At 41.4% G+C, this 72,089-nt stretch overlaps 3 protein-coding genes across 3 annotated transcripts; 2 read left to right on the top strand and 1 right to left on the bottom strand.

The window, feature by feature from the left end:
• Positions 1-36,536: 36,536 nt before the first annotated feature.
• rpa3 (replication protein A3) lies at positions 36,537-38,021 on the bottom strand. Its single transcript, XM_068333890.1, has 4 exons — positions 37,780-38,021; positions 37,640-37,714; positions 36,847-36,958; positions 36,537-36,756 (listed from the first exon to the last, which is right to left on the bottom strand). The coding sequence occupies exons 1-4, from the start codon at positions 37,876-37,878 to the stop codon at positions 36,674-36,676; spliced, it is 369 nt and encodes a 122-aa protein (XP_068189991.1). The 5' UTR covers positions 37,879-38,021; the 3' UTR covers positions 36,537-36,673.
• Positions 38,022-38,163: 142 nt separating this feature from the next.
• Positions 38,164-45,505, top strand: umad1 (UBAP1-MVB12-associated (UMA) domain containing 1). Its single transcript, XM_068333889.1, has 4 exons — positions 38,164-38,318; positions 42,258-42,342; positions 43,221-43,306; positions 43,579-45,505. The coding sequence occupies exons 2-4, from the start codon at positions 42,264-42,266 to the stop codon at positions 43,849-43,851; spliced, it is 438 nt and encodes a 145-aa protein (XP_068189990.1). The 5' UTR covers positions 38,164-38,318; positions 42,258-42,263; the 3' UTR covers positions 43,852-45,505.
• glcci1a (glucocorticoid induced 1a) lies at positions 44,692-69,854 on the top strand. The gene is given in 13 exon segments (XM_068332325.1): positions 44,692-44,696; positions 46,936-47,263; positions 47,882-47,989; positions 48,055-48,184; positions 55,725-55,766; positions 55,769-55,860; positions 57,669-57,770; positions 61,572-61,696; positions 62,566-62,576; positions 63,183-63,334; positions 63,414-63,624; positions 66,300-66,420; positions 66,510-69,854. Coding segments are annotated over 13 exon segments (1,731 nt in total). The 3' UTR covers positions 66,814-69,854.
• Positions 69,855-72,089: the final 2,235 nt, after the last annotated feature.

The raw sequence follows: 72,089 nt of genomic DNA, 5'->3' as shown, positions 1-72,089 counted from the left end.
TGATGAATAAAACTTCAATTGGTAAATATTTTTTGTGTTTCCTTCCAATTCGAAAGTTTCAGAAGCTTGTTTTCTGGCACAGCTGAAGTGAGCCTGTCAGCCATCTTGTCAGCGTAGGTTCTCAGACAACCAGGTCCGGGTGAAAATGTGATTTCCAAAAAGTCATGTCTAAAATATATAGAGAACAAAGGGTAGACTACCTTTGTCTCACCAGACCTTAGAGGATTATTCTGCCTCTGTTGTAGAAAGGTCTGTTCCAATGAGAAACTTCTGAATTTGACCTGATTTAAAGACTTCATAGATTGCCTTATCTTTTGTCTCACCAAACTTCAGAGGATTATCTTGCTCTTTTGTAGAACTGTCTGATCCCATACAAATCCTCTGAGGTTCAACTTTGGCGACATACTTGAGTGATGATTAAACCTTAATTAATGAATCATCTCTTGTGGTTTGAATTCATCTTCAGACTTTCAGAAGCACAGCTTCTGAACACACTGTTGGAAAACTACAGCCAATGTCTCATAATGTACCTCACCTCCTAATTGAGTTGGAGATAGTTCATCTCAAATGAATTGTTGGTGCAAGAGAACCAAAATTCTAACCAAGAGGAATATCAGACAAGGCATCTCTAAAATATATAGAGAACAAAGGGTAGACTACCTTTGTCTCACCAGACCTTAGTGGATTATTCTGCCTCTGTTGTAGAAAGGTCTGTTCCTATCAAAAAACTGAATTTGACCTGTGTCAAAGACTTCAGAGATTGACTTACCTTTGCCTCACCAAACTTCAGAGGATTGTCTTGCTCTTTTGTAGAACTGTCTGATCCCATATAAATCCTGTGAGTTTCGACTTTGGCATTATAGACACTTGAGTGATGATTAACTCTTTCATGATAAATATTTTTTGCGGAATCATTCCAATTCCAGGGTTTCAGAAGCTTATTTTCTTGCACAGCTGAAGAGAACCTGTCAGCCACTTTGTCAGCATAGGTTCTCAGACAACCAGGTCAAGGGGAAATCAAGGAAAGCTTAAACAAAAATGAATCAACGAGACTTGATGTAGGCTGCTCCCAGACATTTCACATCTCATCCTCGAAGCTTCTTCAGGTCTGACTAACTGTAAGAGAAACCAGACAGTTATACTCCTGCTGGAGCACAAAACAAACAAAAGACTAAAACCACCAGGACAATGGGCCTCGTTAAGAGTCGTTGCGATCCAAAAGGGGTCGTTGTTCCGCCCATCATCATGTGATCAATTTTAGTGACCTCACCCAGGTGAAAATTGTTGTTGCTACTGGGCATAGAGGCCAATACTGCCTTGTAGGGGTCGGATAGCAAATTGATATCCAACAAGTCATCTCTAAAATATATAGAGAACAAAGGGTAGACTACCTTTGTCTCACCAGACCTTAGAGGATTATTCTGCCTCTGTTGTAGAAAGGTCTGTTCCTAATGAGAAACCTCTGAATTTGACCTGTGTCAAAGACTTTAGACATCGACTTACCTTTGGCTCACCAAACTTCAGAGAATTATCTTGCTCTTTTGTAAGAATTTTGATACCGTATAAATCCTGTGAGGTTCAACTTTGGCATTATAGACACGTGAGTGATGAATAAAACTTCAATTGGTAAATATTTTTTGTGTTTCATTCCAATTCAAAAGTTTCAGAAGCTTGTTTTCTGGCACAGCTGAAGTGAGCCTGTCAGCCATCTTGTCAGCGTAGGTTCTCAGACAACCAGGTCCGGGTGAAAATGTGATTTCCAAAAAGTCATGTCTAAAATATATAGAGAACAAAGGGTAGACTACCTTTGTCTCACCAGACCTTAGAGGATTATTCTGCCTCTGTTGTAGAAAGGTCTGTTCCTATGAGAAACCTCTGAATTTGACCTGTGTCAAAGACTTTAGACATCGACTTACCTTTGGCTCACCAAACTTCAGAGAATTATCTTGCTCTTTTGTAAGAATTTTGATACCGTATAAATCCTGTGAGGTTCAACTTTGGCATTGTAGACACGTGAGTGATGAATTAAACTTCAATTGGTAAATATTTTTTGTGTTTCCTTCCAATTCAAAAGTTTCAGAAGCTTGTTTTCTGGCAAAGCTGAAGTGAGCCTGTCAGCCATCTTGTCAGCGTAGGTTCTCAGACAACCAGGTCCGGGTGAAAATGTGATTTCCAAAAAGTCATGTCTAAAATATATAGAGAACAAAGGGTAGACTACCTTTGTCTCACCAGACCTTAGAGGATTATTCTGCCTCTGTTGTAGAAAGGTCTGTTCCAATGAGAAACTTCTGAATTTGACCTGATTTAAAGACTTCATAGATTGCCTTATCTTTTGTCTCACCAAACTTCAGAGGATTATCTTGCTCTTTTGTAGAACTGTCTGATCCCATACAAATCCTCTGAGGTTCAACTTTGGCGACATACTTGAGTGATGATTAAACCTTAATTAATGAATCATCTCTTGTGGTTTGAATTCATCTTCAGACTTTCAGAAGCACAGCTTCTGAACACACTGTTGGAAAACTACAGCCAATGTCTCATAATGCACCTCACCTCCTAATTGAGTTGGAGATGGTTCATCTCAAATGAATTGTTGGTGCAAGAGAACCAAAATTCTAACCAAAAGGAATATCAGACAAGGCATCTCTACAATATATAGAGAACAAAGGGTAGACTACCTTTGTCTCACCGGACCTTAGAGGATTATTCTGCCTCTGTTGTAGAAAGGTCTGTTCCAATGAGAAACCTCTGAATTTGACCTGTGTCAAAGACTTTAGACATCGACTTACCTTTGGCTCACCAAACTTCAGAGAATTATCTTGCTCTTTTGTAAGAATTTTGATACCGTATAAATCCCGTGAGGTTCAACTTTGGCATTGTAGACACGTGAGTGATGAATTAAACTTCAATTGGTAAATATTTTTTGTGTTTCCTTCCAATTCAAAAGTTTCAGAAGCTTGTTTTCTGGCAAAGCTGAAGTGAGCCTGTCAGCCATCTTGTCAGCGTAGGTTCTCAGACAACCAGGTCCGGGTGAAAATGTGATTTCTAAAAAGTCATGTCTAAAATATATAGAGAACAAAGGGTAGACTACCTTTGTCTCACCAGACCTTAGAGGATTATTCTGCCTCTGTTGTAGAAAGGTCTGTTCCAATGAGAAACTTCTGAATTTGACCTGATTTAAAGACTTCATAGATTGCCTTATCTTTTGTCTCACCAAACTTCAGAGGATTATCTTGCTCTTTTGTAGAACTGTCTGATCCCATACAAATCCTCTGAGGTTCAACTTTGGCGACATACTTGAGTGATGATTAAACCTTAATTAATGAATCATCTCTTGTGGTTTGAATTCATCTTCAGACTTTCAGAAGCACAGCTTCTGAACACACTGTTGGAAAACTACAGCCAATGTCTCATAATGCACCTCACCTCCTAATTGAGTTGGAGATGGTTCATCTCAAATGAATTGTTGGTGCAAGAGAACCAAAATTCTAACCAAGAGGAATATCAGACAAGGCATCTCTAAAATATATAGAGAACAAAGGGTAGACTACCTTTGTCTCACCAGACCTTAGTGGATTATTCTGCCTCTGTTGTAGAAAGGTCTGTTCCTATCAAAAAACTGAATTTGACCTCTGTCAAAGACTTCAGAGATTGACTTACCTTTGCCTCACCAAACTTCAGAGGATTGTCTTGCTCTTTTGTAGAACTGTCTGATCCCATATAAATCCTGTGAGTTTCGACTTTGGCATTATAGACACTTGAGTGATGATTAACTCTTTCATGATAAATATTTTTTGCGGAATCATTCCAATTCCAGGGTTTCAGAAGCTTATTTTCTTGCACAGCTGAAGAGAACCTGTCAGCCACTTTGTCAGCATAGGTTCTCAGACAACCAGGTCAAGGGGAAATCAAGGAAAGCTTAAACAAAAATGAATCAACGAGACTTGATGTAGGCTGCTCCCAGACATTTCACATCTCATCTTCGAAGCTTCTTCAGGTCTGACTAACTGTAAGAGAAACCAGACAGTTATACTCCTGCTGGAGCACAAAACAAACAAAAGACTAAAACCACCAGGACAATGGGCCTCGTTAAGAGTCGTTGCGATCCAAAAGGGGTCGTTGTTCCGCCCATCATCATGTGATCAATTTTAGTGACCTCACCCAGGTGTAAATTGTTGTTGCTACTGGGCATAGAGGCCAATACTGCCTTGTAGGGGTCGGATAGCAAATTGATATCCAACAAGTCATCTCTAAAATATATAGAGAACAAAGGGTAGACTACCTTTGTCTCACCAGACCTTAGAGGATTATTCTGCCTCTGTTGTAGAAAGGTCTGTTCCTAATGAGAAACCTCTGAATTTGACCTGTGTCAAAGACTTTAGACATTGACTTACCTTTGGCTCACCAAACTTCAGAGAATTATCTTGCTCTTTTGTAAGAATTTTGATACCGTATAAATCCTGTGAGGTTCAACTTTGGCATTATAGACACGTGAGTGATGAATAAAACTTCAATTGGTAAATATTTTTTGTGTTTCATTCCAATTCAAAAGTTTCAGAAGCTTGTTTTCTGGCACAGCTGAAGTGAGCCTGTCAGCCATCTTGTCAGCGTAGGTTCTCAGACAACCAGGTCCGGGTGAAAATGTGATTTCCAAAAAGTCATGTCTAAAATATATAGAGAACAAAGGGTAGACTACCTTTGTCTCACCAGACCTTAGAGGATTATTCTGCCTCTGTTGTAGAAAGGTCTGTTCCTAATGAGAAACCTCTGAATTTGACCTGTGTCAAAGACTTTAGACATCGACTTACCTTTGGCTCACCAAACTTCAGAGAATTATCTTGCTCTTTTGTAAGAATTTTGATACCGTATAAATCCTGTGAGGTTCAACTTTGGCAGTGTAGACACGTGAGTGATGAATAAAACTTCAATTGGTAAATATTTTTTGTGTTTCCTTCCAATTCAAAAGTTTCAGAAGCTTGTTTTCTGGCACAGCTGAAGTGAGCCTGTCAGCCATCTTGTCAGCGTAGGTTCTCAGACAACCAGGTCCGGGTGAAAATGTGATTTCCAAAAAGTCATGTCTAAAATATATAGAGAACAAAGGGTAGACTACCTTTGTCTCACCAGACCTTAGAGGATTATTCTGCCTCTGTTGTAGAAAGGTCTGTTCCAATGAGAAACTTCTGAATTTGACCTGATTTAAAGACTTCATAGATTGCCTTATCTTTTGTCTCACCAAACTTCAGAGGATTATCTTGCTCTTTTGTAGAACTGTCTGATCCCATACAAATCCTCTGAGGTTCAACTTTGGCGACATACTTGAGTGATGATTAAACCTTAATTAATGAATCATCTCTTGTGGTTTGAATTCATCTTCAGACTTTCAGAAGCACAGCTTCTGAACACACTGTTGGAAAACTACAGCCAATGTCTCATAATGCACCTCACCTCCTAATTGAGTTGGAGATGGTTCATCTCAAATGAATTGTTGGTGCAAGAGAACCAAAATTCTAACCAAGAGGAATATCAGACAAGGCATCTCTAAAATATATAGAGAACAAAGGGTAGACTACCTTTGTCTCACCAGACCTTAGTGGATTATTCTGCCTCTGTTGTAGAAAGGTCTGTTCCTATCAAAAAACTGAATTTGACCTCTGTCAAAGACTTCAGAGATTGACTTACCTTTGCCTCACCAAACTTCAGAGGATTGTCTTGCTCTTTTGTAGAACTGTCTGATCCCATATAAATCCTGTGAGTTTCGACTTTGGCATTATAGACACTTGAGTGATGATTAACTCTTTCATGATAAATATTTTTTGCGGAATCATTCCAATTCCAGGGTTTCAGAAGCTTATTTTCTTGCACAGCTGAAGAGAACCTGTCAGCCACTTTGTCAGCATAGGTTCTCAGACAACCAGGTCAAGGGGAAATCAAGGAAAGCTTAAACAAAAATGAATCAACGAGACTTGATGTAGGCTGCTCCCAGACATTTCACATCTCATCCTCGAAGCTTCTTCAGGTCTGACTAACTGTAAGAGAAACCAGACAGTTATACTCCTGCTGGAGCACAAAACAAACAAAAGACTAAAACCACCAGGACAATGGGCCTCGTTAAGAGTCGTTGCGATCCAAAAGGGGTCGTTGTTCCGCCCATCATCATGTGATCAATTTTAGTGACCTCACCCAGGTGAAAATTGTTGTTGCTACTGGGCATAGAGGCCAATACTGCCTTGTAGGGGTCGGATAGCAAATTGATATCCAACAAGTCATCTCTAAAATATATAGAGAACAAAGGGTAGACTACCTTTGTCTCACCAGACCTTAGAGGATTATTCTGCCTCTGTTGTAGAAAGGTCTGTTCCTAATGAGAAACCTCTGAATTTGACCTGTGTCAAAGACTTTAGACATCGACTTACCTTTGGCTCACCAAACTTCAGAGAATTATCTTGCTCTTTTGTAAGAATTTTGATACCGTATAAATCCTGTGAGGTTCAACTTTGGCATTATAGACACGTGAGTGATGAATAAAACTTCAATTGGTAAATATTTTTTGTGTTTCATTCCAATTCAAAAGTTTCAGAAGCTTGTTTTCTGGCACAGCTGAAGTGAGCCTGTCAGCCATCTTGTCAGCGTAGGTTCTCAGACAACCAGGTCCGGGTGAAAATGTGATTTCCAAAAAGTCATGTCTAAAATATATAGAGAACAAAGGGTAGACTACCTTTGTCTCACCAGACCTTAGAGGATTATTCTGCCTCTGTTGTAGAAAGGTCTGTTCCTATGAGAAACCTCTGAATTTGACCTGTGTCAAAGACTTTAGACATCGACTTACCTTTGGCTCACCAAACTTCAGAGAATTATCTTGCTCTTTTGTAAGAATTTTGATACCGTATAAATCCTGTGAGGTTCAACTTTGGCATTGTAGACACGTGAGTGATGAATTAAACTTCAATTGGTAAATATTTTTTGTGTTTCCTTCCAATTCAAAAGTTTCAGAAGCTTGTTTTCTGGCAAAGCTGAAGTGAGCCTGTCAGCCATCTTGTCAGCGTAGGTTCTCAGACAACCAGGTCCGGGTGAAAATGTGATTTCCAAAAAGTCATGTCTAAAATATATAGAGAACAAAGGGTAGACTACCTTTGTCTCACCAGACCTTAGAGGATTATTCTGCCTCTGTTGTAGAAAGGTCTGTTCCTATGAGAAACCTCTGAATTTGACCTGTGTCAAAGACTTTAGACATCGACTTACCTTTGGCTCACCAAACTTCAGAGAATTATCTTGCTCTTTTGTAAGAATTTTGATACCGTATAAATCCTGTGAGGTTCAACTTTGGCATTATAGACACGTGAGTGATGAATAAAACTTCAATTGGTAAATATTTTTTGTGTTTCATTCCAATTCAAAAGTTTCAGAAGCTTGTTTTCTGGCACAGCTGAAGTGAGCCTGTCAGCCATCTTGTCAGCGTAGGTTCTCAGACAACCAGGTCCGGGTGAAAATGTGATTTCCAAAAAGTCATGTCTAAAATATATAGAGAACAAAGGGTAGACTACCTTTGTCTCACCAGACCTTAGAGGATTATTCTGCCTCTGTTGTAGAAAGGTCTGTTCCAATGAGAAACTTCTGAATTTGACCTGATTTAAAGACTTCATAGATTGCCTTATCTTTTGTCTCACCAAACTTCAGAGGATTATCTTGCTCTTTTGTAGAACTGTCTGATCCCATACAAATCCTCTGAGGTTCAACTTTGGCGACATACTTGAGTGATGATTAAACCTTAATTAATGAATCATCTCTTGTGGTTTGAATTCATCTTCAGACTTTCAGAAGCACAGCTTCTGAACACACTGTTGGAAAACTACAGCCAATGTCTCATAATGCACCTCACCTCCTAATTGAGTTGGAGATGGTTCATCTCAAATGCATTGTTGGTGCAAGAGAACCAAAATTCTAACCAAAAGGAATATCAGACAAGGCATCTCTAAAATATATAGAGAACAAAGGGTAGACTACCTTTGTCTCACCAGACCTTAGTGGATTATTCTGCCTCTGTTGTAGAAAGGTCTGTTCCTATCAAAAAACTGAATTTGACCTGTGTCAAAGACTTCAGAGATTGACTTACCTTTGCCTCACCAAACTTCAGAGGATTGTCTTGCTCTTTTGTAGAACTGTCTGATCCCATATAAATCCTGTGAGTTTCGACTTTGGCATTATAGACACTTGAGTGATGATTAACTCTTTCATGATAAATATTTTTTGCGGAATCATTCCAATTCCAGGGTTTCAGAAGCTTATTTTCTTGCACAGCTGAAGAGAACCTGTCAGCCACTTTGTCAGCATAGGTTCTCAGACAACCAGGTCAAGGGGAAATCAAGGAAAGCTTAAACAAAAATGAATCAACGAGACTTGATGTAGGCTGCTCCCAGACATTTCACATCTCATCCTCGAAGCTTCTTCAGGTCTGACTAACTGTAAGAGAAACCAGACAGTTATACTCCTGCTGGAGCACAAAACAAACAAAAGACTAAAACCACCAGGACAATGGGCCTCGTTAAGAGTCGTTGCGATCCAAAAGGGGTCGTTGTTCCGCCCATCATCATGTGATCAATTTTAGTGACCTCACCCAGGTGAAAATTGTTGTTGCTACTGGGCATAGAGGCCAATACTGCCTTGTAGGGGTCGGATAGCAAATTGATATCCAACAAGTCATCTCTAAAATATATAGAGAACAAAGGGTAGACTACCTTTGTCTCACCAGACCTTAGAGGATTATTCTGCCTCTGTTGTAGAAAGGTCTGTTCCTAATGAGAAACCTCTGAATTTGACCTGTGTCAAAGACTTTAGACATCGACTTACCTTTGGCTCACCAAACTTCAGAGAATTATCTTGCTCTTTTGTAAGAATTTTGATACCGTATAAATCCTGTGAGGTTCAACTTTGGCATTATAGACACGTGAGTGATGAATAAAACTTCAATTGGTAAATATTTTTTGTGTTTCATTCCAATTCAAAAGTTTCAGAAGCTTGTTTTCTGGCACAGCTGAAGTGAGCCTGTCAGCCATCTTGTCAGCGTAGGTTCTCAGACAACCAGGTCCGGGTGAAAATGTGATTTCCAAAAAGTCATGTCTAAAATATATAGAGAACAAAGGGTAGACTACCTTTGTCTCACCAGACCTTAGAGGATTATTCTGCCTCTGTTGTAGAAAGGTCTGTTCCAATGAGAAACTTCTGAATTTGACCTGATTTAAAGACTTCATAGATTGCCTTATCTTTTGTCTCACCAAACTTCAGAGGATTATCTTGCTCTTTTGTAGAACTGTCTGATCCCATACAAATCCTCTGAGGTTCAACTTTGGCGACATACTTGAGTGATGATTAAACCTTAATTAATGAATCATCTCTTGTGGTTTGAATTCATCTTCAGACTTTCAGAAGCACAGCTTCTGAACACACTGTTGGAAAACTACAGCCAATGTCTCATAATGTACCTCACCTCCTAATTGAGTTGGAGATGGTTCATCTCAAATGAATTGTTGGTGCAAGAGAACCAAAATTCTAACCAAGAGGAATATCAGACAAGGCATCTCTAAAATATATAGAGAACAAAGGGTAGACTACCTTTGTCTCACCAGACCTTAGTGGATTATTCTGCCTCTGTTGTAGAAAAATCTGTTCCTATCAAAAAACTGAATTTGACCTCTGTCAAAGACTTTAGACATCGACTTACCTTTGGCTCACCAAACTTCAGAGAATTATCTTGCTCTTTTGTAAGAATTTTGATACCGTATAAATCCTGTGAGGTTCAACTTTGGCATTGTAGACACGTGAGTGATGAATAAAACTTCAATTGGTAAATATTTTTTGTGTTTCCTTCCAATTCAAAAGTTTCAGAAGCTTGTTTTCTGGCACAGCTGAAGTGAGCCTGTCAGCCATCTTGTCAGCGTAGGTTCTCAGACAACCAGGTCCGGGTGAAAATGTGATTTCCAAAAAGTCATGTCTAAAATATATAGAGAACAAAGGGTAGACTACCTTTGTCTCACCAGACCTTAGAGGATTATTCTGCCTCTGTTGTAGAAAGGTCTGTTCCAATGAGAAACTTCTGAATTTGACCTGATTTAAAGACTTCATAGATTGCCTTATCTTTTGTCTCACCAAACTTCAGAGGATTATCTTGCTCTTTTGTAGAACTGTCTGATCCCATACAAATCCTCTGAGGTTCAACTTTGGCGACATACTTGAGTGATGATTAAACCTTAATTAATGAATCATCTCTTGTGGTTTGAATTCATTTTCAGACTTTCAGAAGCACAGCTTCTGAACACACTGTTGGAAAACTACAGCCAATGTCTCATAATGCACCTCACCTCCTCATTGAGTTGGAGATGGTTCATCTCAAATGAATTGTTGGTGCAAGAGAACCAAAATTCTAACCAAGAGGAATATCAGACAAGGCATCTCTAAAATATATAGAGAACAAAGGGTAGACTACCTTTGTCTCACCAGACCTTAGTGGATTATTCTGCCTCTGTTGTAGAAAGGTCTGTTCCTATCAAAAAACTGAATTTGACCTCTGTCAAAGACTTCAGAGATTGACTTACCTTTGCCTCACCAAACTTCAGAGGATTGTCTTGCTCTTTTGTAGAACTGTCTGATCCCATATAAATCCTGTGAGTTTCGACTTTGGCATTATGGACACTTGAGTGATGATTAACTCTTTCATGATAAATATTTTTTGCGGAATCATTCCAATTCCAGGGTTTCAGAAGCTTATTTTCTTGCACAGCTGAAGAGAGCCTGTCAGCCACTTTGTCAGCATAGGTTCTCAGACAACCAGGTCAAGGGGAAATCAAGGAAAGCTTAAACAAAAATGAATCAACGAGACTTGATGTAGGCTGCTCCCAGACATTTCACATCTCATCCTCGAAGCTTCTTCAGGTCTGACTAACTGTAAGAGAAACCAGACAGTTATACTCCTGCTGGAGCACAAAACAAACAAAAGACTAAAACCACCAGGGCAATGGGCCTCGTTAAGAGTCGTTGCGATCCAAAAGGGTTCGTTGTTCCGCCCATCATCATGTGATCAATTTTAGTGACCTCACCCAGGTGTAAATTGTTGTTGCTACTGGGCATAGAGGCCAATACTGCCTTGTAGGGGTCGGATAGAAAATTGATATCCAACAAGTCATCTCTAAAATATATAGAGAACAAAGGGTAGACTACCTTTGTCTCACCAGACCTTAGAGGATTATTCTGCCTCTGTTGTAGAAAGGTCTGTTCCTATGAGAAACCTCTGAATTTGACCTGTGTCAAACACTTTAGACATCGACTTACCTTTGGCTCACCAAACTTCAGAGAATTATCTTGCTCTTTTGTAAGAATTTTGATACCGTATAAATCCTGTGAGGTTCAACTTTGGCATTATAGACACGTGAGTGATGAATAAAACTTCAATTGGTAAATATTTTTTGTGTTTCATTCCAATTCAAAAGTTTCAGAAGCTTGTTTTCTGGCACAGCTGAAGTGAGCCTGTCAGCCATCTTGTCAGCGTAGGTTCTCAGACAACCAGGTCCGGGTGAAAATGTGATTTCCAAAACGTCATGTCTAAAATATATAGAGAACAAAGGGTAGACTACCTTTGTCTCACCAGACCTTAGAGGATTATTCTGCCTCTGTTGTAGAAAGGTCTGTTCCAATGAGAAACTTCTGAATTTGACCTGATTTAAAGACTTCATAGATTGCCTTATCTTTTGTCTCACCAAACTTCAGAGGATTATCTTGCTCTTTTGTAGAACTGTCTGATCCCATACAAATCCTCTGAGGTTCAACTTTGGCGACATACTTGAGTGATGATTAAACCTTAATTAATGAATCATCTCTTGTGGTTTGAATTCATTTTCAGACTTTCAGAAGCACAGCTTCTGAACACACTGTTGGAAAACTACAGCCAATGTCTCATAATGCACCTCACCTCCTCATTGAGTTGGAGATGGTTCATCTCAAATGAATTGTTGGTGCAAGAGAACCAAAATTCTAACCAAGAGGAATATCAGACAAGGCATCTCTAAAATATATAGAGAACAAAGGGTAGACTACCTTTGTCTCACCAGACCTTAGTGGATTATTCTGCCTCTGTTGTAGAAAGGTCTGTTCCTATCAAAAAACTGAATTTGACCTCTGTCAAAGACTTCAGAGATTGACTTACCTTTGCCTCACCAAACTTCAGAGGATTGTCTTGCTCTTTTGTAGAACTGTCTGATCCCATATAAATCCTGTGAGTTTCGACTTTGGCATTATGGACACTTGAGTGATGATTAACTCTTTCATGATAAATATTTTTTGCGGAATCATTCCAATTCCAGGGTTTCAGAAGCTTATTTTCTTGCACAGCTGAAGAGAGCCTGTCAGCCACTTTGTCAGCATAGGTTCTCAGACAACCAGGTCAAGGGGAAATCAAGGAAAGCTTAAACAAAAATGAATCAACGAGACTTGATGTAGGCTGCTCCCAGACATTTCACATCTCATCCTCGAAGCTTCTTCAGGTCTGACTAACTGTAAGAGAAACCAGACAGTTATACTCCTGCTGGAGCACAAAACAAACAAAAGACTAAAACCACCAGGGCAATGGGCCTCGTTAAGAGTCGTTGCGATCCAAAAGGGTTCGTTGTTCCGCCCATCATCATGTGATCAATTTTAGTGACCTCACCCAGGTGTAAATTGTTGTTGCTACTGGGCATAGAGGCCAATACTGCCTTGTAGGGGTCGGATAGAAAATTGATATCCAACAAGTCATCTCTAAAATATATAGAGAACAAAGGGTAGACTACCTTTGTCTCACCAGACCTTAGAGGATTATTCTGCCTCTGTTGTAGAAAGGTCTGTTCCTATGAGAAACCTCTGAATTTGACCTGTGTCAAACACTTTAGACATCGACTTACCTTTGGCTCACCAAACTTCAGAGAATTATCTTGCTCTTTTGTAAGAATTTTGATACCGTATAAATCCTGTGAGGTTCAACTTTGGCATTATAGACACGTGAGTGATGAATAAAACTTCAATTGGTAAATATTTTTTGTGTTTCATTCCAATTCAAAAGTTTCAGAAGCTTGTTTTCTGGCACAGCTGAAGTGAGCCTGTCAGCCATCTTGTCAGCGTAGGTTCTCAGACAACCAGGTCCGGGTGAAAATGTGATTTCCAAAACGTCATGTCTAAAATATATAGAGAACAAAGGGTAGACTACCTTTGTCTCACCAGACCTTAGAGGATTATTCTGCCTCTGTTGTAGAAAGGTCTGTTCCAATGAGAAACTTCTGAATTTGACCTGATTTAAAGACTTCATAGATTGCCTTATCTTTTGTCTCACCAAACTTCAGAGGATTATCTTGCTCTTTTGTAGAACTGTCTGATCCCATACAAATCCTCTGAGGTTCAACTTTGGCGACATACTTGAGTGATGATTAAACCTTAATTAATGAATCATCTCTTGTGGTTTGAATTCATCTTCAGACTTTCAGAAGCACAGCTTCTGAACACACTGTTGGAAAACTACAGCCAATGTCTCATAATGTACCTCACCTCCTAATTGAGTTGGAGATGGTTCATCTCAAATGAATTGTTGGTGCAAGAGAACCAAAATTCTAACCAAAAGGAATATCAGACAAGGCATCTCTAAAATATATAGAGAACAAAGGGTAGACTACCTTTGTCTCACCAGACCTTAGTGGATTATTCTGCCTCTGTTGTAGAAAGGTCTGTTCCTATCAAAAAACTGAATTTGACCTCTGTCAAAGACTTCAGAGATTGACTTACCTTTGCCTCACCAAACTTCAGAGGATTGTCTTGCTCTTTTGTAGAACTGTCTGATCCCATATAAATCCTGTGAGTTTCGACTTTGGCATTATAGACACTTGAGTGATGATTAACTCTTTCATGATAAATATTTTTTGCGGAATCATTCCAATTCCAGGGTTTCAGAAGCTTATTTTCTTGCACAGCTGAAGAGAACCTGTCAGCCACTTTGTCAGCATAGGTTCTCAGACAACCAGGTCAAGGGGAAATCAAGGAAAGCTTAAACAAAAATGAATCAACGAGACTTGATGTAGGCTGCTCCCAGACATTTCACATCTCATCTTCGAAGCTTCTTCAGGTCTGACTAACTGTAAGAGAAACCAGACAGTTATACTCCTGCTGGAGCACAAAACAAACAAAAGACTAAAACCACCAGGGCAATGGGCCTCGTTAAGAGTCGTTGCGATCCAAAAGGGGTCGTTGTTCCGCCCATCATCATGTGATCAATTTTAGTGACCTCACCCAGGTGTAAATTGTTGTTGCTACTGGGCATAGAGGCCAATACTGCCTTGTAGGGGTCGGATAGCAAATTGATATCCAACAAGTCATCTCTAAAATATATAGAGAACAAAGGGTAGACTACCTTTGTCTCACCAGACCTTAGAGGATTATTCTGCCTCTGTTGTAGAAAGGTCTGTTCCTAATGAGAAACCTCTGAATTTGACCTGTGTCAAAGACTTTAGACATTGACTTACCTTTGGCTCACCAAACTTCAGAGAATTATCTTGCTCTTTTGTAAGAATTTTGATACCGTATAAATCCTGTGAGGTTCAACTTTGGCATTATAGACACGTGAGTGATGAATAAAACTTCAATTGGTAAATATTTTTTGTGTTTCCTTCCAATTCAAAAGTTTCAGAAGCTTGTTTTCTGGCACAGCTGAAGTGAGCCTGTCAGCCATCTTGTCAGCGTAGGTTCTCAGACAACCAGGTCCGGGTGAAAATGTGATTTCCAAAAAGTCATGTCTAAAATATATAGAGAACAAAGGGTAGACTACCTTTGTCTCACCAGACCTTAGAGGATTATTCTGCCTCTGTTGTAGAAAGGTCTGTTCCAATGAGAAACTTCTGAATTTGACCTGATTTAAAGACTTCATAGATTGCCTTATCTTTTGTGTCACCAAACTTCAGAGGATTATCTTGCTCTTTTGTAGAACTGTCTGATCCCATACAAATCCTCTGAGGTTCAACTTTGGCGACATACTTGAGTGATGATTAAACCTTAATTAATGAATCATCTCTTGTGGTTTGAATTCATCTTCAGACTTTCAGAAGCACAGCTTCTGAACACACTGTTGGAAAACTACAGCCAATGTCTCATAATGCACCTCACCTCCTAATTGAGTTGGAGATGGTTCATCTCAAATGAATTGTTGGTGCAAGAGAACCAAAATTCTAACCAAAAGGAATATCAGACAAGGCATCTCTACAATATATAGAGAACAAAGGGTAGACTACCTTTGTCTCACCGGACCTTAGAGGATTATTCTGCCTCTGTTGTAGAAAGGTCTGTTCCAATGAGAAACCTCTGAATTTGACCTGTGTCAAAGACTTTAGACATCGACTTACCTTTGGCTCACCAAACTTCAGAGAATTATCTTGCTCTTTTGTAAGAATTTTGATACCGTATAAATCCTGTGAGGTTCAACTTTGGCATTGTAGACACGTGAGTGATGAATTAAACTTCAATTGGTAAATATTTTTTGTGTTTCCTTCCAATTCAAAAGTTTCAGAAGCTTGTTTTCTGGCAAAGCTGAAGTGAGCCTGTCAGCCATCTTGTCAGCGTAGGTTCTCAGACAACCAGGTCCGGGTGAAAATGTGATTTCTAAAAAGTCATGTCTAAAATATATAGAGAACAAAGGGTAGACTACCTTTGTCTCACCAGACCTTAGAGGATTATTCTGCCTCTGTTGTAGAAAGGTCTGTTCCAATGAGAAACTTCTGAATTTGACCTGATTTAAAGACTTCATAGATTGCCTTATCTTTTGTCTCACCAAACTTCAGAGGATTATCTTGCTCTTTTGTAGAACTGTCTGATCCCATACAAATCCTCTGAGGTTCAACTTTGGCGACATACTTGAGTGATGATTAAACCTTAATTAATGAATCATCTCTTGTGGTTTGAATTCATCTTCAGACTTTCAGAAGCACAGCTTCTGAACACACTGTTGGAAAACTACAGCCAATGTCTCATAATGCACCTCACCTCCTAATTGAGTTGGAGATGGTTCATCTCAAATGAATTGTTGGTGCAAGAGAACCAAAATTCTAACCAAGAGGAATATCAGACAAGGCATCTCTAAAATATATAGAGAACAAAGGGTAGACTACCTTTGTCTCACCAGACCTTAGTGGATTATTCTGCCTCTGTTGTAGAAAGGTCTGTTCCTATCAAAAAACTGAATTTGACCTCTGTCAAAGACTTCAGAGATTGACTTACCTTTGCCTCACCAAACTTCAGAGGATTGTCTTGCTCTTTTGTAGAACTGTCTGATCCCATATAAATCCTGTGAGTTTCGACTTTGGCATTATAGACACTTGAGTGATGATTAACTCTTTCATGATAAATATTTTTTGCGGAATCATTCCAATTCCAGGGTTTCAGAAGCTTATTTTCTTGCACAGCTGAAGAGAACCTGTCAGCCACTTTGTCAGCATAGGTTCTCAGACAACCAGGTCAAGGGGAAATCAAGGAAAGCTTAAACAAAAATGAATCAACGAGACTTGATGTAGGCTGCTCCCAGACATTTCACATCTCATCTTCGAAGCTTCTTCAGGTCTGACTAACTGTAAGAGAAACCAGACAGTTATACTCCTGCTGGAGCACAAAACAAACAAAAGACTAAAACCACCAGGACAATGGGCCTCGTTAAGAGTCGTTGCGATCCAAAAGGGGTCGTTGTTCCGCCCATCATCATGTGATCAATTTTAGTGACCTCACCCAGGTGTAAATTGTTGTTGCTACTGGGCATAGAGGCCAATACTGCCTTGTAGGGGTCGGATAGCAAATTGATATCCAACAAGTCATCTCTAAAATATATAGAGAACAAAGGGTAGACTACCTTTGTCTCACCAGACCTTAGAGGATTATTCTGCCTCTGTTGTAGAAAGGTCTGTTCCTAATGAGAAACCTCTGAATTTGACCTGTGTCAAAGACTTTAGACATTGACTTACCTTTGGCTCACCAAACTTCAGAGAATTATCTTGCTCTTTTGTAAGAATTTTGATACCGTATAAATCCTGTGAGGTTCAACTTTGGCATTATAGACACGTGAGTGATGAATAAAACTTCAATTGGTAAATATTTTTTGTGTTTCATTCCAATTCAAAAGTTTCAGAAGCTTGTTTTCTGGCACAGCTGAAGTGAGCCTGTCAGCCATCTTGTCAGCGTAGGTTCTCAGACAACCAGGTCCGGGTGAAAATGTGATTTCCAAAAAGTCATGTCTAAAATATATAGAGAACAAAGGGTAGACTACCTTTGTCTCACCAGACCTTAGAGGATTATTCTGCCTCTGTTGTAGAAAGGTCTGTTCCTAATGAGAAACCTCTGAATTTGACCTGTGTCAAAGACTTTAGACATCGACTTACCTTTGGCTCACCAAACTTCAGAGAATTATCTTGCTCTTTTGTAAGAATTTTGATACCGTATAAATCCTGTGAGGTTCAACTTTGGCAGTGTAGACACGTGAGTGATGAATAAAACTTCAATTGGTAAATATTTTTTGTGTTTCCTTCCAATTCAAAAGTTTCAGAAGCTTGTTTTCTGGCACAGCTGAAGTGAGCCTGTCAGCCATCTTGTCAGCGTAGGTTCTCAGACAACCAGGTCCGGGTGAAAATGTGATTTCCAAAAAGTCATGTCTAAAATATATAGAGAACAAAGGGTAGACTACCTTTGTCTCACCAGACCTTAGAGGATTATTCTGCCTCTGTTGTAGAAAGGTCTGTTCCAATGAGAAACTTCTGAATTTGACCTGATTTAAAGACTTCATAGATTGCCTTATCTTTTGTCTCACCAAACTTCAGAGGATTATCTTGCTCTTTTGTAGAACTGTCTGATCCCATACAAATCCTCTGAGGTTCAACTTTGGCGACATACTTGAGTGATGATTAAACCTTAATTAATGAATCATCTCTTGTGGTTTGAATTCATCTTCAGACTTTCAGAAGCACAGCTTCTGAACACACTGTTGGAAAACTACAGCCAATGTCTCATAATGCACCTCACCTCCTAATTGAGTTGGAGATGGTTCATCTCAAATGAATTGTTGGTGCAAGAGAACCAAAATTCTAACCAAGAGGAATATCAGACAAGGCATCTCTAAAATATATAGAGAACAAAGGGTAGACTACCTTTGTCTCACCAGACCTTAGTGGATTATTCTGCCTCTGTTGTAGAAAGGTCTGTTCCTATCAAAAAACTGAATTTGACCTCTGTCAAAGACTTCAGAGATTGACTTACCTTTGCCTCACCAAACTTCAGAGGATTGTCTTGCTCTTTTGTAGAACTGTCTGATCCCATATAAATCCTGTGAGTTTCGACTTTGGCATTATGGACACTTGAGTGATGATTAACTCTTTCATGATAAATATTTTTTGCGGAATCATTCCAATTCCAGGGTTTCAGAAGCTTATTTTCTTGCACAGCTGAAGAGAGCCTGTCAGCCACTTTGTCAGCATAGGTTCTCAGACAACCAGGTCAAGGGGAAATCAAGGAAAGCTTAAACAAAAATGAATCAACGAGACTTGATGTAGGCTGCTCCCAGACATTTCACATCTCATCCTCGAAGCTTCTTCAGGTCTGACTAACTGTAAGAGAAACCAGACAGTTATACTCCTGCTGGAGCACAAAACAAACAAAAGACTAAAACCACCAGGGCAATGGGCCTCGTTAAGAGTCGTTGCGATCCAAAAGGGTTCGTTGTTCCGCCCATCATCATGTGATCAATTTTAGTGACCTCACCCAGGTGTAAATTGTTGTTGCTACTGGGCATAGAGGCCAATACTGCCTTGTAGGGGTCGGATAGAAAATTGATATCCAACAAGTCATCTCTAAAATATATAGAGAACAAAGGGTAGACTACCTTTGTCTCACCAGACCTTAGAGGATTATTCTGCCTCTGTTGTAGAAAGGTCTGTTCCAATGAGAAACTTCTGAATTTGACCTGATTTAAAGACTTCATAGATTGCCTTATCTTTTGTGTCACCAAACTTCAGAGGATTATCTTGCTCTTTTGTAGAACTGTCTGATCCCATACAAATCCTCTGAGGTTCAACTTTGGCGACATACTTGAGTGATGATTAAACCTTAATTAATGAATCATCTCTTGTGGTTTGAATTCATCTTCAGACTTTCAGAAGCACAGCTTCTGAACACACTGTTGGAAAACTACAGCCAATGTCTCATAATGCACCTCACCTCCTAATTGAGTTGGAGATGGTTCATCTCAAATGAATTGTTGGTGCAAGAGAACCAAAATTCTAACCAAAAGGAATATCAGACAAGGCATCTCTACAATATATAGAGAACAAAGGGTAGACTACCTTTGTCTCACCGGACCTTAGAGGATTATTCTGCCTCTGTTGTAGAAAGGTCTGTTCCAATGAGAAACCTCTGAATTTGACCTGTGTCAAAGACTTTAGACATCGACTTACCTTTGGCTCACCAAACTTCAGAGAATTATCTTGCTCTTTTGTAAGAATTTTGATACCGTATAAATCCCGTGAGGTTCAACTTTGGCATTGTAGACACGTGAGTGATGAATTAAACTTCAATTGGTAAATATTTTTTGTGTTTCCTTCCAATTCAAAAGTTTCAGAAGCTTGTTTTCTGGCAAAGCTGAAGTGAGCCTGTCAGCCATCTTGTCAGCGTAGGTTCTCAGACAACCAGGTCCGGGTGAAAATGTGATTTCTAAAAAGTCATGTCTAAAATATATAGAGAACAAAGGGTAGACTACCTTTGTCTCACCAGACCTTAGAGGATTATTCTGCCTCTGTTGTAGAAAGGTCTGTTCCAATGAGAAACTTCTGAATTTGACCTGATTTAAAGACTTCATAGATTGCCTTATCTTTTGTCTCACCAAACTTCAGAGGATTATCTTGCTCTTTTGTAGAACTGTCTGATCCCATACAAATCCTCTGAGGTTCAACTTTGGCGACATACTTGAGTGATGATTAAACCTTAATTAATGAATCATCTCTTGTGGTTTGAATTCATCTTCAGACTTTCAGAAGCACAGCTTCTGAACACACTGTTGGAAAACTACAGCCAATGTCTCATAATGCACCTCACCTCCTAATTGAGTTGGAGATGGTTCATCTCAAATGAATTGTTGGTGCAAGAGAACCAAAATTCTAACCAAGAGGAATATCAGACAAGGCATCTCTAAAATATATAGAGAACAAAGGGTAGACTACCTTTGTCTCACCAGACCTTAGTGGATTATTCTGCCTCTGTTGTAGAAAGGTCTGTTCCTATCAAAAAACTGAATTTGACCTCTGTCAAAGACTTCAGAGATTGACTTACCTTTGCCTCACCAAACTTCAGAGGATTGTCTTGCTCTTTTGTAGAACTGTCTGATCCCATATAAATCCTGTGAGTTTCGACTTTGGCATTATAGACACTTGAGTGATGATTAACTCTTTCATGATAAATATTTTTTGCGGAATCATTCCAATTCCAGGGTTTCAGAAGCTTATTTTCTTGCACAGCTGAAGAGAACCTGTCAGCCACTTTGTCAGCATAGGTTCTCAGACAACCAGGTCAAGGGGAAATCAAGGAAAGCTTAAACAAAAATGAATCAACGAGACTTGATGTAGGCTGCTCCCAGACATTTCACATCTCATCCTCGAAGCTTCTTCAGGTCTGACTAACTGTAAGAGAAACCAGACAGTTATACTCCTGCTGGAGCACAAAACAAACAAAAGACTAAAACCACCAGGACAATGGGCCTCGTTAAGAGTCGTTGCGATCCAAAAGGGGTCGTTGTTCCGCCCATCATCATGTGATCAATTTTAGTGACCTCACCCAGGTGTAAATTGTTGTTGCTACTGGGCATAGAGGCCAATACTGCCTTGTAGGGGTCGGATAGCAAATTGATATCCAACAAGTCATCTCTAAAATATATAGAGAACAAAGGGTAGACTACCTTTGTCTCACCAGACCTTAGAGGATTATTCTGCCTCTGTTGTAGAAAGGTCTGTTCCTAATGAGAAACCTCTGAATTTGACCTGTGTCAAAGACTTTAGACATTGACTTACCTTTGGCTCACCAAACTTCAGAGAATTATCTTGCTCTTTTGTAAGAATTTTGATACCGTATAAATCCTGTGAGGTTCAACTTTGGCATTATAGACACGTGAGTGATGAATAAAACTTCAATTGGTAAATATTTTTTGTGTTTCATTCCAATTCAAAAGTTTCAGAAGCTTGTTTTCTGGCACAGCTGAAGTGAGCCTGTCAGCCATCTTGTCAGCGTAGGTTCTCAGACAACCAGGTCCGGGTGAAAATGTGATTTCCAAAAAGTCATGTCTAAAATATATAGAGAACAAAGGGTAGACTACCTTTGTCTCACCAGACCTTAGAGGATTATTCTGCCTCTGTTGTAGAAAGGTCTGTTCCTAATGAGAAACCTCTGAATTTGACCTGTGTCAAAGACTTTAGACATCGACTTACCTTTGGCTCACCAAACTTCAGAGAATTATCTTGCTCTTTTGTAAGAATTTTGATACCGTATAAATCCTGTGAGGTTCAACTTTGGCAGTGTAGACACGTGAGTGATGAATAAAACTTCAATTGGTAAATATTTTTTGTGTTTCCTTCCAATTCAAAAGTTTCAGAAGCTTGTTTTCTGGCACAGCTGAAGTGAGCCTGTCAGCCATCTTGTCAGCGTAGGTTCTCAGACAACCAGGTCCGGGTGAAAATGTGATTTCCAAAAAGTCATGTCTAAAATATATAGAGAACAAAGGGTAGACTACCTTTGTCTCACCAGACCTTAGAGGATTATTCTGCCTCTGTTGTAGAAAGGTCTGTTCCAATGAGAAACTTCTGAATTTGACCTGATTTAAAGACTTCATAGATTGCCTTATCTTTTGTCTCACCAAACTTCAGAGGATTATCTTGCTCTTTTGTAGAACTGTCTGATCCCATACAAATCCTCTGAGGTTCAACTTTGGCGACATACTTGAGTGATGATTAAACCTTAATTAATGAATCATCTCTTGTGGTTTGAATTCATCTTCAGACTTTCAGAAGCACAGCTTCTGAACACACTGTTGGAAAACTACAGCCAATGTCTCATAATGCACCTCACCTCCTAATTGAGTTGGAGATGGTTCATCTCAAATGAATTGTTGGTGCAAGAGAACCAAAATTCTAACCAAGAGGAATATCAGACAAGGCATCTCTAAAATATATAGAGAACAAAGGGTAGACTACCTTTGTCTCACCAGACCTTAGTGGATTATTCTGCCTCTGTTGTAGAAAGGTCTGTTCCTATCAAAAAACTGAATTTGACCTCTGTCAAAGACTTCAGAGATTGACTTACCTTTGCCTCACCAAACTTCAGAGGATTGTCTTGCTCTTTTGTAGAACTGTCTGATCCCATATAAATCCTGTGAGTTTCGACTTTGGCATTATGGACACTTGAGTGATGATTAACTCTTTCATGATAAATATTTTTTGCGGAATCATTCCAATTCCAGGGTTTCAGAAGCTTATTTTCTTGCACAGCTGAAGAGAGCCTGTCAGCCACTTTGTCAGCATAGGTTCTCAGACAACCAGGTCAAGGGGAAATCAAGGAAAGCTTAAACAAAAATGAATCAACGAGACTTGATGTAGGCTGCTCCCAGACATTTCACATCTCATCCTCGAAGCTTCTTCAGGTCTGACTAACTGTAAGAGAAACCAGACAGTTATACTCCTGCTGGAGCACAAAACAAACAAAAGACTAAAACCACCAGGGCAATGGGCCTCGTTAAGAGTCGTTGCGATCCAAAAGGGTTCGTTGTTCCGCCCATCATCATGTGATCAATTTTAGTGACCTCACCCAGGTGTAAATTGTTGTTGCTACTGGGCATAGAGGCCAATACTGCCTTGTAGGGGTCGGATAGAAAATTGATATCCAACAAGTCATCTCTAAAATATATAGAGAACAAAGGGTAGACTACCTTTGTCTCACCAGACCTTAGAGGATTATTCTGCCTCTGTTGTAGAAAGGTCTGTTCCAATGAGAAACTTCTGAATTTGACCTGATTTAAAGACTTCATAGATTGCCTTATCTTTTGTGTCACCAAACTTCAGAGGATTATCTTGCTCTTTTGTAGAACTGTCTGATCCCATACAAATCCTCTGAGGTTCAACTTTGGCGACATACTTGAGTGATGATTAAACCTTAATTAATGAATCATCTCTTGTGGTTTGAATTCATCTTCAGACTTTCAGAAGCACAGCTTCTGAACACACTGTTGGAAAACTACAGCCAATGTCTCATAATGCACCTCACCTCCTAATTGAGTTGGAGATGGTTCATCTCAAATGAATTGTTGGTGCAAGAGAACCAAAATTCTAACCAAAAGGAATATCAGACAAGGCATCTCTACAATATATAGAGAACAAAGGGTAGACTACCTTTGTCTCACCGGACCTTAGAGGATTATTCTGCCTCTGTTGTAGAAAGGTCTGTTCCAATGAGAAACCTCTGAATTTGACCTGTGTCAAAGACTTTAGACATCGACTTACCTTTGGCTCACCAAACTTCAGAGAATTATCTTGCTCTTTTGTAAGAATTTTGATACCGTATAAATCCCGTGAGGTTCAACTTTGGCATTGTAGACACGTGAGTGATGAATTAAACTTCAATTGGTAAATATTTTTTGTGTTTCCTTCCAATTCAAAAGTTTCAGAAGCTTGTTTTCTGGCAAAGCTGAAGTGAGCCTGTCAGCCATCTTGTCAGCGTAGGTTCTCAGACAACCAGGTCCGGGTGAAAATGTGATTTCTAAAAAGTCATGTCTAAAATATATAGAGAACAAAGGGTAGACTACCTTTGTCTCACCAGACCTTAGAGGATTATTCTGCCTCTGTTGTAGAAAGGTCTGTTCCAATGAGAAACTTCTGAATTTGACCTGATTTAAAGACTTCATAGATTGCCTTATCTTTTGTCTCACCAAACTTCAGAGGATTATCTTGCTCTTTTGTAGAACTGTCTGATCCCATACAAATCCTCTGAGGTTCAACTTTGGCGACATACTTGAGTGATGATTAAACCTTAATTAATGAATCATCTCTTGTGGTTTGAATTCATCTTCAGACTTTCAGAAGCACAGCTTCTGAACACACTGTTGGAAAACTACAGCCAATGTCTCATAATGCACCTCACCTCCTAATTGAGTTGGAGATGGTTCATCTCAAATGAATTGTTGGTGCAAGAGAACCAAAATTCTAACCAAGAGGAATATCAGACAAGGCATCTCTAAAATATATAGAGAACAAAGGGTAGACTACCTTTGTCTCACCAGACCTTAGTGGATTATTCTGCCTCTGTTGTAGAAAGGTCTGTTCCTATCAAAAAACTGAATTTGACCTCTGTCAAAGACTTCAGAGATTGACTTACCTTTGCCTCACCAAACTTCAGAGGATTGTCTTGCTCTTTTGTAGAACTGTCTGATCCCATATAAATCCTGTGAGTTTCGACTTTGGCATTATAGACACTTGAGTGATGATTAACTCTTTCATGATAAATATTTTTTGCGGAATCATTCCAATTCCAGGGTTTCAGAAGCTTATTTTCTTGCACAGCTGAAGAGAACCTGTCAGCCACTTTGTCAGCATAGGTTCTCAGACAACCAGGTCAAGGGGAAATCAAGGAAAGCTTAAACAAAAATGAATCAACGAGACTTGATGTAGGCTGCTCCCAGACATTTCACATCTCATCTTCGAAGCTTCTTCAGGTCTGACTAACTGTAAGAGAAACCAGACAGTTATACTCCTGCTGGAGCACAAAACAAACAAAAGACTAAAACCACCAGGACAATGGGCCTCGTTAAGAGTCGTTGCGATCCAAAAGGGGTCGTTGTTCCGCCCATCATCATGTGATCAATTTTAGTGACCTCACCCAGGTGTAAATTGTTGTTGCTACTGGGCATAGAGGCCAATACTGCCTTGTAGGGGTCGGATAGCAAATTGATATCCAACAAGTCATCTCTAAAATATATAGAGAACAAAGGGTAGACTACCTTTGTCTCACCAGACCTTAGAGGATTATTCTGCCTCTGTTGTAGAAAGGTCTGTTCCTAATGAGAAACCTCTGAATTTGACCTGTGTCAAAGACTTTAGACATTGACTTACCTTTGGCTCACCAAACTTCAGAGAATTATCTTGCTCTTTTGTAAGAATTTTGATACCGTATAAATCCTGTGAGGTTCAACTTTGGCATTATAGACACGTGAGTGATGAATAAAACTTCAATTGGTAAATATTTTTTGTGTTTCATTCCAATTCAAAAGTTTCAGAAGCTTGTTTTCTGGCACAGCTGAAGTGAGCCTGTCAGCCATCTTGTCAGCGTAGGTTCTCAGACAACCAGGTCCGGGTGAAAATGTGATTTCCAAAAAGTCATGTCTAAAATATATAGAGAACAAAGGGTAGACTACCTTTGTCTCACCAGACCTTAGAGGATTATTCTGCCTCTGTTGTAGAAAGGTCTGTTCCTAATGAGAAACCTCTGAATTTGACCTGTGTCAAAGACTTTAGACATCGACTTACCTTTGGCTCACCAAACTTCAGAGAATTATCTTGCTCTTTTGTAAGAATTTTGATACCGTATAAATCCTGTGAGGTTCAACTTTGGCAGTGTAGACACGTGAGTGATGAATAAAACTTCAATTGGTAAATATTTTTTGTGTTTCCTTCCAATTCAAAAGTTTCAGAAGCTTGTTTTCTGGCACAGCTGAAGTGAGCCTGTCAGCCATCTTGTCAGCGTAGGTTCTCAGACAACCAGGTCCGGGTGAAAATGTGATTTCCAAAAAGTCATGTCTAAAATATATAGAGAACAAAGGGTAGACTACCTTTGTCTCACCAGACCTTAGAGGATTATTCTGCCTCTGTTGTAGAAAGGTCTGTTCCAATGAGAAACTTCTGAATTTGACCTGATTTAAAGACTTCATAGATTGCCTTATCTTTTGTCTCACCAAACTTCAGAGGATTATCTTGCTCTTTTGTAGAACTGTCTGATCCCATACAAATCCTCTGAGGTTCAACTTTGGCGACATACTTGAGTGATGATTAAACCTTAATTAATGAATCATCTCTTGTGGTTTGAATTCATCTTCAGACTTTCAGAAGCACAGCTTCTGAACACACTGTTGGAAAACTACAGCCAATGTCTCATAATGCACCTCACCTCCTAATTGAGTTGGAGATGGTTCATCTCAAATGAATTGTTGGTGCAAGAGAACCAAAATTCTAACCAAGAGGAATATCAGACAAGGCATCTCTAAAATATATAGAGAACAAAGGGTAGACTACCTTTGTCTCACCAGACCTTAGTGGATTATTCTGCCTCTGTTGTAGAAAGGTCTGTTCCTATCAAAAAACTGAATTTGACCTCTGTCAAAGACTTCAGAGATTGACTTACCTTTGCCTCACCAAACTTCAGAGGATTGTCTTGCTCTTTTGTAGAACTGTCTGATCCCATATAAATCCTGTGAGTTTCGACTTTGGCATTATAGACACTTGAGTGATGATTAACTCTTTCATGATAAATATTTTTTGCGGAATCATTCCAATTCCAGGGTTTCAGAAGCTTATTTTCTTGCACAGCTGAAGAGAACCTGTCAGCCACTTTGTCAGCATAGGTTCTCAGACAACCAGGTCAAGGGGAAATCAAGGAAAGCTTAAACAAAAATGAATCAACGAGACTTGATGTAGGCTGCTCCCAGACATTTCACATCTCATCTTCGAAGCTTCTTCAGGTCTGACTAACTGTAAGAGAAACCAGACAGTTATACTCCTGCTGGAGCACAAAACAAACAAAAGACTAAAACCACCAGGACAATGGGCCTCGTTAAGAGTCGTTGCGATCCAAAAGGGGTCGTTGTTCCGCCCATCATCATGTGATCAATTTTAGTGACCTCACCCAGGTGTAAATTGTTGTTGCTACTGGGCATAGAGGCCAATACTGCCTTGTAGGGGTCGGATAGCAAATTGATATCCAACAAGTCATCTCTAAAATATATAGAGAACAAAGGGTAGACTACCTTTGTCTCACCAGACCTTAGAGGATTATTCTGCCTCTGTTGTAGAAAGGTCTGTTCCTAATGAGAAACCTCTGAATTTGACCTGTGTCAAAGACTTTAGACATTGACTTACCTTTGGCTCACCAAACTTCAGAGAATTATCTTGCTCTTTTGTAAGAATTTTGATACCGTATAAATCCTGTGAGGTTCAACTTTGGCATTATAGACACGTGAGTGATGAATAAAACTTCAATTGGTAAATATTTTTTGTGTTTCATTCCAATTCAAAAGTTTCAGAAGCTTGTTTTCTGGCACAGCTGAAGTGAGCCTGTCAGCCATCTTGTCAGCGTAGGTTCTCAGACAACCAGGTCCGGGTGAAAATGTGATTTCCAAAAAGTCATGTCTAAAATATATAGAGAACAAAGGGTAGACTACCTTTGTCTCACCAGACCTTAGAGGATTATTCTGCCTCTGTTGTAGAAAGGTCTGTTCCTAATGAGAAACCTCTGAATTTGACCTGTGTCAAAGACTTTAGACATCGACTTACCTTTGGCTCACCAAACTTCAGAGAATTATCTTGCTCTTTTGTAAGAATTTTGATACCGTATAAATCCTGTGAGGTTCAACTTTGGCATTGTAGACACGTGAGTGATGAATAAAACTTCAATTGGTAAATATTTTTTGTGTTTCCTTCCAATTCAAAAGTTTCAGAAGCTTGTTTTCTGGCACAGCTGAAGTGAGCCTGTCAGCCATCTTGTCAGCGTAGGTTCTCAGACAACCAGGTCCGGGTGAAAATGTGATTTCCAAAAAGTCATGTCTAAAATATATAGAGAACAAAGGGTAGACTACCTTTGTCTCACCAGACCTTAGAGGATTATTCTGCCTCTGTTGTAGAAAGGTCTGTTCCAATGAGAAACTTCTGAATTTGACCTGATTTAAAGACTTCATAGATTGCCTTATCTTTTGTGTCACCAAACTTCAGAGGATTATCTTGCTCTTTTGTAGAACTGTCTGATCCCATACAAATCCTCTGAGGTTCAACTTTGGCGACATACTTGAGTGATGATTAAACCTTAATTAATGAATCATCTCTTGTGGTTTGAATTCATCTTCAGACTTTCAGAAGCACAGCTTCTAAACACACTGTTGGAAAACTACAGCCAATGTCTCATAATGCACCTCACCTCCTAATTGAGTTGGAGATGGTTCATCTCAAATGAATTGTTGGTGCAAGAGAACCAAAATTCTAACCAAGAGGAATATCAGACAAGGCATCTCTACAATATATAGAGAACAAAGGGTAGACTACCTTTGTCTCACCGGACCTTAGAGGATTATTCTGCCTCTGTTGTAGAAAGGTCTGTTCCAATGAGAAACCTCTGAATTTGACCTGTGTCAAAGACTTTAGACATCGACTTACCTTTGGCTCACCAAACTTCAGAGAATTATCTTGCTCTTTTGTAAGAATTTTGATACCGTATAAATCCCGTGAGGTTCAACTTTGGCATTGTAGACACGTGAGTGATGAATTAAACTTCAATTGGTAAATATTTTTTGTGTTTCCTTCCAATTCAAAAGTTTCAGAAGCTTGTTTTCTGGCACAGCTGAAGTGAGCCTGTCAGCCATCTTGTCAGCGTAGGTTCTCAGACAACCAGGTCCGGGTGAAAATGTGATTTCCAAAAAGTCATGTCTAAAATATATAGAGAACAAAGGGTAGACTACCTTTGTCTCACCAGACCTTAGAGGATTATTCTGCCTCTGTTGTAGAAAGGTCTGTTCCAATGAGAAACTTCTGAATTTGACCTGATTTAAAGACTTCATAGATTGCCTTATCTTTTGTCTCACCAAACTTCAGAGGATTATCTTGCTCTTTTGTAGAACTGTCTGATCCCATACAAATCCTCTGAGGTTCAACTTTGGCGACATACTTGAGTGATGATTAAACCTTAATTAATGAATCATCTCTTGTGGTTTGAATTCATCTTCAGACTTTCAGAAGCACAGCTTCTGAACACACTGTTGGAAAACTACAGCCAATGTCTCATAATGCACCTCACCTCCTAATTGAGTTGGAGATGGTTCATCTCAAATGAATTGTTGGTGCAAGAGAACCAAAATTCTAACCAAAAGGAATATCAGACAAGGCATCTCTACAATATATAGAGAACAAAGGGTAGACTACCTTTGTCTCACCAGACCTTAGTGGATTATTCTGCCTCTGTTGTAGAAAGGTCTGTTCCTATCAAAAAACTGAATTTGACCTGTGTCAAAGACTTCAGAGATTGACTTACCTTTGCCTCACCAAACTTCAGAGGATTGTCTTGCTCTTTTGTAGAACTGTCTGATCCCATATAAATCCTGTGAGTTTCGACTTTGGCATTATAGACACTTGAGTGATGATTAACTCTTTCATGATAAATATTTTTTGCGGAATCATTCCAATTCCAGGGTTTCAGAAGCTTATTTTCTTGCACAGCTGAAGAGAACCTGTCAGCCACTTTGTCAGCATAGGTTCTCAGACAACCAGGTCAAGGGGAAATCAAGGAAAGCTTAAACAAAAATGAATCAACGAGACTTGATGTAGGCTGCTCCCAGACATTTCACATCTCATCCTCGAAGCTTCTTCAGGTCTGACTAACTGTAAGAGAAACCAGACAGTTATACTCCTGCTGGAGCACAAAACAAACAAAAGACTAAAACCACCAGGACAATGGGCCTCGTTAAGAGTCGTTGCGATCCAAAAGGGGTCGTTGTTCCGCCCATCATCATGTGATCAATTTTAGTGACCTCACCCAGGTGTAAATTGTTGTTGCTACTGGGCATAGAGGCCAATACTGCCTTGTAGGGGTCGGATAGCAAATTGATATCCAACAAGTCATCTCTAAAATATATAGAGAACAAAGGATAGACTACCTTTGTCTCACCAGACCTTAGAGGATTATTCTGCCTCTGTTGTAGAAAGGTCTGTTCCTAATGAGAAACCTCTGAATTTGACCTGTGTCAAAGACTTTAGACATCGACTTACCTTTGGCTCACCAAACTTCAGAGAATTATCTTGCTCTTTTGTAAGAATTTTGATACCGTATAAATCCTGTGAGGTTCAACTTTGGCATTGTAGACACGTGAGTGATGAATAAAACTTCAATTGGTAAATATTTTTTGTGTTTCCTTCCAATTCAAAAGTTTCAGAAGCTTGTTTTCTGGCACAGCTGAAGTGAGCCTGTCAGCCATCTTGTCAGCGTAGGTTCTCAGACAACCAGGTCCGGGTGAAAATGTGATTTCCAAAAAGTCATGTCTAAAATATATAGAGAACAAAGGGTAGACTACCTTTGTCTCACCAGACCTTAGAGGATTATTCTGCCTCTGTTGTAGAAAGGTCTGTTCCAATGAGAAACCTCTGAATTTGACCTGTGTCAAAGACTTTAGACATCGACTTACCTTTGGCTCACCAAACTTCAGAGAATTATGTTGCTCTTTTGTAAGAATTTTGATACCGTATAAATCCTGTGAGGTTCAACTTTGGCATTGTAGACACGTGAGTGATGAATTAAACTTCAATTGGTAAATATTTTTTGTGTTTCCTTCCAATTCAAAAGTTTCAGAAGCTTGTTTTCTGGCACAGCTGAAGTGAGCCTGTCAGCCATCTTGTCAGCGTAGGTTCTCAGACAACCAGGTCCGGGTGAAAATGTGATTTCCAAAAAGTCATGTCTAAAATATATAGAGAACAAAGGGTAGACTACCTTTGTCTCACCAGACCTTAGTGGATTATTCTGCCTCTGTTGTAGAAAGGTCTGTTCCTATCAAAAAACTGAATTTGACCTGTGTCAAAGACTTCAGAGATTGACTTACCTTTGCCTCACCAAACTTCAGAGGATTGTCTTGCTCTTTTGTAGAACTGTCTGATCCCATATAAATCCTGTGAGTTTCGACTTTGGCATTATAGACACTTGAGTGATGATTAACTCTTTCATGATAAATATTTTTTGCGGAATCATTCCAATTCCAGGGTTTCAGAAGCTTATTTTCTTGCACAGCTGAAGAGAACCTGTCAGCCACTTTGTCAGCATAGGTTCTCAGACAACCAGGTCAAGGGGAAATCAAGGAAAGCTTAAACAAAAATGAATCAACGAGACTTGATGTAGGCTGCTCCCAGACATTTCACATCTCATCCTCGAAGCTTCTTCAGGTCTGACTAACTGTAAGAGAAACCAGACAGTTATACTCCTGCTGGAGCACAAAACAAACAAAAGACTAAAACCACCAGGACAATGGGCCTCGTTAAGAGTCGTTGCGATCCAAAAGGGGTCGTTGTTCCGCCCATCATCATGTGATCAATTTTAGTGACCTCACCCAGGTGTAAATTGTTGTTGCTACTGGGCATAGAGGCCAATACTGCCTTGTAGGGGTCGGATAGCAAATTGATATCCAACAAGTCATCTCTAAAATATATAGAGAACAAAGGGTAGACTACCTTTGTCTCACCAGACCTTAGAGGATTATTCTGCCTCTGTTGTAGAAAGGTCTGTTCCAATGAGAAACCTCTGAATTTGACCTGTGTCAAAGACTTTAGACATCGACTTACCTTTGGCTCACCAAACTTCAGAGAATTATCTTGCTCTTTTGTAAGAATTTTGATACCGTATAAATCCTGTGAGGTTCAACTTTGGCATTGTAGACACGTGAGTGATGAATTAAACTTCAATTGGTAAATATTTTTTGTGTTTCCTTCCAATTCAAAAGTTTCAGAAGCTTGTTTTCTGGCACAGCTGAAGTGAGCCTGTCAGCCATCTTGTCAGCGTAGGTTCTCAGACAACCAGGTCCGGGTGAAAATGTGATTTCCAAAAAGTCATGTCTAAAATATATAGAGAACAAAGGGTAGACTACCTTTGTCTCACCAGACCTTAGAGGATTATTCTGCCTCTGTTGTAGAAAGGTCTGTTCCAATGAGAAACTTCTGAATTTGACCTGATTTAAAGACTTCATAGATTGCCTTATCTTTTGTCTCACCAAACTTCAGAGGATTATCTTGCTCTTTTGTAGAACTGTCTGATCCCATACAAATCCTCTGAGGTTCAACTTTGGCGACATACTTGAGTGATGATTAAACCTTAATGAATGAATCACCTCTTGTGGTTTGAATTCATCTTCAGACTTTCAGAAGCACAGCTTCTGAACACACTGTTGGAAAACTACAGCCAATGTCTCATAATGTACCTCACCTCCTAATTGAGTTGGAGATGGTTCATCTCAAATGAATTGTTGGTGCAAGAGAACCAAAATTCTAACCAAAAGGAATATCAGACAAAGCATCTCTAAAATATATAGAGAACAAAGGGTAGACTACCTTTGTCTCACCAGACCTTAGTGGATTATTCTGCCTCTGTTGTAGAAAGGTCTGTTCCTATCAAAAAACTGAATTTGACCTCTGTCAAAGACTTCAGAGATTGACTTACCTTTGCCTCACCAAACTTCAGAGGATTGTCTTGCTCTTTTGTAGAACTGTCTGATCCCATATAAATCCTGTGAGTTTCGACTTTGGCATTATAGACACTTGAGTGATGATTAACTCTTTCATGATAAATATTTTTTGCGGAATCATTCCAATTCCAGGGTTTCAGAAGCTTATTTTCTTGCACAGCTGAAGAGAACCTGTCAGCCACTTTGTCAGCATAGGTTCTCAGACAACCAGGTCAAGGGGAAATCAAGGAAAGCTTAAACAAAAATGAATCAACGAGAGTCGATGTAGGCTGCTCCCAGACATTTCACATCTCATCCTCGAAGCTTCTTCAGGTCTGACTAACTGTAAGAGAAACCAGACAGTTATACTCCTGCTGGAGCACAAAACAAACAAAAGACTAAAACCACCAGGACAATGGGCCTCGTTAAGAGTCGTTGCGATCCAAAAGGGGTCGTTGTTCCGCCCATCATCATGTGATCAATTTTAGTGACCTCACCCAGGTGAAAATTGTTGTTGCTACTGGGCATAGAGGCCAATACTGCCTTGTAGGGGTCGGATAGCAAATTGATATCCAACAAGTCATCTCTAAAATATATAGAGAACAAAGGGTTGACTACCTTTGTCTCACCAGACCTTAGAGGATTATTCTGCCTCTGTTGTAGAAAGGTCTGTTCCTAATGAGAAACCTCTGAATTTGACCTGTGTCAAAGACTTTAGACATCGACTTACCTTTGGCTCACCAAACTTCAGAGAATTATCTTGCTCTTTTGTAAGAATTTTGATACCGTATAAATCCTGTGAGGTTCAACTTTGGCATTATAGACACGTGAGTGATGAATAAAACTTCAATTGGTAAATATTTTTTGTGTTTCATTCCAATTCAAAAGTTTCAGAAGCTTGTTTTCTGGCACAGCTGAAGTGAGCCTGTCAGCCATCTTGTCAGCGTAGGTTCTCAGACAACCAGGGCCGGGTGAAAATGTGATTTCCAAAAAGTCATGTCTAAAATATATAGAGAACAAAGGGTAGACTACCTTTGTCTCACCAGACCTTAGAGGATTATTCTGCCTCTGTTGTAGAAAGGTCTGTTCCGATTAAAAAACTGTGAATTTGACCTGTGTCAAAGACTTCAGAGATTGACTTACCCTTGGCTCAAGAAACTTTAGAGGATTGTTTTGCTCTTTTGTAGAACAGTCTGTTCCTATCAAAAAACTGTGACTTCTACCTCTGTTAAAGACTGGATAGATTTACTTACCTTTGGCTCACATACTTCAGAGGATTATCTTGCTTTGTAGAACTGTATGATCCCATAAAAATCCTGTGACGTTCAACTTTTGCAACATAGTTGAGTGATGATTAAATCTCCAATGTTAAATATTTTTTGCCGTATTCTTCCAATTCCAGGGTTCCAGAAGCTTGTTTTCTGGCACAGCTAAAGTTAAATTGTCAGCCATTTTGTCAGAGATCCAGGTAAATTGGAAATCAAGAAAAGCTTAAACAAAAATCAGTCAACTAGACTTGATTTAGGTTGCTCTGACACATATCACATTGCATCCGTGAAGTTTCTTCAGTTCTGACTAACTGTAAGAGAAACCAGAAAGTTATATTCCTGTTGGAGCACAAAAAAAAACAAAAGCCATGTTGCTGCAATATTGCTATAGCATAACAGTCTTCTTCTTTTCTCTCAGAGATCTCTCAGAGATGAAGATGCTGAGGTTCTCTCTGGGAGTGACCAGGATGGATAGGATCAGGAATGAGTACATCAGAGGGACAGCACATGTTAGAGGTTCTGGAGATAAAGTCAGAGAGGCCAGACTGAGATGGTTTGGACATGTCCAGAGGAGAGATAGTGAATATATTGGTAGAAGGATGCTGAGTTCTGAACTGCCAGGCAGGAGGCCTAGAGGAAGACCAAAGAGGAGGTTTCTGGATGTAGTGAAAGAGGACATGAAGGTAGTTGGTGTGAGAGAAGAGGATTCAAAGGTCAGGGCTAGATGGAGGAAATTGATTCGCTGTGTCGACCCCTGAAGGGAAAAGCCGAAAGGAAAAGAAGAAGAAGAAGAAGATAACAGTCTTCTTCTTGCTTTATCTATAAGCAACCCCACACCAGCCAGCATACTGCTGGACCACACATAGACAGATAACCACTCATGTTCTCCCTGTGTCTTCTCTCCGGGTCTCCCTAGTTCTCTCAGGGTTCTCCGGCTTCCTTCCAATTCCAAAAACATGTGCTGCAGGTTAATTGGCCGTTCCAATATTGACCGTAGTGTGTGAGCGTGAATGGTTGTCTGTCGTTGTGTGTGGCTCCGTGGCGCACTGGCGTCACGACCGGAGTTGGCCCCGCCTCATGCCATTGGCCAGCTGGGATAGGCTCCAGCTCCCCCTGACTGCGGATAAAGTGGTGACTAGAAGATGGATGGATAGTTCACCTAAGCTGTATCTTTCTGGAGGTGGAAAGAAGCCGGAGAACCCGTGGAGAACCTACGCAGACACAGGGACAATGTACAAACTGCACAGAAAGGACATTTTGTTGAATGAAATTAGAATAATATGACCCGTACACAGAACGCACAGTGTTCTCGTTAGCATGTGTCCTTCTTAACAGGCTCGATGCTACCTTCTTCCGCGAAATAATATTGTGAAAAAATTTACTTCGATTCAACAGAAACATTCAGAATTTTCTCCATTCCTCCACTTAAATTTCGAACCTGGAACTCGCCATGTTTTGATCTCGTGCGAGTTTCTCGTCACGAGACCCGTCTGCAGGATTCAGTCTTATTAAAATGGTCCGATCGGCGACACAACATCTGCTCGTTTTACACGCTGCAGTGAGAGAGCGAGGAGTTACTGACATTATCACTGTGTCTCCGAAAAAAAGGTGGAGAAAAACTGGCAATGAGTGATTTCTTGAATAAAAAAGCAATCATAAAGAAGAAAAAGAGACAGATATAACTGTGACAGTACACAGAAGAAGCCAAAGAAAAACCAGCAAAAATCCGAACATTTGTACTGGAATGGACACGATTGTTTCCATGGTTGAGGCACGTTGATACGTTGATAAAATAATTAAAATGAAGTTTGTTTTTGTATTGTACTATCGGCAAAACTCAATCTTTGCATACGGCCTCCACTGTATATTCTATTACTTTTGGGATGCATAAACGTCTTTCTACTACTTTCTTGAGCTAAAATGAACTCTAGACATGACAGTGAAGTCAGTCTGCCTTGGTTCACTTTGATTTAGAGCCGGGTTTGGCGAGAGGCGGGGTACACTCCAGATGTGACGCCGGCTTATCGCAGGACCACATGAAGACAAACAAAATGCACACTGACAGACTCAACTGTCTTTTTGGAGGTCATCGCAGAACCCGGAGAGAACCCACGCAAGCACGGGGAAAACAGACTGCACCCGTAACTGTGATGCTGAGGCGACAGCGCTAACGGCCACGCCCCCGTTCTGGAGTCAGATTGTTGAGCTGTATCTCAACCAACTTATGTTCCATGACAAAGGGAAACTTCGCTCGTTTATTCTACCTTCACCAATTGTTGGACTCCATGTTACAAGTTGGCAGCTCTTATGTGACCCCGTCTTTAACGTGCATTTAAAACACACATTTGCGAAATGAAAGCTTCCAGATCCCGGACCCAGACCATAATGCCTGCGCTGGTCATTCTACATTTGTGCTGATGGATGACTGAACTGACAGGGAAGCAAAAAAATCATCCCACACAGCAGTGTTGAGACGACTGGAGATGTTGACACCAACATTCTGTCCTCTGTATTAAATGTAGCAACACCAGATTCTGTAAACCCTAGAGAACCTGGACAGACAATAGAACAGACCAGGCTCACCTCAGAAGTGGGGTTATGAACTTTTCCACTCCTTGCCCTCAACGATGAGGATCACAAGGTGCAGCTGAAACTGAAGTTTCTTATGAACCATGATTTTGTTGATTTGAACAAGCAGATAACAATTTTATAGAAAAAATGTTCCTGCTAAAATGAGATTTCCATGCACTCCATTACTCTTAAGTCATTTTATTGACAAATCTTTATTTCAAATTTTTGTTTGCACAAAAACACAGCAAAACAAACAAAAGCACACAATGGACACAAACTGAAGACAGACATCGAGATAAGCGACGGTTTCACTTGGACCTCATCCACTGGCAGCCAGTTCAAAAGGGTAGCACTGGCGGAAATCATGAATGACTTTCAGGGCTTCGTTGTACAGCTCTAAATCTGTGGAATGAATGGAGAGAACAGGTGATCAGTGGAGATCAACGCTGATGTCTTCATCTGTATGGAGCTGCTGATAAGAAGGACACCTACCAAAAGGAACGCCTTTGTCCAGTGGCAGGATGTTGTATGTGGTGGCCATTATCTCCCCTCTGTTGGACACTTTACCAATGATCTCCACCACACCACTCAGCTCTTGTTCAAGCTCGGAGGGAGAAGACAAAAACAGTATTAAAGTGAAAGAATTGATTGTTTAAAATCCTCGTGCCCTCAAATGTACTACCCTCTGGTACTACCACCTTGTTTTGAGCAAGTTTCAAGTTGTTCTAGTGATTTATAAAAACGACAATGAAGAAAAAATATTGATGTGATGTTTAATAGCAGTGTTTGTGTACTTACACATTTTTGCCACAAAGGTGTCCAGAGGGTAGAAAATGTATCACAGGAGTATAAAAATGTGACAAATAAAGTTATTTCAATGGAGAAAAACTTTTTAAAAATGCCTGACGAGGAAAAAAGCTAAATATAATCAGAGTAGAGTTTGACGCTATATAGCAGAATTTCGTTGTTCACGAGTGATCCTGGATCGCAGTGACCAGGAGGGACCCCTGAACACCTGTACGTGTTCCTGTGGCTGTAACCGGTTCAGTCTCATGTAGAGACAGAAGAACATTAAAAAATATCAGGAAAAATGTCAAATAAACGAGCATCACGTGTTTCTATGATACAAACCGATCATCAGGATTCGTCCTGTCTTGATATTATGTTGGATAACAACAGGTGGGATATTTGAACCAACACCATCTCTTGTAGGTGAAGCCTACAACCAACAAACGTGTATCACGTGACCGTGTGGGCTCAGGCCCGTCCTCGGTGAGACACTCACGGGCTGGTGGAGCTCCACCGCTGCCGGCCTGCCCTCTCCGTCGGCCACCGTGAACGACTTTCCTGACGGGTGCACCTGGGGACCGACCAACACGTTAACGCCGTTTGGATCGGGTCAGGCCCACAAACAGCAGCACTCACTTTGTCAACGCGGCCAACGAAGCAGACCACTCCGCCGACGTGCTGGGGCAGCAGGGAGCCGTTCACTCGGGGCTTGGGGACGTCCAGCACGCCTTCCATCCTGACGACTCGATGTTCTGACGAAACTCACACCGGAAATCACTTATTTCGCGGGAAACGCTGAGTTCAACCCTTTAGTCACCCGGATCGCTCGGTGGGCGGGACGTCTTCATTCACACGGAAACACCCAGCAGCCGGTGGGCTCGGCAGATGCCGGTGGCAAATCGAACGCCTCTACCAGCCACGTACGTCACTTCCGTTGTCTCCGCTATCCATCCCCCGGAAACACCAACAACTGGTTCCGCTCTGCCTGACTAACTGCGGAACTTAGGGGGGAATTTACACGCGCACACCGGAAGTGAGGACAGGAGACGGTTCACCAGAACACCGCTGAAGTCCCCCCATGACCCGGAGACTGAGCTCGGCTGCGAACGGAGCTCCGTCGGCTGGAAACGGAACAGAATTAAAAGTCTGGTGAAGGAGTTGATGCGGCTGAACCAGTAAGTCGTTAAGCTAACGTGGTTCCTGAGGACAGCTGGGCTAACCAGCTGCTTCCGCTAGCTCATGAAACTGAAACTGGATAAATACCGTCCGGTCCCGTCCGGTCCGGGTTCAGTCCGGAACACCGGAGGACCACGAGGACCACAGGTGGACGGGCCCCTTCCGGACTGGGCGGTGATGAGGTGTAAATACTGAGTGTGTTCAACCAGGTCCAGTGTGTTCTACCAGGTTCAGTGTGTTCAACCAGGTTCAGTGTGTTCAACCAGGTCCAGTGTGTTCAACCAGGTCCAGTGTGTTCAACCTGGTTCAGTGTGTTCAACCAGGTCCAGTGTGTTCAACCAGGTCCAGTGTGTTCAACCAGGTCCAGTGTGTTCAACCTGGTTCAGTGTGTTCAACCAGGTCCAGTGTGTTCAACCAGGTCCAGTGTGTTCAACCAGGTTCACAAACAGAAGCAGCTGTCTCAGGCATTGTGTGTCAGGCTAACCTTCAGTCTAACCTTCAGTCTAACCTTCAGTCTAACCTCCAGTCTAACCTTCATCAGTCTAACCTTCATCAGTCTAACCTTCAGTCTAACCTTCAGTCTAACCTCCAGTCTAACCTTCATCAGTCTAACCTTCAGTCTAACCTTCAGTCTAACCTCCAGTCTAACCTTCATCAGTCTAACCTTCATCAGTCTAACCTTCAGTCTAACCTTCAGTCTAACCTCCAGTCTAACCTTCATCAGTCTAACCTCCAGTCTAACCTCCAGTCTAACCTTCAGTCTAACCCCCAGTCTAACCTTCATCAGTCTAACTTTCATCAGTCTAACCTTCAGTCTAACCTTCAGTCTAACCTTCAGTCTAACCTTCATCAGTCTAACCTTCAGTCTAACCTTCAGTCTAACCTCCAGTCTAACCTTCATCAGTCTAACCTTCAGTCTAACCTTCAGTCTAACCTCCAGTCTAACCTTCATCAGTCTAACCTTCATCAGTCTAACCTTCAGTCTAACCTTCAGTCTAACCTCCAGTCTAACCTTCATCAGTCTAACCTCCAGTCTAACCTCCAGTCTAACCTTCAGTCTAACCCCCAGTCTAACCTTCATCAGTCTAACTTTCATCAGTCTAACCTTCAGTCTAACCTTCAGTCTAACCTCCAGTCTAACCTTCATCAGTCTAACCTTCAGTCTAACCTTCAGTCTAACCTTCAGTCTAACCTTCATCAGTCTAACCTTCAGTCTAACCTTCAGTCTAACCTCCAGTCTAACCTTCATCAGTCTAACCTTCAGTCTAACCTTCAGTCTAACCCCCAGTCTAACCTTCATCAGTCTAACTTTCATCAGTCTAACCTTCAGTCTAACCTTCAGTCTAACCTTCAGTCTAACCTTCATCAGTCTAACCTTCAGTCTAACCTTCAGTCTAACCTTCAGTCTAACCTTCATCAGTCTAACCTTCAGTCTAACCTTCAGTCTAACCTTCATCAGTCTAACCTTCATCAGTCTAACCTTCATCAGTCTAACCTTCAGTCTAACCTTCAGTCTAACCTCCAGTCTAACCTTCATCAGTCTAACCTTCAGTCTAACCTTCAGTCTAACCTCCAGTCTAACCTTCATCAGTCTAACCTTCAGTCTAACCTCCAGTCTAACCTCCAGTCTAACCTTCAGTCTAACCTTCAGTCTAACCCCCAGTCTAACCTTCATCAGTCTAACTTTCATCAGTCTAACCTTCAGTCTAACCTTCAGTCTAACCTTCAGTCTAACCTTCATCAGTCTAACCTTCAGTCTAACCTTCAGTCTAACCTTCAGTCTAACCTTCATCAGTCTAACCTTCAGTCTAACCTTCAGTCTAACCTCCAGTCTAACCTTCATCAGTCTAACCTTCAGTCTAACCTTCAGTCTAACCCCCAGTCTAACCTTCATCAGTCTAACTTTCATCAGTCTAACCTTCAGTCTAACCTTCAGTCTAACCTTCAGTCTAACCTTCATCAGTCTAACCTTCAGTCTAACCTTCAGTCTAACCTTCAGTCTAACCTTCATCAGTCTAACCTTCAGTCTAACCTTCAGTCTAACCCCCAGTCTAACCTTCATCAGTCTAACCTTCATCAGTCTAACCTTCAGTCTAACCTTCAGTCTAACCTTCATTCGGTCTAACCTTCATCAGTCTAACCTTCAGTCTAACCTTCATCAGTCTAACCTTCATCAGTCTAACCTTCAGTCTAACCTTCATCAGTCTAACCTTCATTCAGTCTAACCTTCAGTCTAACCTTCAGTCTAACCTTCATCAGTCTAACCTTCATCAGTCTAACTTTCATCAGTCTAACCTTCAGTCTAACCTTCAGTCTAACTTTCATCAGTCTAACCTTCAGTCTAACCTTCATCAGTCTAACCTTCATCAGTCTAACCTTCAGTCTAACCTTCATCAGTCTAACCTTCATTCAGTCTAACCTCCAGTCTAACCTTCAGTCTAACCTTCAGTCTAACCCCCAGTCTAACCTTCATCAGTCTAACTTTCATCAGTCTAACCTTCAGTCTAACCTTCAGTCTAACCTTCAGTCTAACCTTCATCAGTCTAACCTTCAGTCTAACCTTCAGTCTAACCTTCAGTCTAACCTTCATCAGTCTAACCTTCAGTCTAACCTTCAGTCTAACCTCCAGTCTAACCTTCATCAGTCTAACCTTCAGTCTAACCTTCAGTCTAACCCCCAGTCTAACCTTCATCAGTCTAACTTTCATCAGTCTAACCTTCAGTCTAACCTTCAGTCTAACCTTCAGTCTAACCTTCATCAGTCTAATCTTCAGTCTAACCTTCAGTCTAACCTTCAGTCTAACCTTCATCAGTCTAACCTTCAGTCTAACCTTCAGTCTAACCCCCAGTCTAACCTTCATCAGTCTAACCTTCATCAGTCTAACCTTCAGTCTAACCTTCAGTCTAACCTTCATTCGGTCTAACCTTCATCAGTCTAACCTTCAGTCTAACCTTCATCAGTCTAACCTTCATCAGTCTAACCTTCAGTCTAACCTTCATCAGTCTAACCTTCATTCAGTCTAACCTTCAGTCTAACCTTCAGTCTAACCTTCATCAGTCTAACCTTCATCAGTCTAACTTTCATCAGTCTAACCTTCAGTCTAACCTTCAGTCTAACCTTCAGTCTAACCTTCATCAGTCTAACCTTCAGTCTAACCTTCAGTCTAACCTTCAGTCTAACCTTCATCAGTCTAACCTTCAGTCTAACCTTCAGTCTAACCCCCAGTCTAACCTTCATCAGTCTAACCTTCATCAGTCTAACCTTCAGTCTAACCTTCATCAGTCTAACCTTCATTCGGTCTAACCTTCATTCGGTCTAACCTTCATTCAGTCTAACCTTCAGTCTAACCTTCATCAGTCTAACCTTCATCAGTCTAACCTTCAGTCTAACCTTCATCAGTCTAACCTTCAGTCTAACCTTCATCAGTCTAACCTTCATTCGGTCTAACCTTCATTCGGTCTAACCTTCAGTCTAACCTTCATTCGGTCTAACCTTCATTCAGTCTAACCTTCAGTCTAACCTTCATCAGTCTAACCTTCAGTCTAACCTTCATTCAGTCTAACCTTCAGTCTAACCTTCATTCAGTCTAACTTTCATTCAGTCTAACCTTCAGTCTAACCTTCATCAGTCTAACCTTCAGTCTAACCTTCATTCAGTCTAACCTTCAGTCTAACCTTCAGTCTAACCTTCAGTCTAACCTTCATTCGGTCTAACCTTCATCAGTCTAACCTTCATTCGGTCTAACCTTCATCAGTCTAACCTTCATTCGGTCTAACCTTCATCAGTCTAACCTTCATTCGGTCTAACCTTCAGTCTAACCTTCATTCAGTCTAACTTTCATTCGGTCTAACCTTCAGTCTAACCTTCATCAGTCTAACCTTCGGTCTAACCTTCATCAGTCTAACCTTCAGTCTAACCTCTGTTTCTTCTCCTGACAGGTTGCCATGTTCAGTTTCCTAGGACTCCGTAAAGACTCCAAGAAATCGGCTGAGAAGGAAACCGATGGAGGCTTCGTTATTATTGGTGAGAAACCTTGTTTTTCATCAGTCTTTCCCCCTCAAGTTTAAAGCATTAAAAAACATTTCTCTCAAAGTCAATCAACATGGGTAGAGAGGGCTGGGGGCTGCTTCTAAAAACTAAGTGTTCATTATTTTGGTATACTGCATTATGGGGTGGCTTGTTGTGATATGACGATGTCTGTAAATCTACATTATTAAAAAAAGATACAGTAATAGTTAACACTTTGAATGTTGCTCCTCATAGTACACGGTAGACATCAGTTGTGTTTTTCAGAGCTCACCCTTGAGCGAACACGGCGTCGCTCTGAGCAAAGCATCTTGGGATTGGTCAAGAACAGAAAGAAAACTGATAAATGTCTGGAGCGTTGGAGAAAATCCTCCAAAGGAGATCAATTGCTACAAAGAGCTGGCAGCCAACGAGTTAATAAAGCTTATAATACGGCCATCCCATAGTTATGCTACTATAGACTACTATAGATTGCTGGGGGGAGTTCTCATGACATGCTGAGCCCCTCTGCTCCTGGACCCACCTCTACTCTCTCGTACTTTGTGTTGACCCAGTTCTCACGTCTATAAATTCACCCGAGGGCGTTTCCTTCCCAAAGGTCCTCGGCCTTATTACTTCCTGTCTTCTGTTGTCGTGGTCCTGTTGTCGTGGTTCTGGTAGAAACCTGCCCTCTGGTGGACATGTGACCACGTGTGCCTGGGTAGCACATGGTCACCCATAGAGGAACAGGTGGTCAGGAATCCTGACCTGGGTTACTGTTTGGGTCCTGGACTGAACCACATTCCTGTTTCAATGATATTGTTGTCAGCAGATGTCTGAGTGCTTTCTATTCTCCATTAATTATTAATTAATATCTGTCTCCACACTTTGTTCAGGAGAGACGGTGGAAGAGCAGAGGAGGAAGATGCAGTCCATGAACATCACACAGCTGTCAACAAATGTCGTCGTGCAGCCGTCAAAGGTGAGCTTTTCTCCAGATGATGGAATTAGAAGAACAAACATTTTCTTTCTTGTAGGAGAGCAGCTGGAAGTCTTGTGTCTCATAGAATGATACCAACAGTGTTTCAGATGGAACAACCCCCAATATGGTGGTGTAGTGATCTATGAGTAGAAACTTTCCACCACAGTGACTCCTGCAATCGAACTACAGAACCACTAACAAGTATCTAGACGATGATGTGCCTTTAGTATTGTTCTGAACAGTTCCCTTAAACGTGATCTCTTTTCCTCTAGTCTTCCTGTCCGGTTCCAGCCCAGCCCACCGTCACAAACCGCCCTGCAGCACCACCTCCCACCCCCCCAGCAGCAGCAGCGTCGGTGGAAGCCGTCTCCACGCTCCCGGATCTCCTGGGCGACGTGCCCTTCGCTCTGGCTCCTCACATCCAGGCCATGCAGGCGGGGTTCGCCCTCATGCCAGACGTGCTCCTGCTCCGGGACGTCAACTACAAACTGGCTGGCTTTCAGTATGACTTCACTTTAGAGAACTCTGTTCTTCATAACGCCTAGTCCACTAGAAGTAGACCTGATGGTCTACCATAGCAACAACTGCCACGCACACCCAGTAGCCATCCAAATTTTGTGTTTATGTATAAACTATCTGCTGGAATATTTTATTTAGGGGGAGTCAGGATGCAGGTATTTTGATGCTTCATGACTCAGGCTTGAAGGTTCACATCTTGATGCAGAAAATCCAATTACTGTAATTTAAATTTAAAAACAATATTCAACATTATGATTGTCTGTAGCTGTTCAGCTGGATCTGTTTTTTTGTCCCTTCCAACTGGAGCATGTCCACCCATGATGACGTCTGAGACAACTCTAACTATCGAGAGGGGAATGGCTCAAAAAATAACAGCAGCATTGTGAATTATAAAAAATCATTTTTGTGTGAGAGAGACACAGTTCATGTATTTAATGTTTACCTGATTTATTGCTAATCTACAATAGAAAACCTTTCTAGGAACAATTTATGTGCTTATTTAGCTTCTGTCTCCCAACAGATCAGTAACAGCTGGTTCCAACCTGCTTAGTCCTGAAACGTGTGTTCACCACAACCAGGATCTTCTGTGCGCCGCCTTAAAGGTGGCTGTTACACTTCCGCTGTGTGTCATTTTAAGATAGTATATCATGTGATTCAAGTTTGTGTCAAGCAGTACTGTATCTGCTCGACTGCGTGTTTACATACTCGTTACTTGGAGGTTGAAGTCATCCAGAGACTGAGGACGTCTCGTCTCTGTGATCTTCAGATGTGTTATAAATACTAACCTTCATGCAGAAGAGAGCTTTTCTTTTAGGATTTATTGGTTTGTGTTTACGGCATATTTTTCCTTTGTTCTTCCAGCCGAGATGCCGTGAGCTGCTGTTGACTGAGAGGTCAAGCCCTATGATCACTAGTTATGTCTAACTAGTGACCTGAGCGGTTGGCGTAGAAATCACTAGATGATACGGTTGAGTGCAGGGATTCACGTAAAGTCAGGTTTGGTCCTTGATGGAAGGGATTGGCTGATTGTGGTCAGGCCCCTGTCTCCAGTCCAGATATGGAGCCTCAGAGGTCAAGGGTCAGCAGGAGGTCCTGCTGCAGAACCAGAGTTCATGCTAATGAGCTGCTGTCGCTGTGTGCTTAACAGAATATTTGTTGTAGACTCGGCAACTACGGCGAACTATGAAGTACAAGTTCTGGGGACAAACCCTTTGCTTCTATGCTGACACAGAATACAGTGTAACAAAGGAGACGATGATAGACCGCATTTATTTACATTTAAACGTTTCATTCATGCTCAGCGGTGAACTGCGACACGCCCAGAGCGTCTCTCTGCCTCTTTCAAGTAGTCCTCTGGGATGGGCTTCAGCAACCCCCGTGACCCAGGAAGGCAGAAACAAACGGCTATGAGGATGGATGGACGGTTGGTTGGTTGGTTGGTTCAGTCACACATTTACACACCAACATCCAGTCCCGTCTACAAATCGTTCTTTTGGTATCGTTTCGTTTCAGTCAATAGAGCATCATTTTTTAATCTTAAAAATAAAAATATTTGCACAGAATCAAATATTTCACAGTGTGTATTTGTTTCTGAGCTTTTTGTACTTGATCAGATTTGTTCTTTCCAGCCCTTTGTGACCTTGACAAACCATCAGTACCTTATTAAATGCTGTTCTGAGACTTTCAGCTCATCTGTGAAAGCTGGTGATGTGTTTGGTTGGTTGTGACTGGACAGCAAAATTTACTAATAGAGTTAAATGTGTGACTGCATAAAGGAGAAGTTTACATCAGTTGTGATCACATAAAACTGTTGTTACCAAATCAGAATTGATTAGCAGTAATAATACAATAGTGGTATTGCGTATAAATTTACCAGATAATTTAAATTAAAGCCAAATAATCAATGGCAGCATGTCTGAAGCGTGTTTTTGTGTTTTTTTGTTTGGTTTACGCCTATTTAAAGACGTAACAGTTTGGAATTAAATGGATGACTTGTGATTGGTTCATTTTGGCTTCAGGGCAGCTATAGCCAAGAGATGATCCCAGAAAGGAAAACAAGTGAATAAACTATTATCACAAGTGATTTTCAGATATTATTGAAAGACAAGCCATTCTACTGAAGCATCTAAACCAGGGGTGTCACACTCATTTTCACTGAGGGCCACATCAATGCAATGCTGTCCTCAAATGGCCAGATGTAACTTAAAAATGTAACTAAAAGTAAATCAATACAATGTAAATGTAACTACTCTTTAATGTTAAATAACTAAGAATTTATTACTTATTCAAGTTTTGCACAGAAAAAAAGTTTTCTTGTTGCCCTGTTATATTTGTCAGGTTATGAAGCCAACATACCTTCATCAAAAATAAAGACTAGCCAAGCAAATAGAGAAAAACACTAGTTAGGACACTAACTTTGTTTAAAACATTTTGTTCAGAGTTGAAATGGGCTGAACTACTGCATTGTGGGAAATGGGGTTTTGGTGAAAGCACACGTAAGACCTTTTTTTTTGTAGACACTGACTTATTATGTTCTGGCAGGCCACATAAAGTGATGTGGCGGGCCACATTTGGCCCCCGGGCCTTGAGTTTGGACACATGATCTAAACAAAAAACAAACAAATAGATCAATAAACAAATAAAATGGACTGAAATTTAATATTTCAATATATCCTGTTACGTTGATGAAACTACAACTGGACTGGGTGACTTTCCCTGAAAACAAACAGAATAATGTTTGTATTTATTTTACAGCGCGTCACCGGCCTACCGGAGATCCTCGGTCAGATCTGGGTGACCTGCTGAGAACTATCCAATTACAACACGTCAACAGATACCGGAAGTAGTGGCGCACCAATCAGAAAGAGGCTACAGTTGTTATGTCCCGCCCTTCTATCAGCCTGTTCTGTCAGCTGCTGTCTGGGAAAAAGAGTTTTCTGAGGCTGAGGAGAGAAAATGACCCGTTTGAATGACGTGACGCAATGAGGGAGACTTAAGGCAGAGTTAGCAGGAAGAATGTGAGTATTTATTCTGGATTTGTTTAATTCGTGTTTCTGTTTGTGGCCAAACAAGAATAACATTGAAGACGTTGTGACACAAACTGCCGTCAGAACATCCTCAGAGACACCCCTCATCCAGCCTGACGTCTCCCCCCAGCGGCTAGCCCAGCCAGCGGCCCCCCAGCAGCCCCATGCGCCTCCCGGAGCGACACCATCACGGTTCGGTCGCAGCCCATCCGCGCCTCGGTGCCGTAGCAGCCCAACCCGTCCCGTTCGCTCCTCTTCCTCCTCCTCCTCGATAACCGACAGCGACGGCCGGTGGAGCGACGACGTCCCGCTTCAGTCCCGCCACCCGGACGGAAGGCTGGTCCCCAGGCAGAGAGCCTCACCGCCGGACGGCAGCAGCCCCGAGTCCCGGTCCTTCGTCCGCCTCTCCCCGGTAACGATTCCGTCTGAATTCAATGAAGTTCGGGTTCTGGTAGCTTCATGCTAACTGGAGGCTCAGCGAATCTAGACTTAAACAACCTCACGTTTAAGTGTTGCTACGAATAAACATGGTGCATGTGTTTAAACACGATAACTCACATTTTGTCTGCACAATAACACCCCGCCCTCACGTTCGGCTGACATAGAATCACATATTTCACATTTAATTCGAGTGTAAAGCTTAAATAAATCACCCCCCCCCCCTCGTATCGAGGCGTCATCTTGTTGTGATGAGACGAGCCAGTGGAGAAAAACGGACGTTGTGGCTCAAATCATCAATTTGAATTAAAATGAACACAATTTAGTTGATTTAATGTGCGCCGAATTGTAAAGGGGGTAGAGTTGTGTCAGGAGACGGGGGTATTTTCATCTAGAGGCGTTATTTCTGCCTCAGCTGACCGTAATGTGTTAAATGTTCAGGTTTGTAGATGGAGGTTCGGAGCGGCGCCGGGAGATGCTAGGCTAACGGGTTAGCTTCCCGATCAGATCGAAGGACGTGAAGGACGTGGCGACACGCGGGCAGCTGGACGGGCACGAGCCTAACTCGTGTGGTTTCACCATCGTTGTGCAGCGGCGGGGGGGGCGGGGGGGGCAGACCGCAGGTCTTCACTGTCTCAGGGACCCCCCAGGGCTGTGTGATATTAACCGGGGTTTGTCCCGCATGATGGGTGTTGTGATGGTGAGTCAGGGCGGGGAGATCCTTCTCCGGAGGCTGGGTGCATCGTCCTGGGGGGGTGATGTTAGCCGGAGTGTGAGCACTATGGCAACACGGAGGCCCAGCAGTCTGCAAGTCACAAACCAGCCCTGAGCCAGCAGGCCAGCCTCTGCACCTCCAGGAGAGAAGACGGAGTGGGGGCCAGACCAGCGCTCTGTGGTGGAGGAGGAGCTCATCGGCTTCACGGGACGTAGTCACCGGTGTGTCTGCAGCCAGAGCAGCTCTGCTGCATCCTGCTCCCCCATCACGCTCCTCATCTGCCCCGGAGCGGCTGGCTCGGAGGCAGACACTACGGGCTGTCATATGTAGGCTGTCTGATGTAGGCTGTCAGATGTAGGCTGTCAGATGTAGGCTGTCATATGTAGGCTGTCATATGTAGGCTGTCATATGTAGGCTGTCATATGTAGGCTGTCAGATGTAGGCTGTCATATGTAGGCTGTCATATGTAGGCTGTCATATGTAGGCTGTCATATGTAGGCTGTCAGATGTAGGCTGTCATATGTAGGCTGTCAGATGTAGGCTGCCAGATGTAGGCTGCCAGATGTAGGCTGCCATATGTAGGCTGTCATACAGTATGTAGGCTGTCATACAGTATGTAGGCTGTCATATGTAGGCTGTCAGATGTAGGCTGCCAGATGTAGGCTGCCATATGTAGGCTGTCATACAGTATGTAGGCTGTCATACAGTATGTAGGCTGTCATATGTAAGCTGTCATACAGTATGTAGGCTGTCATATGTAGGCTGTCATATGTAGGCTGTCATGTAGGCTGTCATGTAGGCTGTCGTATGTAGGCTGTCGTATGTAGGCTGTCATACAGTATGTAGGCTGTCAGATGTAGGCTGTCATATGTAGGCTGTCAGATGTAGGCTGTCAGATGTAGGCTGTCATATGTAGGCTGTCATATGTAGGCTGTCAGATGTAGGCTGTCAGATGTAGGCTGTCATATGTAGGCTGTCATATGCTCTTTGCATGTTGTCACTCGTACACATGGTTACTAACAGCAGTGCTGTTCCAGGGTATTATGGGGGGGGGGGGCATCAAGCTAAGCTGGCAGCCAGGACGGTGATCTGGGTAACTGCAGGCAGTTAACAAGGCCATCACAGACTGCACCATCCTGCGACACCTCTGAATTCAAAATGTTACCCTGATTTACTTGCATAGGTCAAAGATCAAAGCTAGTGCTCTGACCGACTGTCATTGATCAAAGGGCTGGCTTTGATCTATGGTCTTACTCACACTGGCCTTCTTCCTCGTCTTTCTAATCTGTTTCATGTACAAAAGTTGATAGTTGACCTTGACCTAGTTTTCTCAAGGTCATCATCTTCATCCCTCTCCTGCCTGAGTCGTGTGCTTTTGGTTTCTTCTGTCTGTCTGAACGGTTGTGGAGACCTTTGGTGGACGGACGGACGGACACACCAACACTGACATGACAAACATCAACGCTTTGCAGACGGATGGACAGTGTTTTACGCTTTTTAAGACGCACCTAAAAGCCTTTAACTGTCTCAAAAACCAACAATGCACCTTATAATCCAGTGTGCCTTATATATGGAAAAAGGTTTAAAATAGGCCATTCATTGAAGATGTGCCTTATATTCTAGAAAATACTGTAAGTGAAGTTCTACACACTGTTGTTACTTTCCACTTAAGTTCAATATTTGATGAATGAATTAGTGTTAGCTAATTTTATGGGCCGATTTCAAAGACGGTTTACATACTGTGAATAGAATTGAAGTAATATTTAGATTTCTCAATAATTCTATTAAGCTTCTAACACTCAACTAGTTTGCTTGTTTGTTTCTGTTGGATTTAGCTACCTGTCTGGTGTGGTGACGTGTACTGAGTGCCACTAGGTTGAGTTCTAGTCAAGAAGAGATCATCCCCTCCACCCACGTGCAGCTGTAGATCTTTACCTTTAATAATATGTTTGAATATTTATCATCGTCATTACTTCATTAGGTCTCTCTCTGCCTTCTCTCCGTAAATGGACACATGCTATATGACTACTGCTATACCCTCTGGCTGCATACTGAGGCCAGTGACAGGAAGCAGTAGCTATGGTTCACTTTTAGATATTTCCGTGTGCCAACAGGGTCACAATTGTCCATGAAATCGGTCTATATCTGGCCTCCACTATAGCTCTTACACCATCAACAAAACGTTGTGCTGCCAGTGGTTATGCATAGTTCTCCCTGTTTAACAGCACAGCTTTGTCAAATTTAATTGGGTATGTCTTTAACACAGTAGCTTTGAGATCCATATAATTCACCAGTTTCACCCTGTCTGATTGCATTTGACAGATGCTACTTTGGTGTAAAATCCAGTGTTTAGTCAGGATTTTAAATACCACAGTCTGTGTCACAGCTTTGCTGTCAAATAAATAAAAGCACCACTATTGGTTGTCATAGATTTTATAGAAATGCATTGTAGTGCGGTTCCAAATGCACTGAGGTGAGATTACAACACAGACCAGGTGTTTGTTAGGAACAGAAGAATAACTAATTACAATAATTCTTAGATCTTTTTTCTGATATCATAATGGGGTGTAAAATATATTCGTACACTGACTATCACTATATTAGGTTTTATGCAACTATTTCTGTTGTGAAAAACACTATTCATTTCTTTAATTAGTAATAATTTGGAGCAGTTTCACTGTTGTAAGCTAGGGCTGCACAGCTAGACAGACGCCACAGCGCCATCAACATCAGATGGCGTTAGTCTCCAGCTCATTGAACATGCCTGTCTCCAGAGTCTGTGTCTGAAGGACCAGTAAACCAGTAGATGGGTGTAGTGCTGTGGTTTTTCTCCATAGGTGATGGTCATGGTGGTGCTGTGATAAAACCCAGAGTCTTCTTTTTGTGTTTTGACGATGTGTGGACAAATCTTTCATACACACTTACAAACACACTATTATATCTCTGCTTGATGACATATATGTTTTGAAAACTGAATGAAGTTTGTTCTATTTAGTAATATCTTGATATATTGTCATTTGTTTTGTGTGGTTGTAAAGCTCTGCTGTTTTTATGAGTGTTATTCATTTTTAAATGTTATTCTTGGGGTAGACGGCCCTCATCATAAGTACCAAGCCCTTATCAAAGAAACGTCTGCAGTGATTCCCTGGTCTTGCACCAGGAGCTAGTATGACTAAGCCACTGTGGCTCAGTGTAAAAGAATTGAGTAAGCCACAAAAAGCCACGTTCTGTGTCCAAGACAGCGGCTTGTTGTAATAGAAAGTAAAACTAACAAGTAAACATTGAGTAATATTTTGTATGACTGTATCTTCACATAGTGAGTGCAACTTTTCAATTGTTGGGAGGTGTAAAACCACACTCAGTTTACCTACAAAAATCCACTAAAGCCAACAGCTGAAGCTGAACTCTCTTTATTTCTGTCCTACTTTATGCAGGAATGAATGTGAGATTCAACCATTGAAAACTTCATTCACTCTGTGAAGATACAGTCATACAAAATATTACTCAGTGTTTACTGGTAGTTTTACTTGCTATTATATCAATTGAGGTGAAAACACATTTACATGCATCACTGGTTATTCCTGTCGGTCATAGGGATCAAAAGTCTAAGACTACAAACAAGTATTGATAATATCTTTCATTGACCTTCTGATCGGTCTGTCACCACTCCCCCCCCCCCTCAGCATTCACCATTTGTTGTTCAATTAGAGTTTTAATGCAAAATCTACTATAAAACACTCTATTCTCATTTTCCTTCAGTCGATTGTCCTCTCCTTGTCGTCACCAATTCGCGGGTTTAGCTTGTAAAAATAGAATCCTTGTTTTTTCATTGGACGAGAGGAGGTCATGACCCGAATGCATATTTAATGATCGGGAGCGTTCGGGTCACTTCGGCTATTTCCGTCGGCATGTGGAAATAGCGGCGCTGAAGAAGACGAAGAAGATCTTTTTTGATTTTTGCAAAAACACTTTAATCGCACTCAAACATTTTACAATTTTACATTGGATGAAAATGCTAAAGTGCTTCAAAAATACTAAAAACCAATAAAAAGAAAGACAATTTAAAAAACAGTGCATTATATCAGGAAATTTGCAAGAGTGAGTTGATCATCCACTAAAGTGTATAGGACATTTTTGTGACACCAGATGTTCCTAGAAGATTTTTTTTTTATTTTTAAAAATACATTTATTCATAAAAGCCAAATTACAAGAAAATCACATTGACACAAAATCCAAAAGAGATTCACACAAAAAGGAATTCACATCAAAAACATTCCTGAATGAAGAAAACTAACATTTATCAAACTAAAAACAGAGGCTCTTGTCTCCACGTTGAATATGCTTCATATTCAAAGTACAGGACTTGAAACACAGAAGAAGAAGAACAGAAGAAGAAGACGACAAGATTTTTTTTTTATTTTTGCAAAAACACTTTAATCACATTCAAACATTTAACAATTTTACATTAGATGAAACTTCAAAAACACTAAAAACCAATAAAGGAAATACAATTTAAAAATTAGTACATTATATCAGGAAGTTTGCAGAAGTGAGGTGGTCATCAGCTAAAGTGCATAGGACATTTCTGTGACACCAGATGTTCCTAAAGTTATTCAGGTCTTTTGTCATTTTATAGAAACCAAATTCTAGTTTTAAGCGACATCTGATGTTACAGCAGAAAACAGGAGCTGCTTCTGGAACAGAATTGTTTTCAGTTCTCCTCTTCCTGGTCACAGAAATTGCAAGTTTTGCCTCTCCAGAGATAAAATTTAAAAGCTGCCACTTTCTCTGATTCGATCTATTGTACCCAGCACCGTAGATGGATTTCCTGATACTAAAGTTTTCACTGAACAAATTAAAACCATTCGTTAGAAGAGTGAAGAGCACTGAAGTCTCCCACACTCACTGAAAGCATGACAGACTGTCTCCTGAAGGGGACAGAAGGGACACTGGCTGGACACCGCAGGGTTAATGACAGAGATAAAGCATTGGAACCGATGGCACCATGTTTTTTTCTTGAGGGGGGGTTTGTACAGAAGTCTCCACTGTGGGAAGATGACGAAGAAGAAGACGAAGAAGATACGTGCCGCCTTGCGAGAGAAAAAGTTTGTTTTCTTATGTTATCACTCGGGGATTTTCGCGAGTCCAAAAAAGTTGCAAGTTTTAGCCTTTTTTTTCCTAAAAATAAGAACGCCACTGTGGCTACATAGGCTAAAAAGCTTGTAGCCAATCTGGAATTTACTTTGCACAAACCCAGATTCAGGCCTCAGCAAATAAACCTGCAGATAAAGTCAGAGAGGCCAGACTGAGATGGTTTGGACATGTCCAGAGGAGAGATAGTGAATATATTGGTAGAAGGATGCTGAGTTCTGAACTGCCAGGCAGGAGGCCTAGAGGAAGACCAGAGAGGAGGTTTATGGATGTAGTGAAAGAGGACATGAAGGTAGTTGGTGTGAGAGAAGAGGATGAGAAGACAGGGTTAGATGGAGGACCCTGATTGGCTGTGGAGACCCTGAAGGGAAAAGCCCAGAGGAGAAGACGTCCCCTCCAAGCTACTTATATATTTTCAAGTTGAAATGTATTATTACAGTTTTTATGACATATGAAAGTATTGCATTGTCAGTATATTATATATTGTCTGTATTACAGTATTATGGTATGTTGCATGCTAAGTCATGTGTTGTGATGCTCGTAATCCAGAGCCCTGATCTCAGTTAGCTTGTCTTTAGGCGGTTCACTTGATTGATTGAAACTCTTTGAGGTTTGTGGGCGCTTCTGTTCCTGATGGTTTTAAATGGATTCACTGATATACTGGTCCTTCCTAAGAGGACTTACAGTAACAGACTATGAAAGAGTGATAAAACTCTCAGTCTCTGAACCATGTCAGGTTACTTAGTATGCCTGGAAGATCACTGTCCTGAGGGTAACTATAATCCTATGATTTACAGCAAGTGACCCGGACCTCTTCCTGGATTAGTGGGATTCTCTTTTGTTGGACTCTAGATCACACCAGGAACACGCCAGATGAAGAATCTGACGATGACTCCCACTTATTTTCACAGATGTTTTCCGGTTTCATGATTTTTTTTCCAATGATAAGTGAGTTTTCCTCGTCATGCTGGTGACACACGAGCATGACTCTGCATCATACTGCAACCAGTCTGTTGAGACTCCTTTATCACCAGACCTCTTCAGTTCAGTTCATTTATTACAAATATATATTAAAAGCATTACAAATTCGTTCACATACAATAGGTGGCAATTCATATTTGTAAATGGGATACCCTTGAAGCAGCATTTAGCTAACGTATGGGGCCCACATCAGTAAACAATATTTAATACAAACATACAGTGCTTACCTAACCTGTACCTACCTAAGCTTACCTACCGACTAAAACATACCTATCTTCCCTACATACATTTTAATTGCCTACTTTACTTTAGCTATCATGTGTATCCTATGTAATTTATAAAAGTACACATTTTGTTGTAAACATTATACCACTTTTTGTTTTGTATTCCCAAGTTAATACTTTGACTTATGAATGGTCGAAGTATTAATTTTGACCATTCAAAGTAAATACATTGAATGGTCAAAGCATCACCTCGACCCTTCAAAGCTACTGGTCAAAGCAACAGCTACTGTTTATTATAATAATAATAATGATGGATTAGATTTATATAGCGCTTTCTTGTCTGGACACTCAAAGTCGCTTACATTGGATCTATTATTCACTCACACCTCATTCATACTTGGTGGTGGTAAACTACGTACGTAGCCACAGCTGCCCTGGGGCAGACTGACGGAGGCGTGGCTGTCAATCTGGGCCTACGGCCCCTCCGACCACCACCAGAACAATCACACACATTCACACATTAAAAATGAACAGAGATGATGCAGCTTTAATGTCAGTGTTCAGCTCGTTCCAAACCCGTGGGCCTTTACACGTCACACCAAAGCTTGTGCACTTTAGTTTTCTCATTGTTCCCTTCAAGAGGGTTTTACGTCTGGTGGTGTGGGCATGAGCAGGTGTAGAGACAGGAATGAGCCGAGCCAGTCTGTCCTCAGGTCGATTAACTACAATCTACATCATACACGCATTTTGAAATAAGTTGCACTCAGTGAGTTTCAGAAGCCTATATTTACAGAACAGGGAATCAGTGGGGCTGTTAAACTCAGCCCAAGAGATCACCCAAATGGCCTTTTTTTGAAGGACTTGTAATTTGGAAAGATGGCTGGGGAATGTATTGCACCAGACCACATTACAGTAATTTAGATGAGGTTTGAAAAGGGATCGGTACAAAATTAAAAGTGCTTCAAGGGGAAGAAAGTGTCTCAACTTATAAAATAAATCAAATATTTGCATAATTTATTCACCAGGTGATCAATATGATTTTTAAAGTTGAGGTGTTCGTCAATTTTAATTCCAAGAAATGTGGTACAATTTAATCTTTCAATGTTTTTACCATTTATTGAGATGAGCAAGTTTTCAAGATTTTCTTTGCTTCTATTTGAGCAGAAAAGGATGAATTTAGATTTATTTATATTTAATGATAATTTATTGGAATTAAACCACTAAAAGTGCACTAAATAAAAAGTTATTCCTGAAAAACAGCTTGGGTTCAGTAAACTACCCAAATGCTTTGATTGCTGATTGACCGCCCTTTAAAAAATGAACTAACGATGTTCTATTTTGTCTGTTGTCTCTTACCCGTACAGTTGAAAGGACGAGAAGCCAGCAGGTGCTGAGCCCAGGGGCTATTGGCAGACTTCCTCCCCAGGTGCCATCACCGGGCAGTGGCCTCGTGACTCCCATGTGCGCTATCCATCCTGTATGAAAGAGAAATCCACCCAGGTAAAACCAGCTCCATTGTTTTCTGTCTTCTTGTGAGGTGCTGGGATTTAACTTTGTTTTTGTTGTGTCATACATGAAAAAAATCCCTCGAGCTCAAGTTAAATGGTTAAAAAAAAGAAATGAAACAGTTTTCTGTACCCCTCATGTCATTGTGATGCTAATTTACACTAACCCACCGATACTTTATGAAATTTCTGGTGCTGTAGTACAACTTTCAAGTGCAGTCGTACGTTGAGATACCAGTATAATTACATCCCGCCTCAAAGCGGTGATGTATTGTAGTTGTCAGTGTGTGTCCGTCCGTCCATCTGTCCGTCTGTCCGTCCGTCTGTCCGTCCGTCCGTCCGTCCGTCCGTCCGTCTGTCCGTCCGTCCATCTGTCTGTCCGTCCGCCTGTCCGTCCGTCCGTCTGTCCGTCCGTCCGTCCGTCCGTCCGTCTGTCCGTCCGTCTGTCCGTCCGTCCGTCTGTCCGTCCGTCCGTCTGTCCGTCCGTCAGTCCACCAAATGTCTTCACAACCGTTACAGATAGAAAGACGAAACAAAAAGCACATTACTCAGGCAGCAAAGGGGATGAAGATGAGATGATGACCTTGAAAAAACTAGGTCAAGGTCAACTGTATGAGTCGCTCCTACCAGGTTTTAAAGATCAGATGTCTGGCAAGAGTGTCTTTTCCCGTCTCCATTATTTTTTTAGTGATTGTATCACGGTTTTGTATCTAGACATCAACACAGTGTGGTTGTTGTGGTCCTATGTATTGATAATTGACCGGTGTCATAGCTGTCATTTGCCCTCTAAACAGTGGTGCTGACACAGCAGTTATGTCGGCATCTCTCCGCAGCTCGTTGTCCATGTGTTGTCTGTGGCCCTGCAGGCAGTAGGGTGGTTCTGCCCAGATACCCTGAGCTGTGCTGTCACTGTGGACTTGATGTAAAACACAGTTGAATCGGATTTGAGCTTCCACCACATCCTAGTTGTGAGACTTCAGTAAAAATACCTGATGTGTATTTGAAAATACGTGACCTGTACTTCAAAGCACCTGCAATGTGGTTTTTTACCCAGAAATCAAACTTCTGTGTTCTGTTTTTTTCTGTTGTCCTGTGGTCCTCAGACCAAACTGCATCGCTTCGTGTCGGAGTGTGTCTTGTGCGTAAATGACATATATGGTGGTGACGTGTGTTGGGTATTTTTTTGCGGCTGAGGAATGGCTTCATCTAATGCAGTGGTTTTATTCATTAATGATATTTTCTGACGCCCCATGCTTGTGTTTGCTGATGTTTGGAAGATGCTTCGGTGTCAGGGACGTCTTTTAGTCTGAAGTCACCACTCCGCCTTCCTGAGGAGCTCAGTCAAACCAAGTGAGATAAAGTTTCAATGTAACATGAATTATAAGGAACACTATATTACGTTCATGACATCATTTCTTAACCCATTATTGTGTTTTTCATGTGTAGTCAGTTTACTATTTATTATCCTAGTTATGGCTATCGGGATCCAACCAACATGTGGTTCCAAAAAATGTAGACCAGTCCACATCCCTGAGCTGTGATCTGGGTGTCATCGAGTTCCCCTTCTCACACATTACATTAGAAGACAGAATTTGATTCAGACGGATGAAAAATACAAATCATCAGATGCTGCAGACGTATTGTCTCAGGCTTTCATTTGAAGTCAAAGCACAATGAATGAAATGTGATTAGAAGGTTTTAAGTGAAGAGTAGTACAAATACTTCTTCTTTACGTGAACGTTGCTTGTAAAGCCGTGAATGAACTGTTCCTGTGCTCATGGTGATCTGTGCTGTTCTTGTCAGACTCCTGGATGTTGGAGTGAGGAACTGGTGGAGAACAGGAGCCCCCACCAGCACTCGGTGTCCTGGGGCAGTTCCAACCAGCTCAAAGAGGCATGCAGACAAGTACTAACACAACCAACACCCCATTGTCTCAACGGGGGCACATGCACACATCATGGACCTTTGTGGGAGTCGAATATTTGTTCCTGTTGGAGCTAATTGAGCTTTCCAGAACTTCCATGTTCTTTCTTTTTAGTAAACTATTTAAATGAGAGGTGTCCCTTTTATAGTAGTATTGGTCAGTCATTTGGTACATAGGAGATAAAGCTCCAGGTTAGGTCATGTAGTGACAGCTTAATGCAGGGTGGGAAATGTACAGGACCGGCCCCTGGGAGGAATGTGCAATATCATGACAATCATAAACTACATTTTCTTTAAAATATGCTATAAAAAGAGAAAAAGGTGACTTATTGTTACTTATATGTAATTTTGACATGAGTTTATTGGTTTGGCCCCCTTAAGAGCAGATTAAGCTTTATGGGGCCCCCATACCAAAACAAATTTGGGTTCATGCCAAACAGTTATTTCCTCCTTTAATACCCAAGTCTGGATTAACTGTACGTTAGCTTCAATGGAAATTCAAAGAGTGAATCAGTGTTTGACCCAGTTTGTAGTTCCCACCAAAGAGAGAGGGTGTGAACGTGATCAGATGGCACAGCAGGCTGTGATGGGTAGCGTTGTGTCCCCCAGCAAGAAGGTCCTTGGTTGGATTCCACCTGGGGTGTGTTTGTTTTCCAGCGTGGGTTCTCTGCGTCTCGTGGTTCTCCTCTCACCAAAAACGTTCCACTTGAGCAAATTGGTTTCTCCAAAAATTTTCCATATATACAGTTATGCTGTCTAAAAAGGTGTAAATAAATTGTACTTTAATGAACACAAATGCATGGGGGACACTGCATATCCTATTTCAAGAGCAAGAAAATTGGAAAAAGTAATAAAATTTGATAATATTTCACTGAAAGTCAAGTGTAATGTTCAAAAAAATAACAGTGTTGACGTCTGTCTTTGGAAACTCAAAAATGTACCGTATGAATCAAGAAATTCTTGAAAAATCAACTTTGCTGAGAATCCTAAACTAATATTTAGTTGCATAACCACCGTTTCTGATAACTGCTTCACGTCTGTGGGCCGAGGAGCCGACCGACTTCTGGCAGCGGTCAACAGGTCAATTGTTCTACGTTCCATTTCTTGGTCTTGCTTACATTTTACTATTAGCAAAACTCAGTCCTTGCATACGCTTCACCGTATATTCTGGTATTACTTTTGGGATGCATAAATTTTTCTTGATGCGCATCCCAGGATGCACTGCTTTCTGGAGGTTAAATGAGCTCTGCTCCATTCTCGTCTTTTCACATCATGTCTTTTTTTTGGATCAGATAATTTAGGAAAATGTTGATGGAATCCAAACAATGTAAGAATATGTATGTTTTGGAGCCAAACGCTTCCACAGTTTAGAAGTGTTCTTTTTTTTACAAGTAAGTCTCCGGTTTATCTAAAGGGTCCGTGTGTGAAGATCTCTGCGGTCCATGAACGCTTTCTGTCTGACAGAAGTGATGAGACGGTGGATGGATGTGGTCACTGTAGAACCATGTGACGTCCCACAGCTGATATCGTATCTTTATAGTCCTGGTGGTGTTGAACCCCGTCCCCTGAAGCTGCAGCCGCCGTGCTACGATCAGCCCCACTCGGCTCCGCCCCGCTGGTACGCCGCGGCAGCAGGGAGGTCCCAGATAGCGCTATCACCCTGCTAACTCCTGTCGAGCCCTTTTGAGAAGGGACATGAGCTGCTGCAGTTCATGACTGTCCTTTACCTCCGGCAGCGATGAACAATGAAAGCTGGTATTTAAACCACCACAAGTTTTAGTGTGGATCAGACATCACCAGAGGGATCTGCCTGCGTCTGAAGGACAGTGTGTCAGGTTAGATGTGCTGAAGATCATCTCCTTCATCGCTGAATGTTGAGTCGAACAGTGCTGGTTTCTTCTTATGGGTAAAATATTTTAGTTTCAGTTGATGTTCTGACACCAACTTCTGAAAATGTGTCCTTTCAAAGATTGGAACGTGGAGTGAGAGCGTGTGTTTGAGTTCATCTCTGATTAATCCCCCTTCTTACCTTCCAAACTGGTGCCATTCTGAGAAGGTCCAGCATGAGGATGGAACGCTGTGGAGCGTCTTCCTTCAATTTGAGCCCCTTGATTTTTATAAGTGGTTAGTCTTGTTTAATTCCGTGTTAAAACAGCGTAGCTCCTGCTGTCGCTGTGCCATGACAACATCAAGCTTGGACTGCAAACTAAATCATAGAGGAGGGGAAGGAAAATGCTGAGGTGCCAAAAGAAGGAAGAGACCAAACCAAAAGAGGAAAACCGTGCAGCGTCTGGGTTGTTGAACAGAATTAACATTTCATAACGGGAACTGTTCAGTGCAATAACGCAATAACCAAAAGCATCGGGTTCACTGAACAGACGGGACACGGTCACCAGTAATCTATTACCAGTTTGGTCACAGCAGCCGTGCTTTTTTTGTTTTGACGAAAATGTATTTTTACCATTAATAGAAATCACAATGAAAAGATATTAAACTCATAAATTGAACTGAATCAAATTTATGATTCTTACAATAATGATTGTGACTCGGAGTGCAAAAATGTTATTTTATGAAAATTTAGCAATTTAATTAAACAAATTTGTCCTTTTTAAAGAACCCTGTATCCTTTAGTTAATGCTGTGCTCCTGTTGTGTAGTTCATGTGTTCACAGAGTGCTGCTTCCTGACATGTTGACTGTCGTGTGGATGAATGAGCTGATGGTGCAGCGAGTGTGATGTGTGTTAGTGTGAGGGGTGATCACTGATGGGTGATGCAGCCTGTGTGGAGAATTCTGAAAAAGTAGCTTCAGTGTCATCCAGCAACTGAAAAAAATCCATCTTCTACAGTGTGTGTTTTATAGACTCACGCCGTCACAGGACATGTTTGTTTCCAGAGCACCTCTGGAAACAAAGGCGTCAGATTCCAAAATGAATTATTGTACATGTTGTACATGTATACTATAATCAGGAAAGACTCGTCAGCATCACGGCTGTCCTCAAAGGGCCAGATGTGACTAATAAATGTAACTAAATGTAACTCAGTGTAATGTAACTAAATGTAACTACTCCTTAATGTAACTAATAAATGTAACTAAATGTAATGTAACTAAATGTAACTACTCCTTAATGTAACTAATAAATGTAACTAAATGTAACTACTCCTTAATTTTTAATAACTCTGAATTTATTACTTATTCAAGTTACAAACATTACATTTACACTAAAAAAGAAATCCTTTTAATTTGTCAGAGTTTAAATTTAAATGTTCCTGTTTGGGATAAATAAAGTACATCTAATCTCAGGTTATTAAACCCACAGAACTCCATCAATCAAGGATCAAACTATCAATGAATAAAGAAAAATAACATCAGACACAAGTTAGGACATAAAATGAGCTGAAGTACTGCATTGTGGGAAATGTAGTTTTTGGTCAAAGCAGACTTGTGACCTATTTATTTTTAAACTCTGACCTTTTATGCTCTGGCGGGCCACATTAAATGATGTGGAGGGCCACATTTGGCCCCCGGGCCGTGAGTTTGACTCGTGTGTTCTAGAGATTTTGGGCCTTAATGCTTCTTAAGGGTTGAGTGAAGGTTTAGATTGAATCCGAAGCCATCGTCCTGCACACGTAGAGGTAATCTATCCGTAACATTAGAGCTGCATTGGCTGCTTTGTACCTGTGAGGTGTGCACTGAGCACAGAGCTGAATCTCATCTGTCCTGGTTTCACCGGCTGTTTGTTCCACCTGTGCTCATGAAGTGTCTCCTCTCCTGCGTGGTTCCAGCAGATTGTGAAGCAGCAGCCCCCCCAGCTCTCAACAAGGAGGACGCCACAGCGAGGACGAGGAGTTCTCCAGGACAACACAGCCCTCGTAGCTCCGCCCACACCTCCACTAACCACCATACTCAGGTGTCACGGCGATGAAACGTTATCCGTTATCCTCTAGGTGGTGCTGCTGGCTGTGTGTATATATGGTTGTTAAAATGAACCCTGTTAGCTCTGACCAAAGGGGGGTGAGAAAGAAAATAACTTAACAAAGATGAACTAAAAGCAGTAAAACATTCTTTACATTATTATAAACATCAGAGGATATTCAGAAGAAGTCATTACAGCATTAAATGCATTATTTTATTCTTCATACATAAATATTCCGTTCCCTAACAGCGATATAACAAATAGATTTCCTCTCCTTGGAGATACCCCGACCCATCTTCTGATGCTACCTGTTCCACAGGCTCCCAGCCGGGTGTCGGTGACATTTAACGACTCGATTCCCAGTGAACCGCTTTGGTTTTTGGGATGTCCAGCAGCAGCTTGTTTTGTTCTCTGCAATCAAACATCGTATTTAATCCAGCGGATAAATCGTGGTCCAGCTCAGACAGTTTTTGCAGCAGAATGCAGTCTGGAGTCATCAGCAGACATTCATGCTGTTGCTTTACCCAAACCTGATGGTAAATCGTGGGTTAATTTGGTGCGTGAGTGATTGGTTATACCTGTAGGGATGTTAAAAGTCAGGGTTCAGTATGTTTCAGTCAAAATAATCCTGTATTTGTCAGTGGATTATTCTCTCCATCAGTCAGTAACCCCTGGGGGAATAGTGATGACTCTGCTGTTCTTCCCAGTGACTGTTAATTTTCCATTTTTAGGCCATTTTTACCTTTTCTAGATAGTGGGAAAAACACCTTTTTATTAAGCCTGCATTTAATGTATGGCATAACAAACCACAACATCAACAACTTCCTGTCCAACATCTGGGTACCCCCTGACCTGTGTCCCAGCTGGGACACAGGTCAGGGGGTACCCAGCTTCCTGACTTCCTGCTCCTCCACACTGTTAAACTGGAAAGTCCGACTCTCGTCTGAAATCACATTGTGTTTTATGAGCTTTAAATAATTTGACTCTGAATTAATCATATTTTTTCTTGATCTTATTGATGTAGAAATCATTAAAAAAAAGTTCCTATTTCAAATGGTTTGGTCATGTGACCTTGTGAGTTCCACAAACGAAGCCCCGCCTGTTTCCCGTCTCCCCAGTGTTTCAGTGAAGGTCATCCAGAATGCTTCACCGTCGACTTCACAGCATTTATTATTTGCGTGTAATATTTGTTTTTCATTGATCGGTTCAGTTGTATAACCTGATTTCTCAGTTGACAGTACTCGTGTTGGTGTGTGTCTAAATCTGGGTTCTAGGTACCGTTTCCCTCTGAGGAACCCTGCAGCATGAAACCGAAGTCATTATCTAAATTAATCCCTCAGATTAAGTCCCTTCTAGGAACCTGTTGTTCCCCAAGATGACGGGCTTTTATTAATGAAGTGTGTGTGTGTGTGTGTGTGTGTGTGTGTGTGCGTGTGCGTGTGTGCGTGTGTGTGTGTGCGTGTGTGTGTGTGTCCCACAGCTGTTTCCATGTCGAAGTCAGCCCAGATGCCCCTGTCCAACATCACCGTCCCGAAGCCCTCCATCTCCAGGGTGCCCAGCAGCATGGAGGGCATCAACCACGAGCTGGAGAAGGTCTTCATCAGAGACAACGGGGAGAAGGAGGAGCTGAAGGTGTGGGCGCCGTTCCGTGTGGTGACTGTTGAGGCCCCCGTGTCCCTCATGATGTTCCCTCTGTGGTTGAACCCTGCAGTCCTTGGAGGTCCCTGACGGCCGGCGGGCCCCCTTCCCTCCCCAGCAGCGCAGCAGCAGCACCCGTAGCGTGGACACGCAGACGCCTTCAGCTCCCGGTCGCTCCAGCAGCTGCTCCAGCCTGTCGCCCTGCCCCTCACCTGCCTGCCCCCCAGGGTCACATGACGGCAGCCCGTACTCCACAGAGGAGCTGCTGTATGACAGGGATAAAGGTAAAGTGATGCTGCTTCACACAGCCCCCCACGTGTGTTACAGATCAGTGGAAAGTCGTGTTATAACCCAACAGATTCAACCCAATCGATCAATCGATCATCTGTGTATTCATACAGTTACTATTTGTGAAATTCTAACTGAAACTAGATTACATAATGTCTAATCTAGATTACACAATGTGTTTCCTGCCTTTATTCAAGTTGGTTCCTTTGTATTTAAATATTTACAGTATTTTCTGTACTATAAGGTGCACCTTTAATGAATTGTTTATTTTATGATTTATTTCATATATAAGGCGCATCGGATTATAAGGCGCACATAAAAATAGACTTAAAAAACTAGCAGCTGTAGTTGCGCTATCCGTCCACTAGATGGAGCATTCATGACTCAGTACCTTTAGTCAGCTGTGAACGTCCCTGTTGTTATGTCAATCAGCCATTCTGAGCCTCATCAAGGAAACCTGATCACCTGATCACTTTGTGATCTTAGAAAGAAGTCAACACGTTTGGTGTTTTCCTTTGCTGCTGAGATTTACGGATAAAAGTACTACAAAATACTGTAGTACAAGATGATCTAAAAACAGTCAAATTAGATTTGTTTCTACAGCTGTCAGTGACGTGTGGTGAGGTTCACGGAGGTAAGAGCCAGACTACGTGGTGTATTTACCGCTCTGTCTGGAAAAATACGCCGTATTAAAAACCTGACATTAAAACTGGTTAAAGTCATTACAGTGGACCACTCAGTGCCAACAGGGGGGATCATTTCCTGATCTGAAGTTAGAAGCAGATATTTAAGCTCTGATGTTCGTCTTCGTTTATTAAATATTGTTTCGATCGATCGGTAGTCCAGTCGGAGGTGAGGTGCAGCTATTTGCTGCTGTGTGTCCTGAACAGTTTTTAACTAGTTTTAATGTCAGGCTGATAATTTACTGTCAAACGTGACGCTGTTTTACTCCTAGAACTGACTTTAACGTCGGTGTCTCACCGCCGTGAATCTCACCGCACGTCGCTGCAGACAGAATACACAAGCCTGAATGCGCCCCCCTGCCCCCCCAGAGCTATCAACTACCTTTGTAAATCAATGCAGCACACCAGACACCTTTGTCTAGCAGTGACTGCTCTTGGACTTTCAGAAAAGGCTGTAAGTTCATCTTTGAGGGTCTTTATTCACCTTTAGTCCAGTTTCTCCGTGTGTTTCCACAGACTAATAGAATGGACCGTCACTGGAGTCCAGATGACAGCACAATGGGGTTTTTAGACCAGTTCAGTTTAAAGTGGGTTATTTCTGACGCCAAATAGTTAGAAATACTGAGATCAGTCAGTCACTCAGACTTTATTCATAGAATTGTTGAAAGTTCCTCATGTTTCTCTACGTAATCGTATCCGGTCACCGGGGCTCTCAGCAGGCTGCTCTGACGTCACACAGCAGATCAGTAGGAGCGGCACTTCGGCGACGCCCCTTGACTACCGTTGTTAGGGGGCGTAGTGCCTGGTGAGGGTGCCCCCTGGTGGCGGAGTGCGGCATGACTGGCGGCCAGACTGCTGGCTTTTTTTCAGCGATTTTGTTTTTAACCAATACTAATATGAATATTAATCCATATATACGGAGCATCGGATTATAAGGGATTATGAGAGAATTATTGGCTTTTAGGTGCGCCTTATAGTGCGGAAAATACTTAACCTTTGAGTTTATTTTGAGTTTATTTTAACTTTTTTACAGCCACCCTAACTTTCCTTTCTCACAGCAGCAGGTGACCCACATGCTGTGGAAACTCTGTCGATGTAATACTCAGGCCCCGCCCACACGATGATGCAGATATCCGGAACGAAAACGCAACTTTTTAAAAACGCTGGGTCTGCGTTGTCGTGTGGACGGAGATTTTTTTGAAAACGCTGTGGTGTGGGCGGGGCCCAAGTGTCCTTTGGTTCCACTGGTCACACAAGAACATCGTTAACGGTGTAAATACCAGTTTTATTTTACTCATTGGTACATCCTACTGCCCCAACAACCCCCCCACAGCACCTCTTAACTTCACCTCTAAAACAGAAAACTACCAAACAAACCAACGCGATGTCCTCGTGTCTCATGAACAGTCACCTGAGTTCTTTTTTCACTCTGATCCAGAGTCACTCCTAATACCATCTGAACTGATGAGGATCCGCTTCACATTTTTCTTTATTTTTTCCACCATCTCACTTCATGATGACTGATTTCTGTCTGCCTGGTGGTCAGAGATTAGGATTAAGTGTTGACAGTGATTAGTGTTAACCTGTAGGTGTCTTACCACCATCTTCTGGTGGTAGTGCTGCATTATTACCATAAAAGAACACCCTTATGACAAGAGCATCTTATAGTGCAGTATTTACTGCACCATAAGATGCACTGGACCATAAGGGGCACCTTCAGTGGATGGCCTATCTTAAAACATTTTCTATACATGAGGAGCACTGGATTATTAGACTGTTGGTTTTTGAGATGTTAGAAGCTTTGAGGTGGGCCTTCTAGTAAAGACCACATTGTTTGTGAAGTCAGCTGGAGCTGGTGTTAGCATAATGTTAGCACCTGAAAACAGGTGTGTTAGCTTCGCTTTTTTACTAACAGAACACAACATAAGCCACTGCCGGTTCTGATTACCCAGAATCCCCTGTGTTCTCCCGCCCCTCTGTGTCCACAGACAGTGGCAGCAGCTCCCCGCTGCCCAAGTTCGCCTCGTCCCCCAAACCCAACAACAGCTACATGTTCAAGCGAGAGCCCCCGGAGGGCTGCGAGAAGGTCAAAGCGTTTGAGGAGGCCAGGTGCGTTCTGATTGGTCCTCCTGTTGAGTTGAACCCCCCCCCCCAGCTGCCTGTGTGACCCCACTGACACCGACTCCATTCCTCCACAGCTCCAGGCAGTCCACGTCCGCCTCGGCCCCCCCCCTCTTCTCCTGCCCCGACAAGAACAAGGTCAACTTCATCCCGACGGGTTCGGCCTTCTGCCCCGTCAAACTGCCCGGTCCCCCCCACCCCGCCCCGTCCTCGGAGGACGCCGCAGAGACGGGCTCCGTCGCCGAGCCTCGGGGCGCGGCGTCACTCTACGGTGCCCCCACTCAGGTCTCTACGAGCACCAGCACAGACGACCCCCCGGAGGAGCCCAGCCCGCTGTCAGAAACTGAACCCCCCCAGACAGACGGCGCCGCCATCAGCTAGACCCCAGCGGTGCCTCTAGCTTTAATCCACGCTAGCAGCCACCAACCGTCACTACTGACTGTCCCAGCGACACCCCCTCCTCTACCCCCACCTCTGCATGACATAGCACCCCCCCCCCCGTCCTCAATAACCACCACTACATTAACGTCCCGTTCTCCGCAACGTCTGAGCAGCGTGAGCTGAAGGAACTGATGGTGACCTGATGGTGATCTGATGGTGACCTGATGGTGACCTGATGGTGATCTGATGGTGAACTGATGGTGAACCGATGGTGATCTGATGGTGACCTGATGGTGATCTGATGGTGACCTGATGGTGATCTGATGGTGACCTGATGGTGAACTGATGGTGAACCGATGGTGACCTGATGGTGAACCGATGGTGAACCGATGGTGAACCGATGGTGAACTGATGGTGAACTGATGGTGAACTGATGGTGATCTGATGGTGAACTGATGGTGAACTGATGGTGATCTGATGGTGAACTGATGGTGAACCGATGGTGACCTGATGGTGACCTGATGGTGAACTGATGGTGACCTGATGGTGATCTGATGGTGAACCGATGGTGACCTGATGGTGATCTGATGGTGATCTGATGATCTGCTATCACACGAAGGCGTCGGGGGGTGAAGATGGAGGACTATGGATGGGGGGAGGGCGGTCTGTTTCAGATTAAATGGTGTGTTGTGTTCTTTCCAATCTGACAGTATGAATAAGCTGTAAACGTGTATGGAAACATTTAACGCTACGATCAGAAAGAAGAACGCTCGTTTTAAAAGATTCCAGCAGCCGACGGCTGGACTGCCAGGATTCTGTCCACACGTCCAGGTCGTGTTGGGAAACGCTCTCCAGAACACAACCAGAGAATAATCTGGCCTCTAATTGGTTGGTCTGCATCAGGTATTACACAATCAGAGTCGATACTCAGGTAGTTTTGGATTAATGTCCACACACACATCTGTAATGTGATGAAGCTGAACTCATTCATCCTCTCATTCCAGACCATCATTCCTTTGTGTTGTAGCAGCTTGCTGCCACCAGGGGGCGGTGGCTCAGGTTGTTGGTGTCCGTCTCTGACTGCTGGTGGGACGCTGTGTGTGTGTGTGTGTGTGTGTGTGTGTGTGTGTGTGTGTGTGTGTGTGTGTGTGTGTGTGTGTGTGTGATGAGAATCTGATGCATTCTGTGGCTGTTTAAAGCATGAGGACCGTTTTGATTGGCTCTCCTGTGAGGTCACAGGTCAGACAGGTGTGGATTGGATCTCGTTCGATCAGTTCAACCTCAGTTTTCTCGGCCAAAGAAGTAACTTGATTCTACTCTTTACTTGAATTGATCAAAATTAAACCCAAAGTCATCCTGGATATCTAAACATTCAGATAAAAAGAATTGAAGTCAGTTCATTTTTTTACAACATTTCTGAGCAGATGATGTACGAGCAGCACGTCTAGTCTGGAGTAATAACTCTTTAATTCAGACCAGAACCATAAAGCTAACTGGGCTGAAAACCAACCATTAAAATCTGTGGGTTCTGTATTTTCATTGGGATCTCATGAACACATCCCTCTGAATGCTCCATTTACTTCACTATTTATTTGCTAAGAGTTTAAGCATCTTAGTTTGCGTCGTTAAAGAAAGTGTAAAGTGACTAAACGGTAACATTTAACGGGGTTCAGTCTGGAGAAGGAAATCAGTTTTTGTGTCATTCAGCTCGTGGATGTCGATGGCTGTCAACAGAATCTTCTGTTTATTGTTCATATTTATTTAAATTCAATACAACACCCAAATGTTGTAGACCCTTACCTTATATACTATAAAGCGCGCTGTCGCCTTATAGTCTGGAAAATCCTGTAGTCTGAGAGACTGAGTCCTGAACCACCTGCAGCCGTTAGAGTACAGAGCTGACACGAGTATCTCTCACACACAAAGGAGTCACGACCCTCTTAACCTCCACATACTTTGCACAATTGCTATCCTGCAACATGTAAGCTAACAGGGTTCCTAGTGATGCTAGGAGACCATGTGGTCCCTGGGACGCTTTTCTGAACCGTTCACACACATTCCTCTATTGATGGTGTGTCCTGATTCCCTGCTTCCTGTGTTTTGTGTTGAAGGTGTTTTAAACGTCCAGAGAGCGACGGACCATGGATCAGAATGATCTTTGTTCTAGTCAGTTTGTAGCCAGTGAAGAAGGTGGAACATGTAGTCGCTAAAGATCTAAATGTTCTTCTCAGCAGGTGGATGAAATGAACCAAAGATAAAGGTCGACTGAACATGGAGCTCTATTTTACTGTGATTCTTCATCCTGTGGGCGGTTGGATATCCATGTGGTGACGGATGTCAGCAGACAGGTGGAGCCGTACTGGCCCAGTGACTTACCATAATCCACATTATTGATATTCCATAAGAGTTGATGTTAGACGTGGATGAACGTGTTCACAGACGAAGGGTCGCCCCGGCCGCCTCCGTTAGCATCACTGACGCTACAAACCCCTTCTGATCCTCTCATGTGATTGGTTCTCACCCACGTCTGTGCTGTTGAATGTGCATCACCCTACGTATAGCGATCCACAACTTTCATTTGCAAGAGTGACGTATAATCCAGGTTTGTTTTGCTCTCAGTGTGCTTGTGGGGTCATCGACGCTCCATTCCTCTTTTGTATATATGTGTTTTCTAAGGAGGCTCAGTGTTGTGGTTTCTTAAGACAATTCAGCACCTTATCGATGACCTATGGCTATCCCAATGTACCGCGTATACCTGGCATTGGTGAACTCGTTGTGTGCAATAATAGGAACAGAGGCGTTGTCCTCCGGGTGGTGTGTGTTCATCTCATTGACATCCTTTGGTTTTGAGCGTGGGGCTGGATCGACAGGTCGTTTGTTGCTGAAGCCATCATCTGATCCAGAACCAGCACTGAGTGACCCGAGCACATCACCGGCAGGTCAGGGTGTTCTCACTTCACTATGTAATCCTGTGTGTGTAACCTGCCGTGTCAACCTCCATGCACAATGGCAATAAAATAAACCATTGGTTGTTTTGTCCAGTTCTTTTGTCCAGTGCGTTTGACTTAGACACACACACTGGGGGGGTCAAACTCATTTTCACCGGGGCCACATCAGGATAATGGCTGTAATCAAAGGGCCAGATGTAACTAATAAATGTAGCAATGTAAATCAATGTAATATAAATAACTACTGCTTAATATAACTAATGTAACTCAGTGTAATGTAACTAAATGTAACTACTCCTTAATGTAACTAATAAATGTAACTAAATGTAACTCAGTGTAATGTAACTAAATGTAACTACTCCTTAATGTAACTAATAAATGTAACTAAATGTAACTCAGTGTAATGTAACTAAATGTAACTAAATGTAACTCAGTGTAATGTAACTAAATGTAACTACTCCTTAATGTAACTAATAAATGTAACTAAATGTAACTCAGTGTAATGTAACTAAATGTAACTACTCCTTAATGTAACTAATAAATATAACTAAATGTAACTCAGTGTAATGTAACTAAATGTAACTACTCCTTAATGTAACTAATAAATGTAACTAAATGTAAGTCAATGTAATGTAACTAAATGTAACTACTCCTTAATGTAACTAATAAATGTAACTAAATGTAACTACTCTTTAATGTAACTAATAAATGTAACTGAATGTAACTCAGTGTAATGTAACTAAATGTAACTACTCCTTAATGTAACTAATAAATGTAACTAAATGTAACTCAGTGTAATGTAACTAAATGTAACTACTCCTTAATGTAACTAATAAATGTAACTAAATGTAACTACTCCTTAATGTAACTAATAAATGTAACTAAATGTAACTCAGTGTAATGTAACTAAATGTAACTACTCCTTAATGTAACTAATAAATGTAACAATGTAACTCAGTGTAATGTAACTAAATGTAACTACTCCTTAATGTAACTAATAAATGTAACTAAATGTAACTCAGTGTAATGTAACTAAATGTAACTACTCCTTAATGTAACTAATAAATGTAACTAAATGTAACTCAGTGTAATGTAACTAAATGTAACTACTCCTTAATGTAACTAATAAATATAACTAAATGTAACTCAGTGTAATGTAACTAAATGTAACTACTCCTTAATGTAACTAATAAATGTAACTAAATGTAAGTCAATGTAATGTAACTAAATGTAACTACTCCTTAATGTAACTAATAAATGTAACTAAATGTAACTACTCTTTAATGTAACTAATAAATGTAACTGAATGTAACTCAGTGTAATGTAACTAAATGTAACTACTCCTTAATGTAACTAATAAATGTAACTAAATGTAACTCAGTGTAATGTAACTAAATGTAACTACTCCTTAATGTAACTAATAAATGTAACTAAATGTAACTACTCCTTAATGTAACTAATAAATGTAACTAAATGTAACTCAGTGTAATGTAACTAAATGTAACTACTCCTTAATGTAACTAATAAATGTAACAATGTAACTCAGTGTAATGTAACTAAATGTAACTACTCCTTAATGTAACTAATAAATGTAACTAAATGTAACTCAGTGTAATGTAACTAAATGTAACTACTCCTTAATGTAACTAATAAATGTAACTAAATGTAACTCAGTGTAATGTAACTAAATGTAACTACTCCTTAATGTAACTAATAAATGTAACTAAATGTAACTCAGTGTAATGTAACTAAATGTAACTACTCCTTAATGTTAAATAACTGAATTTCTGACTGATTCTAGTTCCAAACATTACAGTTAGACAGAAAAAACATGTTTGTTTGTTTCTCTGTTCTAACATAAATCCTTTAAATTTGTCAGGTTATTAAACCCACAGAACTCCATCAATCAAGGATCAAACTATCAATCAATAAAGAAAAATAACGTCAGACACAAGTTAGGACATTAACTTTGTTCACTACGTTTAGTCAGTTAAAATGGGCTGAACCACTGCATTGTGGGAAATGTAGTTTTGGCCAAAGTACCCTTTCAACGTACTCTGACCTTTTATTCTCTGGCGGGCCACATTAAACGATGTGGAGGGCCACATTTGGCCCCCGGGCCTTGAGTTCGGCACATGTGGTGTAGCACCTTGAGACTCTACGAGTGAAGAGGGAGTCAAACCTACGACCGAGGATGAAACAAAGCATCCGTGAACACGAACCACAGCTCACTCGTTCATCACATTCACAACAGCAGTAAGACTGAGACGCACGTTTGATGGCTGTAAATCTGTTGGTGACCTTTATTGGACATAATTGACCGCCTCA

Source organism: Antennarius striatus, chromosome 14 (genome assembly GCF_040054535.1).
Source record: "Antennarius striatus isolate MH-2024 chromosome 14, ASM4005453v1, whole genome shotgun sequence".
Taxonomy (NCBI): Eukaryota; Metazoa; Chordata; class Actinopteri; order Lophiiformes; family Antennariidae; genus Antennarius; species Antennarius striatus.
Note: the sequence above shows the minus strand (reverse complement) of the source record. Positions and strands in the feature narration are given on the sequence as shown.

Bases quoted from the DNA above. Each gene is read 5' to 3' on its own strand.
- rpa3 (XM_068333890.1), bottom strand. From the start codon at position 37,878: ATGGAAGGCGTGCTGGACGTCCCCAAGCCCCGAGTGAACGGCTCCCTG. The intron at 36,959-37,639 runs GTGAGTGTCTCA...TCTCCCTCCGAG, and splicing joins CGGTGGAGCTCCACCAGCCC to CTTGAACAAGAGCTGAGTGG. The intron at 36,757-36,846 runs GTAGGTGTCCTT...TTCATTCCACAG, and splicing joins GGACAAAGGCGTTCCTTTTG to ATTTAGAGCTGTACAACGAA.
- umad1 (XM_068333889.1), top strand. From the start codon at position 42,264: ATGTTCAGTTTCCTAGGACTCCGTAAAGACTCCAAGAAATCGGCTGAG. The intron at 42,343-43,220 runs GTGAGAAACCTT...CACTTTGTTCAG, and splicing joins TGGAGGCTTCGTTATTATTG to GAGAGACGGTGGAAGAGCAG. The intron at 43,307-43,578 runs GTGAGCTTTTCT...CTTTTCCTCTAG, and splicing joins TCGTCGTGCAGCCGTCAAAG to TCTTCCTGTCCGGTTCCAGC.